The 61,217-nt window shown below is 36.2% G+C and overlaps 2 protein-coding genes and 2 long non-coding RNA genes across 8 annotated transcripts in view; 3 read left to right on the forward strand and 1 right to left on the reverse strand.

The window, feature by feature from the left end:
- LOC149782738 (uncharacterized) overlaps nucleotides 1–1,364 on the forward strand; it is a 4,294-nt gene extending 2,930 nt beyond the window's left edge. For both annotated transcript variants that reach the window (XR_016414616.1, XM_089934908.1), the window contains exon 4: nucleotides 905–1,364. Coding sequence is in view for 1 of the 2 variants with exons in the window: in XM_089934908.1 (XP_089791034.1) it covers nucleotides 905–1,161 (257 nt within the window). In the remaining variant the exon portion in view is untranslated. The remainder of the gene's footprint in view (nucleotides 1–904) is intronic.
- A 10,564-nt stretch (nucleotides 1,365–11,928) lies between these two features.
- Nucleotides 11,929–28,971, forward strand: LOC149782739 (uncharacterized). 3 transcript variants are annotated; one of them, XR_016414439.1, is made up of 5 exons: nucleotides 11,929–12,093; nucleotides 19,655–19,746; nucleotides 21,563–21,667; nucleotides 23,540–23,638; nucleotides 24,957–28,971. It is a non-coding gene; the product is annotated as an uncharacterized LOC149782739 (long non-coding RNA). The 3 variants fall into 3 exon arrangements; XR_016414440.1 differs by lacking the exons at nucleotides 11,929–12,093; nucleotides 19,655–19,746 and adding an exon at nucleotides 19,595–19,624; XR_016414438.1 differs by lacking the exon at nucleotides 11,929–12,093 and having other exon boundaries at nucleotides 19,608–19,746.
- On the reverse strand, nucleotides 21,687–51,512 carry LOC149782740 (uncharacterized). Its single transcript, XR_016414442.1, has 4 exons — nucleotides 51,475–51,512; nucleotides 43,664–43,973; nucleotides 24,524–24,631; nucleotides 21,687–22,369 (listed from the first exon to the last, which is right to left on the reverse strand). It is a non-coding gene; the product is annotated as an uncharacterized LOC149782740 (long non-coding RNA).
- On the forward strand, nucleotides 34,715–42,610 carry LOC149782741 (uncharacterized). 2 transcript variants are annotated; one of them, XM_089934910.1, is made up of 4 exons: nucleotides 34,715–34,763; nucleotides 40,253–40,462; nucleotides 41,016–41,123; nucleotides 41,589–42,610. In XM_089934910.1, the coding sequence occupies exons 2-4, from the start codon at nucleotides 40,393–40,395 to the stop codon at nucleotides 41,843–41,845; spliced, it is 435 nt and encodes a 144-aa protein (XP_089791036.1). In that variant the 5' UTR covers nucleotides 34,715–34,763; nucleotides 40,253–40,392; the 3' UTR covers nucleotides 41,846–42,610. The 2 variants fall into 2 exon arrangements, with proteins under 2 accessions (XP_089791036.1, XP_089791035.1); XM_089934909.1 differs by lacking the exon at nucleotides 34,715–34,763 and adding an exon at nucleotides 36,381–36,678.
- Nucleotides 51,513–61,217: the final 9,705 nt, after the last annotated feature.

Genomic DNA, 61,217 nt, shown 5'->3' on the forward strand with positions numbered 1-61,217 from the left:
TATGTTTTGTATTTGCCTTTGAAAAAGACTCATTAAAGAGTCGAAAGTGCTCAGTCGAGCTAGATACTAGTTTCGCACTGTTCGTTGTAATTTTATTGCATATATAGATAAACAATGTTATAAATTGACTCTCATAGTTTAAAGTTTTCACAAGATGTACTTATTATTCGTGGATACCCCCAACACTAGTTCACACCAATGTTCTTTTTTTTTGGGAGGGGGGCACCAGACAGATGCCCTCCCCCCCCCCCCCCCACTTAACCAAAGAGTAAAGTTGTTTTATGTGTGTATGTTTGCCTCTTGATATGTAGTTTGTATTCTTTAGAAAAGGATTCCGAACAAAACTTTTTTTAGAATAAATTTTGTCGGGGTAAGTTTTAGAGCCCTAGTGTTTTCTACAGGTTAGATTTTCCGAATCGCTTTCATTCACCGTCTTTGGAATTTCATTCCTGGTTATTCTAGTTGACCAATGTTTCCGCTAAGCTTGTTTGATGTCTTGGCGCAGCTAAATGTATTCTGCGTGCAGAGATAATTCTTTCGATTTCTCGTGAGCACACTTTCTTCTAATTGATTACAGTTGTTTGTTGTTCAAAATATGTTCAGTCTTGACATGGTTGAGATTAAAATTCCAGATGTTTGATTTAATGGCATTAAATCTATAATGATACACTTTGACTCACCCTGCCTGAGGATACAATTTCCGTTAAAAATATCTGCTCAGTGGCCTTTACTCGGCGCTAACTAGTGTACATGCCTTAAACGGAACGTTGGTTCACACGCACCTGCTTTTGGTCACTAATAAAATCAGTTGCACCAATTTATTATAAAATACTCTCTCTCTCTCTTAGCTTTTCCTCTGAAGAAAGAATTTCAATGTCATCTCAAGTATAACTTATCTTTCCAGATTATCATATGCCAAGAGCGTCAAGCATAGTTCAAACAGCTTTATCAGATAACAGTTCGACCTTCAGAATAGACTATCTCGCGATTATCATTGCCGCGACATCCTTTGTTCTTGCTTTATTTGGATATACATTATACAAACGATATCAGATGAAGAACAGCGAGATTCCAGTGACAACTGTTGCCGTTCAGATTGATGACCCAGACACTGAAAACGAAGAACGAGTTCCCATCAACACAAATACAGAACACATTTGACGTTTTTAGAAAACATTATGCCAATTCTTTTGTCATACCTCAATAAAAACTAGACCAGTTTCATTTCAGATTCATATATTGTCTCTTCCATTGTCATCAGCGAACACTGTACAGGCAAATAATATAAAACTAAAACTGAACCTAAAGAGAACAAAATCTGTATTTGTTGTTGAAAGAAATAAAAGAGATTACGTGTTTCATTACTGAATTATTTCCTAAACTGTATGGTTCTTTTCTTACACACACACACACACACACACACACACACCTACCTGCATGCATGCATGCGTACGTACGTATGTACATACATACATATCATCTCAAGTAACAATATATCTACCCCGTTGTTCCCCACATACCCACTTGCCTCCTTAAATGCATATAGAGAGACAAAAATATGGACGCAGATACACACGCAAACATGCCTCTTTTTCCTTGTAGTGTTTGTGTGTTTCCTTTATAGTGTGTGTGTGTGTGTGTGTGTGTGTGTGTGTGTGTGTGTTATCTCTCATGTCAAAATTAAACACAAATATGTAATACATGTACATGAGAATTAACTTTGAAATAGTAAGAACTGTTGGCGTGGACTGTGCACCAAACCCACAAAAAAAAAAAATAATAAAAAAAATAACTGGCTTATTAATACAAATGTCTTCTAACATATATTACCACTCTTTGCTCGATCACATTATTTCTGCTACTTAAAACAACACTAAACTACTATCATTATTTGAAATTCTCCTTACTACTGCACACAAGATCCCCATATTTCTAAACCCCGTAGTACTATATAATTTTCTCAAATATTGCATAAAAACAATAACAGAACCATGACCATAGACCTGACAACTAAATGTTTTATTTACTACTCGAGTTTTAGAGACATGACCCAGGCCTCTCCTACACCTATCAAATAAAATATTACCATAGTATCGCGATATTAAAACCTTACTGCGGAATTTTAAAATGCTATAATTTTGGTACTTTATAAACATGATGAAAGATGGAAATGTATATATATATATATATATACTTCAACATCTTAACTTCATTGAGGTTAATTGCACAATTATGACAAAAATGCAACTCTTGGTAAGTATACATTGCAATAGCGATATATTGTCGATATGAGTGACTTGCAATATTCCATTGACTGTGTAGCAACTTTGTTACAATTCAGTTCATCAGACTTTAAGAAATGAATTCCTGTGCAGCATGCCTAACTCAGCAATGCTAGAGCCATATAATGTTGATGGCAATTGCGTAACTATTTAATACCTTATCTAAAAGGAAAGGAGAGCTTTTTTATGCTCAAGTAAGTCATAAATATTCAACACCATTTGAATGGAGCTTTAAGCAACAAATTTCACATTGTACCAAAAGAGTTTGGAAGTAAAATTTTACTGAAGTGTTTTGTTTTTCTCAGGCTATAATACTTTCTTGTAAGTTGGGTAAAGTAAATTATTCAGTTTAAATATAAATTAAATTTAACACAATACTAATCATATTTGTCGAAAACATGGTAACTTAGTAATTTGTTGCGTCAACACATATTTTAGTTGGGTATTTTTCCCTATATTTTACGAATTGATCATTGAATTTCAATAGTTGCCAATAAACGTGCACTGTTGTCTCTGCAAATAACCTTTATGAAAGAAAGAAGAAAAAAAAAGACACTGTTTTAATTTGTAAAACGGTACAATACATGTACATAGCCTCGAATAAACAAGATCGTACGGATATCCATAAATTGTATTGCTGTTTATATCAAACCATTGACATGCTGGTTATTAATGCTGATCTGCATAGTGTTAAAGACCAGACATAAACAACCATCTTGAAAGAACATGTAATGGCTGACATGTCCCGATTCAATTCTGTAATTGGCAGCTTTGGAGGAAAACGGGGATAGGGGATCCAGCATGCAGCCTGCAGACAAAAATTCTGAGGTGGCAGGATACAGTTTCGTAAATTGGCCCCTGGTAAATTTCTTAACTTAAGGCTATGTTGTTTATTTTTCAGCTATTATCGTTTACTATTTAAAGATATGGATATAATTGTGAACTAGGAGTTTCGCGCTTGTGTTGTTCTTGAAATTGATATCAGGCATGTACACCTTCCATAGTTACTCTGCAGTATGTTGATAGTGAAATACCAATAGTCGGATAGGAAGAAGAGCTAGCTTCCCATAGCAGTAAACACGTGTTTGGGGCAAGTAGAATATCTCAAAAACGGCTTGGATGACAACTGTTTTCAATTGCATCAGCCTGTTCAGTAAACAATGTTTTGCAGAATTGTCATTTGGGAAAAGGGCTTGTATTTGCACTGTGAGCATCACATGGTGTCAAAAATTACCTTCGGACGTGAAAATTGCAGGTATAAATTTGGGATAGGGGATTATAAACTTCTTCTGCTATGAACTGCCATTGACTTCTCTGGTCAAGTGGATAATATTCTTATGCTTTGTTTTAATAATGCTATCTAAAATTATGGACCTTTTTGACCTCACTTGTGTATTTGATTATTTATGATTATTGTTAATACTAGTTCGCTGATTGCGGTATTACATTTGTACATAAAAACTGGCCAATGTCCCCTGAATGTATACGTAATGGTTGATATGTCCCAATGCCACGCAGGACATGGCAGCTTCGAATGAAAATGGGTTGGATGGGTTGACCTTCAGGAAATACACTCTGTAAGGAATATGCTATACATGTAAATGAACAGTTCCATAGTTATCGTAAAATATATTCTGCGTATAGAATTTAAAATTTCATTTTAACATGTTTCTACTTATATAATGTATTATGTTCTTTTGACATGCATTCTACTTACAGAATATAACCTATTACTGTAACATGCATGAATTCTACTTAAAAACTTTAAACCTCGTTTTAACATGCATTCTACTTATCGAATTTAATATGTTCCTTTAACGTGTATTATACTTATATAATTTATAATGTCAAACTTACTCTCCGTGATATTAAAATATATTAATCATGCATTCTGTCAAAATATTCCTTGACTTGTTCATGTTTATCGAAAAGTTGATACTGATTAATGAATCATGGACGTATCCAGGCCTGAACCTACTTTGAACTATCAAACTTTGCAAATAAAATAATAGAATACATAGATTAAGCCACGCTTATATAAAAATCATACAGGTCATGTGTGCGCACTTAACACATCTTAAATTCAATATAAATTTTAGTTTTAAAATATGAGACTAATTTTTCTTGACCAGAGTCTATTCAGTCCTGATTATTGAATGGTCTGCACCTTATCTGTTATCAAGAATCTTCCAACGAAAATCATCGATCGATATGAACTATACAAAACTGGATCAAAAGAAAAAGTGCACGTCTAGTCTTATGGTGACAACATAGGGTAGAGCGAATTTGTTTATCAGGGTGCAGATTCATTATAACATCACAACGGGATACTCAGTCCGGATTGTACTGGATCAAACTTAGAGTTTTAGTTTGATCTCATCCAAAAATGTCCATGTACTTTAACTTTGATTTTGCCGTATGCACTTATCGGGGCATGTAAATAATGACCTTCCAATGGAATATGGATGTGTGAGAATCTATATAAAGAAAATAATCGACATTTAAAGGTACGAACAATCAAAATCGAAAAAATTGCACCCATGAATGATATAATCGCATTTGAACAACTATATGACCTGTCTGACTTTAATTATAGTTAAGTACAGGTTTGAATTAAGTGGTATTGTTACCCCCACCCCTACATGCCCATGCATCGTAATGAAAATGATGCGATAAAACATTCTATGAGGGCTTAGCGCAGAATTTGAAGAATATTAACATGAAGAACAAATCGTAGTGCGTCATGTCCCTAAACAGGACACATATTTGAACACTCGTATACACGCAAAGTTAACGTTGTAAGCCAACGTGATCAAAATACGGGTTTACTCTCCATGTACATTTCGCAACCACACTACGGCCGAGACCACTGCCTGACCTTCATACCGAAGAAGCAACGGAGTGCAGAGCAGTCACGGCACAAAACTAGAATAAGCGCTGCCATCTATTTATAGAAACTAAGTAATCTCCGTAACATATATTTAGTAACATATGGGTATTGCCCGTCTAAATTTAGATGAGGTCACGATTACAAATCATGTGACAGCTTCACGCCACGTTCCTTGTTGGTTATATGAAATCGTTCGCCGGTCTTTGAAAATTTCCTGAGTAATAACCAATGAGAAAATTTTGCAATTACGCATGTTAGCTTGTTTTGTCATAATTTGTACAAAGAAGAATTGAATGTAATTGTAATTATATATGTAAAACTTTTTCTGGCTTTCGTGGGGATTTAAGTGGAGAAATAATACGGATATTTATAAAAGCAATGTTCTTGATTCACAAGGGGTTCAAATGGACCGTAGATATATCACTAACAAATAGAAATAGATATTTTATTAATTGCACGTCAATTTATGGCATTTAAATGGATTAAACATAATATAAGCCCAATGTTAAAATATGTTTTAGTCAAATTATCAGGATACATCACACGATTACATCTAGATTTTTGAGGATTCTTTACCTTCCCATCCATCTTTATGTTATGTAGTAATAGTAGCATTGATGTTGTTTATGTTTTCTTTTTGTTTTGAACAACTTATGTAGGTGTCATTCTCTCCCCACGGTGACATCAGTTGTGGTCAATTTTTTTTTTCTTGTAAATTTTCAGACATTAAATATCATCCCCGAGATACCTTAACGTACATTATTGTTTATCGTCTTTCACGTCAGCCAAATAACTCAAGAGTTTAAAAGGACCCAGTATATTCCGCTCGTTAGTAGCTTCATCTAATTTTATTTACGTGCTAAAATGGCCGAATCTTTGGAATTGTGACATGCAGATACATTCCATTATGTAGCTTCCTTTTGCCACACAATTCTCCTGGAAAGGTTTAAAAACAGCCCGATTATAAAATATAAACAGTAACCTCATTTATAAAAGAAACATTTTAACATGGAAAGGAGTTTTCCTTGAGAGTGGCTTGACAGTCCATAGTTTCTACCCATATTCACTTGAGAAATAAGCAAACAATCACATAAATTGTTCACATACTTAGGTTTTCCCTTATCAGCTTTTACAAGCAGCCGCTGCAATATGCATATATCTTATTTCATCGAAGAGAGATGCATATTTTCTCATAAGATTTCAAAGGAACAGAGATCCGTGGTGGCTCAAGTTTAGCGTGCCGGACTCATTATCGAAACGGTGATACCCATCATAATACAATAATTTTAGAATTGTAGACAAATTATCGTAAGTTTATCTGACACATATTTTTGACGTTTAACCAGTCAAAGAGTGCGTTAGATGAGTTACAATTTGGTACTTGCGATAGTTTCTCTTGAGTTTATCACAGTTAAGAATTCAACCATCGATCGCAGTATTAATCGAAGTCATAGTTATATCATACGGGATAAAGACCTGTTCTTAGCGCGTGAAGAAACTTGATTTACCCAGATCATAAAAAATTAACAGCCTAGACAGTTTCTAAAATAATGCCTACACAGAGGGACATATAACTGAGTCGATACACTCTTAATGGCTCCGGTGGCGTAGTGGTTAGAGCGTCCGCCTCGGATGTCTGAGGCATGATGCCCCAGTGCTAAACATCACTATAAACTGCCACACTGCAGACATCGTAGCGATATGACTGAAAAATTGTTAAAAGCTACGTTAAAAATCCAAATCACACACACACACACACACACACACACATACACACACACACACACACACACACACACACTTAATGGCTTTTATGGCACAAAATGCTCAAAAAGCAAACCTAGCTTTGTTTTAGCATTGTATCTGTCACTGACGTTAGTGGACTTATCAGGGAAAGTTATTAAGTGAGTCAACCATTCATATGAAGAAATATCAACTTCTGATTGGCTGGTATAGAGGAAGACGTCATGTACTTTGCCTTAACGTAACCATTCAGAGAGGATATCTCCTGACAGATGTAAACTTATATATTACTACACAGATGGCCGTATCAAAACCTAGCAGTAAACAGACTTTTTTCTTACATAATTTGAAATATTAAAATTAAGATGAACATGTTTCGTTTATGACAGAACAGGAGCTGATGTGGTGGTGGTGGGGGGAAGAAAATCCCTCTCCACCAAAACCCGAGGGCAGAATAACCGGTAAGTCTCATAAAGTAAGGTTTTTTCCAAGTTTGATATTTATAATTATGTCCTGGAACTGCATAAAATAAATGAGTTTGTCAACCACAATGAATTCCTTCCAACATTCCCTTTGCCTACTACTATGCCTCTCTAAGCCATAACATTTGGTCCGCTCCTGCAAGACAGCTTGTATCATTCATAAACGTAATGGCTGCGAACTCTTGGAAAGCTTTGCACACAAGTTAGGATCTCTTCTGAAATTAATAAGTCTTACATCACAGAATATGTGCATATAATGTAGCATTCAAAAGTGTTGGCAGTTGGCCAATAAAAGACATAAGTATATCGTATGAATGTCTTCTTTTTTGTGACTATATAACAATCAGCGATATGAATATATTGTGCATTAGATGGTTAGGACTGTATTTCTTAAATTAATATGAGTCAAGTGCACCTAACTTTGTTGCTGTACGGTATTCAAACAGTGAGATACTAAACATTGTGCTAGGAATTAGTGCTTAACGCCTGTACGGTATTCATACAGTGAGATACTTAACGTTGTGCTGGGAATAAGTGCTTAACGCCTGTACGGTATTCATACAGTGAGATACTTAACGTTGTGCTAGGAATAGTTCTTAACGCCTGTACGGTATTCGTACATTCAGATACTTAACATTGTACTAGGAATTGGTGCTTACCGCTTGTACAGTATTCATACAGTGATATGCTAAACATTATGCTAGGAATTAGTGCTAAACGCCTTATACGGTATTCCTACAAATGATCTAGATACTAAACGTTGTGCTTGGAATTAGTACTAATGAAGCAGAAGAGACGGTAGAGTCAATGCAAGCAGCATAACTCATAACTCAAACGGCTTTGATTGCTAACGCTATAAACTACATGGATCTGCATGAGAATCAAACGACCGTCATTCATAAAAAACATGATTTGTTTTTGTTTTTGATGGTTTTAATAATACTTTAAGCGTATTATTGACCATTTAATTCTGAGATAATGAGTTCTAAGTACCTTGCCCAAAGACGCAGTGCATGCGACAGCGCATCCTACACGCAAAGACATACTAAAAGCAATATGACCAAACAAGAAAGGGTATTTTAAAACTTTTCCCGAGAGGATGATATCGTTATCAAAACAAATGACAAGGGATCATGCGTTAACATAATAAATAAAACTGTTACATCGCATTGGCCCACATGTAAATGTTAGATGAAAGGTTCTGTAGAAAAGTGTATGAAGATCTATTAGAAAAAATAAACATGCAGCAATTTTAGTCACGCAATTAAGAATCTTCATAAAGCAGGCACCTAAAATGCTCAAGCAAGGTAACCCCAGTATACCTATCACATCTTGTAACCATCACTTCATAGAATAAATATGACATTTCATTGACTGTGATCTTCGCCTTTTTGCGCAACAACTGTCTGTTAAAGATAAGTCACTACAGACATGCACAATATAACTCCTAAAATCAATCCAACCACTACTGTAACTCTCGTCTCCATGGATGTTTGCCGTGCAGGATTAAACCCTGTGGAGGCCTTTAGACCCTTAGGCAGCCAAAATCTTGGGGCCCCCCTCGCAAATTATCTTCTAATACGTTTTATCAATAATATTTTGAACCGTTGTCGCGGGGCCCCTAGGTCGGTGTCTAATCTGTCTATTTGGTAATCAGGCACTGGATGTTTGCCTTCTTCCATGTAAAATTGTTACATCACTAGGACATACGCGCTAGTGACATCAGCTATATTATTATTATTATTATTATTATTATTATTATCACGTAGTTACATCAACTGCTTTGTAAATTGAATATATTCGTATTTTTGCTTCTCGTTGACATCAGATCTTGGATGCAATGTTAGAAGCGAAATATAACGCACCACAGCAGATAGAGCTCTTCGAACACCACCTCCACGTAATGACGGTTTGTCAAGCAGTATAAATGTTACCGTGCAAATGCATTTAATTTCCAGTTTAAATCAGATCAATGCGGGAAACGATCGATAAACAGACGCCATGTTGATTGGTTCTTGACAAATACGGTAGTCATGTTATCTAATTCTTGCATGACATCAATGGATATTATCAGACGACAAACTGGTTAGGGGCCGTCCATTTAGTACGTACGCATGGAGGGGGGACAGGGTAACAGAAATGCATACGCTTGCGTATGGTGGAGGGGGTGTCCACTGAGAATGCAAGTACGCAGAGAAAAAAAAAAGGGGGGGGGGGTGAATCCTAGATAATAATTTGTCTAATACGTAACCTGTTCGACTGGGTTCAGTCGGCTTTTGAATTTTAGCGGACACAAGACAAACTGTTTAAAATTACGCAGCTCATTTCTTTGATGCAGCCAGACATTCAACGTCGGTGGACTATCTGTTTTATTAAACACGTTAATATTACTAATCCTTTATGGTTTCTGCGTGGATTAAATACAGGCCGTTCTATAGAATGGGGGGAGGGGGTGCGTCAAGCGTACGTACGCAAGTGGGGGTGGGGGTGTAAAAAAAAGTACGCATGTGTACAAGGAGGGGAGGGGTCAAGCTTTGCCAGATTTTTGCTTATGTACTAAATGGATGGCCCCTTAATCGATTTATTGCAGTGATAGCAATTTTAAGAAGATATAGATTATATTTGAAAACATGGTATGGTGCTGATTTGGATTGCGTGATATTCACGGGTGTATTCTCAAAATAATGTACTCGTCAGCAATCCCATCTTCTAACCCGAAATCAACTGGTGATGCAGAACTACTAACTTATGATCATCTTATGTATATGAGATAAGATAAGTGCACGATAGGTGGTGCTATGCAGAAAAAACGCCGACAAATCCGAATACTACGGTACCATAGAACCCAAGATATTATAGGAACCTACAATACGACTCTTTTTGCGAGGGATTACATTCATTTGTATCATATTCGAGTTAAAAGTAAGGTTCAGCCTACAAATCTCTAATTTCGTCATTACTTTTTCTTCCTTTCACCTAATGGAATAAGAACTATCACCCATTCTTTAGCATGGTTTCATCTAGCTACCAGGAACAAAGAATTGACCACTTAAATCCATTCATGCGATGACATTGGTAAGTATTTTCCTCAATAAAATAACATTAATAAGAATTTCACAACACTGATTATTAATGCAATTAAGAGAGAAGTTATACAATAATTAAGATGCCCCTAACTTAATCGTCTTACTGGGAATCTTTTGTACAAATTAGTTACATTGAAAGATGCATTGTTCATTTCATATACGAGCAAAGTATCAAGTCAATATCTAAGTCAAACTTCTTTCATAATCTGCTCTTTTTTTAAACTTTTTCCGAATAAGGGTCTATTCAACTTTTAAGTTATTCTTGGACACACAATTCTGTATATCTTTACCCGATTTTCATAAGGTGTTGTTAAAAAAAAAAAAAGTATATATATATATATATTTTTTTAAAAATAGTTCTCAAACAATAACCTTGGAAAAATTACAACGTAGGTGTTGCTTGATTTATCGGCACAAGGAATAAGGTGAGATTAGGTTACTATCTGAGGCCGACTGATATCTTAAAACTATCATGGAGATCATAACACTGTAGCGCTGCCAATGTATCAGTTAACACGCATGAAACACGTTGTGGTTATTATTACTATTAATATTGTTGTTGTTGTTGTTGCTGCTCTTGTTGTTGTTGTGGAGAATCCACGTTATTAGCTGTTTATTTGGCATGGACACAACCATTTGTATTAAATACCAAAGAAATAATATTTTAAATGTTTGAGATTTACAATTTAAAAACTGTCAAATGCTTATATTCGAGTATATAAAATTCACTCATGATTTACAATTTGTAGATATCGAACTTTTAACAAGTGATATATTTTATAGAGTAAGGGTACACCAAGCGGTCTCTGTATCTTCGTTCCATCTGGTTCATTGTGATTTATTTATATTTAGATACATTTTATGAAAGTAAAGCAATATTTTATGTGAATTCCCTCTTCGCATACAGTTTGCAGGGGTTTCGTGTGCAGTTCCTATGCTGCTTAGTTACATGTTACTAACGTAGTTTTCTATTGACGCAGTGAATACCACCTCAGCCAGTTGTGTGTATCCGTTATATGTCATTTTCCTCTGGTTCATTGTGATTTACACCTCGGATGTGGAAGGTGGCGGTTTCGAACCCCGGCCGAGTCATACCAAAGACTTATAAAAATGATACTAACAGCTGCCTCGCTACGCGCTCAGCATTAAGATGTTATTGTTAGGACTGGTCGGCCTGGTGTCAGGATAATGTGAACTACTACATTTGTAATAATAAATATTTTTGCTACTTGTTGCTTACGAGGGAATATCTTGACTTGCACATTATTAAAGTTTACACATGAAATCTCATTTGCATATATTTATCTATTTTTAGAATATGCGAAAATCACGGAATGACCATTTTAGTAACAAGTGGGTTCTTTATAGGTCTAAAAATAGTTCATTACTATTTATTTAACACTTTTCCTATATGGTATCTATTATTGGCCTGTGATTCTGTGACTTATTCCAGAGAAGGCTTCGTATCACAGCATTATCGCTGATTTTTCACTGCAGGTTGACATCGTCATAAATACTGAACCAATTGACATTAGGCCACTTCTGTGTCTATTTCTCTCGTACGTGGTGGTCGGTTTTGCTGTGATCTACCAAAAAAAATCACACACAGGGTAAGTTTAGTGACTTTTTACGGAAATTTGATGTTTTTATCGATTCGGTTTGTATTTTAGTTTTAAGAACAAAAGATCGCAATCAGTCAAACGGTTTCCAGTCGGAGACGGTGGTTCCATCAAGATTGTTTGTAATATTGCATTCTAAATATGTTGATTCGGGAAGATGGTTGGAAAAGTGGAGATCTATTGTATTAGTTTAAAAGAGGATAACGAACATATCTTACAAAATTATGCTTTACAAGTAAAGGGGGACCAGACCGTCTCTCGATTGTTAGATTGCAAATACTAGGTACTATTTTGTGTTCAATATGTAAAACACCGATTTTCTGATGGATACTGTTTTATAGTTCCAATTCTTATATTTTATATTTTGGGCATTTCCAAGTTAAGATTATATACCATAAATCAGGTCTATTTTCTGCACTTCATTTGGTGATATATTTGTTAAAAATCGTGCTGAAATGCATCAAAGGTAGTTCAGTGTATCCCTTTGGGGTGCATGACTGAGAGTCAAAAATCACCTTGATGTTAAAAATGGGGGTCAGATGGAGTTAAAAACAAACTTTGATATCAAAACTGGGGGTCAAATTAAAAATTTAGGGGTCTCTGAAGTGCAAATGAAGGTAAAGGGAAATACTGGTAGATGCAATAAACCATTTCTTCCTTGTTACAATAAAGCCCATCATGGCCGCCATCATTTGTTGTGTAGTAATGATGAAAACATTGATATACAATGGTAACGTACACCTTATTCAATTTTGTTTTAATATTTAAGTAATTCTGGATATAACCAAAGATTAATAGAAGATTGCATAGCTCACTTCTACCTTTCCTAGTCTCCAGAAGCCACTGTAAATATCATCATGCAGGATATAAATTCAGGCTAAAGTGAACATGGCCCCATTCTGTATATAAATTCGTTGCAACATTTTATATTTACATTAGAATTTGTATTCATTTCATTATTTAAAATGGAAACTTTTAAATGGCACAATAAAGCCAGCACTGTGTTGACATATTGCAAAACAATCCACCCACCCACCGTAACAACCACCCACCCACCTAAGTACCTACGTACTGTGCGGGCATATAAGACACGAAAATAAATGTTAATTTTTCATTATATAAAGTAGAGGTTCTATAATGTGTTGATAAAAACGTTATTTTTGCATTTCTAAAATTTAAATCATTATTCTTAAAATCTGCTTGACAAGCTATTATCGTTGTCCACCTCGAGAAACCAAACTTTACTGTGTGTAAATAACAGACTATGTGTAACCTTGGAATGACAGCCAGTAGTTCGTAATTCAAGCATCAATAATTTCCTTGATTTCCCACTACAATCTAGTATTTAGTTTCCTCATATAATTCCAATACACATTCACATCAATAATACACGGTTAACATTCTGAGGGTAATCACTCACTTTGGAAATGTCCCAGTGAATATTTATATTTTTCCTACTTCAAACTGCGTTGTTCAGAAAGTGCCCCCGCAGTAAGTAGCATGTTTACGTTTCATTGGAGAGTTGTCATGGCTTGGATATCTGCTAGAAATCAATTAGACGTATCCCTTTGTGACGATATGAAGTGTTTAGACGATATAGTAACTTTTTAACTTCTCACTGCCGCTCATCAACCAATATAAGTTTAGCACACGGCCAAGAGTAACAGATCAATTCGATCTCCTATTTTTTTTTCTTATTTTTTTCTTTCAAGAACACCATAACAGAATAACGCATTTAAGTCTTCGAAGACATTTTTTTTTTTTGTTTTGAATAGCTTGTGTCGTGAATAACATAATAATTACTGTGCACATGCACTGTATAAGAGCATCCTAGAATGACGGTTATAGGAAAAGATTGTGTGACGTTCGACACCATTTATCCGGGCACCGTTCACGGGTACTTTGGGTTTCTCTAATGTTTTACAACCCAGTACCAAAATAGGTTATTTAGTGCCGAGGTGATTGAAATAAAGTGCATTGCCCAAGGACACGCCACGGTAGCTGACCCAAGCGGGTCCGATGGTAGGATTCGAACCCGCACACTTTCGGTATTGAAACCGACCTTTCTAACCATTGAGCCACCGAGGCTTCCGACTGTACACATGTACATGATAATGGCAGCCTGAGAGAGAGAGAGAGAGAGAGAGAGAATTAGTCCTGTTTATCCCTATTGCTTAAATGTTCCATTATGTCTCTGTCATGTTTTTTCCTTCATGGACTTGAAGTTATAACAACTGCATTGAATGTGTTACCTTTAAACTTAATTAAACGAAACGTTCAGAATACACGTATAGGTCATAATGGGACGTCAGTCGTGTTCATAAACGAATCACGGACGTAATGGGCATAACGTTATTGACATATATGGAAGCCATTCCTCTCCGTAGCACATCGGGCATTCGTTATTTACATATTTCTCTGTTTCATAAAGGATAACCTTTTGACGTATATTGTGTTTTAGAGGTTTTGAAAAGAGGTAAACTTTCTTCAAGTTTCATTTTGCAGAGAAACCATTTTAATAGAATAAAATTTATTCCAAAATTATATCTAACTGACCTTCATTAGTCCACATAAAGTAAAAATAAACATCATAAATACGTGAACAATTATTCATAATTTAAGACAGCAAAGCATCCCTGAAAGAGGCAGTTTAATTACATCCTCAAAAACAAATGAAAAAGCAATACCAGACCAGTTTAGGATAGAATGCTATAAGTTGCCACATTCCTGGGAATTAATTGGAACTGGAATCATCAAAGTCTTGAATATTTGTTTCTGAATATTCTTCTTCAAACACACGACTCTGTAATACTTAAATTATAGTAACATTTTTCTTGAAATTTGGGTATATCGTCATCAGCGGAGAATATTTTGTAAAACTGTCGACAGCCATTGTTATAGTTTCTAAGATGTATAATATTCACTGGACAGATGATAAAGCTGAAATTTGATATGATTATAGTTATGAACTGATTATTCAGCAAATATAATTCCTGTATGAAGTATATTCATGCGTAGTACCTATTGTACTGATAGAATATTGTAACAAAGAGTCTCAAAGGTCCGACACCCCCGCCCCCAATAAATGACAGGCCCCCCCCCCAATAAATGACAGGTCTCTCAAATAGTAGCAATTGTGTTGGATGAAAATCCTTTCTACATAGTTCTGTGTATTTTATCATTTTGATTTACATGAATTAATGTATACAAGTGCGACTACCAGCATCAATACAGATTTGTATTATGCACTGTCCGAGCTTAATTGCCAGGCTTATAGTTTTGAGCAGATAAATTAGCAGAGGATAATTCCTGTATGAAGTATATACCTGTAGTATATAAATACTGTACTGATGTAGTGTTGTTACGTACGAGATTTCTTAACAATATAGCAATATTATACTAAGGCAAGTTCATTTGTAGCACAAATTAACGTTCTTGTGAAATTTACAAATAAATTTTCGAAACATCAAATAAACCTATTAGAAACAAACAAATCTAATGATGTTTACTAAACAAAATAGTTACAAATAAAGACCAATCCAGTGAGAGATTCTTCCATATATTTAAACAGAAGAACCAAACTAATGAGAGTCCTCTAAACATTTAAATACCGCATGGATGTTAGTTTAAAGTGGTCTATTAATAACTGATGACTTCTAACATTCTTTACTTCCATTTGTTCTACTAGTCATGAAGTACTATCATAAATATGTTTTGTAAAAGAAAATGGTTTGTGCGTTAGGTTGAAATCGACTCGGTGTCAAAGTAATTATCAAAGCAAAGCCAAGTAACGGTAACATTTATCTCGTGCACTTGTAGCTGCAGTAATTTTATGTGACCTACATTCGCCCCTGTACGTGTCTAGAATCTTGTATTTTAGTTGCCAACTCGATCTCAAAAGTATGATGCATTCTTTGCCATATAATTCATTCTGAAATAAATTATCAGTGCCTGTCTTCCGTGACAGTTTACAAGTAAATGTGTCTTGCAGCGTGAACGTAGGCCCGCTCTGTACATGTTCTGTTTTTGTTGTCATGTGTAGGTGTGGCATTGCAGGATCCTTTAGTCACTATGCCCTCGTTGCTAGTCTAAAATTAGATCTCTGTGGGGTTTTTTTTTCCTGTTCCAATCACCTGATCAAAATCAGAAGCCAGAAATACATATTAATTCGGTGTGTTTGGTGGTTCGCCTTAAGCGGAATGCACCACATATTTTAAGACAGATCCTTGCAGAATCCTTTAGTCCGTATGCCCTCGTTGCTAGTCTAAAATTAGATCTCTGTTGGTTTTTCCCTGTTCCAATCACCTGATCGAAATCAGAAGCCAAAAATATACATTAATTCGACGTGTTCGGTAGTTCGGTGGTTTGCCTTAAGCACCACATATTTTACGACGGCAAAGATAGAGGTTATTCCTATTGTGGCTGTTTACGCCGCCATGTTGACAAGTGTGAAACAAAGTTGTTGTTGTTGAAGGGTTTAACGCCATTTTTCAGCACACGATAGGCTATACATGGCGGCCAGTATTAAAGGTGGAGGAAGAAACCGGAAAACCCCGGAAAGAACCACCGACCCACGAGAAGCTACTGACAATCTTTCTCACATACCCACATTGGCTGAATCCGAGACTCGAACCGTGAACGAAAGTAGTTCAGAACATAGTTTTTAAAGGCGATCAACTACATCCATGGTTTATTTTACGACCTGACGAAAATGGGCAAGCGATGTTCCAATCGTCTTTTCAAAGAATGGAAAGAGGAAAACAGTTTATATGAATTGGTCCTTCTTGTAAATGCATGTGCTCATCATAAATATTTATATCAATACATTTTGGGATAAAGTGCAACCATTACAAGTGTTTTAACTCAGATTTGTTACGTTTGGTTGCAAAATGTCACTAAATCAGTATCGCAGGCAGGTCTATGCAGTCCATTGAAAGCAACCCAACCACCTTCATACCGTACACACCAATCTCATTCGATTTTATTTTCTTATAAACGTTTGCTTAGCTTAACATATCTCCAGAAGCCTGGGTTTAGCATGCCATGTTTTTCGTTGTTTGTTGGTAGTTTTATTTAGCCTAAATTAGTCAGTACTGTAGCAACTCTCACCATTTACAATTTGGAGAAACGTGTCACACACCTAGTTATTTAATATAAGACCCTTTTTATTACAGAATTAATACCTTATGCTGTTCTATTTTAAAGGATATGTACTTGAAATGGGTATCAATAAATCATATTTTGTCCTGTTTACGTATATTATTTTGTCCTGATTACGTGTACTCATTTGTTCTGATTATGTGTTGTGTTCTTGTTGTAGGGTTTAACGCCATTTTCAGCACAATATAGGCTATACATGGCGGCCAGTATAACTGGTGGAGGAAGAACCCGGGAAGAACCACCGACCCACGAAAAGCTACTGGCAAGCTTTCTCACGTACCTACGTTAGCAAGCTTTCTCACGTACCTACATTAGCCGAGCCTGAGACTCGAACCCACGCAGACAGAGGTGAGATGGCAGTGATCCGGAACGATGAGCGCTTTAGACCACTCGGCCACTCGGGGCCCCTTGATTACGTGTACTAATTTGTTCTGATTACGTGTACTCTTTGATCCTCATTAGAGGGGCCCCGAGTGGCCGAGTGGTCTAAAGCGCTCACCGTTACGGATCACTGCCATCTCACCTCTGTCTGCGTGAGTTCGAGTCTCGGCTTCGGCTAATGTGGTTATGCGAGAAAGCTTGCCAGTAGCTTCTCGTGGGTCGGTGGTTCTTTCCGGGGATTTCCCGGGTTCTTCCTCCACCATTTATACTGGCCGTCATGTATAGCCTATCTTGTGCTGAAAAATGGCGTTAAACCCTACAACAACAATGTCAATGATCACATTAGATGTACTCATTTGAACGATTTTATGGAATTGTATTGCAGACTACCGCGAATTTGCTATCCAAGTCTTTCAAATTAAGAAGATTTTTGCTGATTAGTTTCCGAAATAGTCCACAATCTCTCTCTCTCTCTCTCTCTCTCTCTCTCTCTCTCTCTCTCTCTATATATATATATATATATATATATATATATATATATATATATATATATATATATATATCCATCTCACCTCTGTTTGCGCCGGTTCGAGTCTCGGATTCAGCCAATGTGGCTATGTGAGAAAGCTTGCCAGTAGCTTCTCGTGGGTCGGTGGTTCTTTCCGGGGTTTTCCAAGGTTCTTCCTACACCATTAATACTGGCCACCATGTCTAGCCTATCGTGTGCTGAAAAATGGCGTTAAACCCTACAACAACAACAACAACAACAGCAACTAAAATGCAGTAAAGAAAGATTTTTTTTTCAAATGTTATTTTCACTGTTTATCTGATGCAAGTATTAATCCATTAGGTTTGATGGATAGAAAATACCATGTGTATACATCCAGTAAGAAAGTAGTAATACTCGGTGAACATTATGTCAACCGTCATATCTATACTCAATTTTTAATTTACGAAGTGACAAAAAGGGAATACTAAGGCATTACTGAGATTCATGGGTTCATATAAGCACGTACTGGAAATATGTGTGCAGTGCGCAAGATTACTGATGCGTCACGAATTTAAAATAAGTTGCTTTTTCATTAAGTGGAGATGGATGATCCTGATTACACTTTCGGATGGTACGATAGACATATCAGAATGTTGTATATGCATGTTTTATGTATTAAGATTGTAAAGTAATGATAAAATTGACTTAGAAATGTATCGCAATAGTTAAAATGATTCACTCATGTAAAGTACATGCTATAAGATCATACACTGTCACATTTCATTAGGAGGTCTATTTTCTGTCTGTAATTATTTGGCCTTAGATATGATTTACCTAGCTATAGTATGATATTGTAATGACACAATTGGCCAGGTAAAAGTAAATGCGTCTACCTAACTTTGCTTTTCGTTAATTTAATAAACTGTAAAGTCGGTAGATAGGAAGAATGAATGTAGATATTTAGAATGCACCGTGTAGGGATTTAAAACAAACATTGTCACTGTGTGTAAAGCTCGTATACCATGTACAAACTGATTAGACGCCACCAGCGACATTTGCTTTTAGAACTTCAAATCCGACTGACAGACTTGATTGATGATGCACAAATCATTGTGTCTATACGAAAAATAACTAATCCTATTACTCCAATCAGCGTTTTCAGTACCAGTTAAATGTTTCGATGTATTATTATTTGTTCTAATATATAGTGACAGAGACTAAGTTTATAATGGTAAAGGTCTTTCCTGTTTGCAGATATGGTAATGTCTTGACCAGGACGTGATTAAAGATCAAGCCAGAAATCCCACGTATATTTTTTAGAATTGTTAGAATTTGCAAAAGTCGTAGACAGGTATATTTTAGTAACATGTGGGAAAATTACAAGTCTATATTTAGAATGCATTACCTACGTCATATATTACGTAACACTTTCCCCTATATGGTATTGCTTATTGTGAGCCTGTTTGGGTTTCTAGATCATTCCAGAGAAGTGTAAGTATTATTACTGCCTTTACTTTGCAGGCTGATGTAGGCGCAAATTCTCATCCAATTAAGGTTAGAAACAGCTTCTTTCCGCCAGACTTCTAATCTTATCTAGCCATTTTATTTTAAAGGTAAGTGGAACCTTATAACCGACTGATTAGAATGTATGTTAAACTATTTTATGGTGTTTTATTAACTGCCATATTTTGATCACGTTTCGATATTCTCATAAAAGTAATGTCAAAATATATTATCGTTGCATGTTTGTTAGAAAATAGATAATGTCCGTGTTGCCAACTTCAATTCAGTAGAAAATGTGATGTGGTGTGATTTCGATTTTTAACGTAGCTTTAACAATGTTTCAGTCATATCGCTACGATGTCTGCAATGTGGCAGTTTATAGTGATGTCTAGCATTGGGGCATCATGCCGCAGACATGTAGCATGATGTCCCACCCAGTCACATTATCCTGACACCAGGCCGACTAGTCCTAACACTAACCTCTTAATACTGAACGCCAAGCGACGCAGCTGTTAGTTCCATTTTTGTAAGTCCTCTGTCATGACCCGGCCGGGGATCGAACCCACGACCTCCCGCATCCGAGGCGGACGCTCTAAGCACTAGGCCACCGGAGTGGTTAGTTCAGTAGAAAACACTGCATAATGACCAACACACCATTGTAAGTTATACTTAACATTGAATTTCACGGGTATGAGGTATCAGATTCTGAGCATCTTTTACCTGCATATTATTTTGGGTAGAAAACGTGTTCGATAGGCTTTGACTTATAAAACAACCTACCGTAATTACTCGTTTATACGTCAAGACCAACAGCAAGGTGCACAGACCCAGATCAGCCGTCACATATTGCGCGGACAGATCTGAGTGTGTGTAATGTTTTTCAGGAATAATCAGTTAAACAAACAACATAGACCCTGATCTACTGGTGCATTATGCGACGAAAGATCAGGGTCTATGTTCTTTGCAATTTGACTCGACTTACAGGCGAGCACAGAGGGTACTAATACTTTTCTGAATATTTCTCAATAATTTGTAGGGCCTGTGATATTATACGCCTTTTGTGAGAGAAGCCGTGATAAACACATATTGTATCGAGTATCTAGTACAGAGAGTAGGCCGTCAGTATCTACGATGCAATCTTGTTTACATGCGAACTTTTATTCAAATTCATGCGCTGATAACGTTTCGTGGATTTAAGGATTTTAGTAGCGCGGAAAGCTAACCTTTTAAATTCATTACATTTAGTATGGCATATACAGTTATTGTCATTCCTTTGTGGTGCCTAAATATCAAAGATTATGAAAGATCAGGCATGAAAGAGCACGCAGAACATTTGTACCTACAATGTATGTATAGAATTTCAAGAATCTCAATGAGTTATTTTAAGCAACGTTTGGGTTATTATCTCTGACTAAATATAGTTGAAGTCGTCTGAGAAACTTATTCCACGCGACATGCTTGCCATCTTTCAACATTAAGCTAGCGTCACCTTGGTGCGATACTCAAGTGTACAATTCTCAGTCACACTAAATTTTAAATTATTTCAAAAAGAACTCATTTAATGGGGGAAATTAATTTGTTATTACTTTGTATTGAAAACGTTACTCTAAAAGTAAACAATCAGGGTTGTTATATGTTATTGAAATTCGGGGACATAAAATATAAGTACTTAGTAAACGTCCTCTTCAGATGAAGACTTGTGATTGGTTGGTAGAGGGATAAATAGACCTGTGATTGGTTGGTAAAGGGATAAATAGACATGTGATTTGTTGGTGCGAGGGATGTTGTCTGTGATAAAATCATGACTTTTATTCAAATATAGTTATTCAAATATGATACATTGTCATAACTGTTTGTACGTTAAAACACACAGAAGCCATGAAATACTCAGTCTTCTTCTTATTAAATAATATTTTCATTTTTCAGTTAAAATAAATATGTTTAGCCCTAGACTAAGAAGTATTCCTCCAAAACAACTTGGGTCCATAATAATAGTGTTCGTCGCAATCAACAGTTTGGGGACATTTGCACGTAAGTACCTGTTGAATTCTTTGTACAGATTAATATAGTGTTCTTCCCATAGTATATAGATCTACGGTAGTCAGAGACAGTTTCATAAATTGCCTATTTAAAATTCTTGACTTAGTCTATCGCATGATTTCTCTCCTATGAATATATAATAATTATAGATAGAAAATTATTGTGCAGTTGATATTTAGGGCATGGATTAGTATTGAGACTGATACGGGTAATTATACCTCACCAAGTTGTTGTGCGTTAATTATAGAGATATTAAACGTTGGTTTAAAACAAGAGCTATCCGACTGTAAAAAAAAAAGGGGATACGGTGGGTTAAAGGCAGGTAGCATAACATCCGGGATACCAACTATTTTAAATGACATAGATAAGTTTGGGAATAATGAGCACATAGTAAAAGGATATGCGTTCGCGTAATGTGCATCAGCTCAAATGAAATGTATTGTTGTTGTTGTTGTTGGGTTTAACGCCATTTCTCAGTACACGATAGGCGGCTATACATGGCAGCCAGTATTAATGGTGGAGGAAGAACCCGGGAAAAGCCTGGAAAGAACCACCAACCCACGAGAAGCTGCTGGCAAGCTTTCTCACATACTCACATTAGCCGAATCCGAGACTCAAACCCACGTAGACACAGGTGAGATGGCAGTGATCCGTAACGGATAGCGCTTTAGACCACTCGGCCACTCGGGGCCCCTGAAATGTATTATCATCTTGTTTGTATATTTTTAAGTATCTTAGCTCTTTACATTTAGGAGGCATGATGTTTGGTAATGAAAACGTGTTATACATATCCTATATGTAGACAACATGATGTTCTTTCTCATAATAGGACCTTAGAGATAATTGCTTTAAAATGCACACAAATAATACCTAGAGCACAAAAACTTAATTCTTTCTTTAGAGATCCAAAATTTATAATAGTAATTTTAGTCTTTAGTTGTGTCATGAAAATGCTGTTTTCGTTTGAACAAATACATGACAGTACTAAACTGGTTATGACCTCTTGAATCGTTTGGATTTACGTTTCTCTCAAAGAAATACCCACCCACCCTTAAAAAAAACCCAACTGAACCAAAAAAAATAAATAAAAAAAACCATCCCCCCCCAACAGAAATTAACATGTTGCATGCAAAGCATTATTTATAGCATTGTTACTATATAAAATTATCTTGAAACTGATAACAGATGCTGCCATTTATGAAAGAAAAAGGTATTTCACATTTTCGGAGAACGAATAATCGTGCTGTAAGTGCAAGTGTGTTCTTGTAAAAATGGCCGAGCCAGAGTTTAAGAACATGAAGATACGATGTATTGAATGATGCAAAAGAAGCAAAGTAGTAACATAGTGACAGTTACTTTGAGAAATCAGCATATAAATCTGATTTATTATATGCAAGAAGTATTATAGTATAAAATTAGAACCATATTAGCGTTAGTTGCTGTAGTAACGATAGTGTTGGTGGTGTTTAAGAGCAATAACTATAATTTGCCATGCTACACTGGCGGTGTTGTAAGAGATAGTAGCAGGGCCGTAGAGAGCGATCACGGGCCCTGGGGTAAGGAACACCCGGCCTCTCCTAGTTCTTGTTCAAACAAAAGTTTTCTTTTATAAAATTAAAATGTGTTGTTACAGGCCCGGGCCCAGGGGATATATCCCCGGTTGCCTCTCCCCTCTTGTCGGCCGTGGATAGTAGTAGCAGCAGTTTAATTACTGAAACTTGTGGCAAATATTGCACAACTATTGGAAGAAAGCAGATGCCTTCATAAACTCTATCAGTTGAATACTACAACATATTTCGGAATGTAATACATGCACGAACTCACCCTGTCTAATGATATATATAATTTGTTGTTATAATTCAGGTCAGTGCCGAAGTGATGAATACTTTGATCCGAATACACAAAACTGTGATCCCTGTCATGTCGTATGTGCCGTTGGGGACTGTTCTAGAGAGTGTCCAAGTAAATAAAGATTTTACATACATACATACATACATACATACATATATACATACATACATACATGAAAAGTATTTCGAAGTTGTGATTGGTTTCCAAATAAAATTAATAATTATATTCAGTAATATCCAAATAGTAAAAACAACGATAATGCAATTACAGACGTCAGAAACGCAAAGTAATGAAACTCATCCTGACACATTTACTCGATAGATATGAAAAAGCAGAAAAAAAAATGTCACTAATATTCATGGCTAACAGCATGTGATGTATCGCCTAAGTACGTTATACTGGACAATACAGGGTCACTGACAAATCATGCAATACACGTGATACTGGACAATACAGGGTCACTGACAAATCATGCAATACACGTGATACTGGACAATACAGGGTCAGTCACAAATCATGCAATACACGTGATACTGGACAATACAGGGTCACTGACAAATCATGCAATACACGTGATACTGGACAATACAGGGTCACTGACAAATCATGCAATACACGTGATACTGGACAATACAGGGTCACTGACAAATCATGCAATACACGTGATACTGGATAATACAGGGTCACTGACAAATCATGCAATACACGTGATACTGGACAATACAGGGTCACTGACAAATCATGCAATACACGTGATACTGGACAATACAGGGTCACTGACTAATCATGCAATACACGTGATACTGGACAATATAGGGTCACTGACAAATCATATAATACATGTGATGCTGGACAATACAGGTTCACTCACCAGTTATTATGTACTTTTGAGAGAGAGAGAGAGAGAGAGAGAGAGAGAGAGAGAGAGAGAGAGAAGCATGTAAGGTGAAGTTGTTTGCACTTCAAACGTGCACAGTGGAGAGAATGTCTGCATACCTCTATGCTACTTTGATGTAATGTGGCTGACATTTCTTTGGATACTGTACTTGTGGAAATTGTATATGATCTATGCACACTGCTAACTATAATGACTGCTCCCTTGCGCTAAAAAAAAATCAGCCCAAATTAGTCAAAAATACACTAGCCTTAGCAGCTATTAAAATAGGGAAAAGGCACGTGATACTGGACAAATCAGCTTCGCTGACAAATCATGCAATACACGTGATACTGGACAATGCAGGATAACTGACATATCATGCAATATTGGACTGTACAGGATAACTGTCAAATCATGCAATGCACGTGATACTGGACAATAAAGGGTCACTGACAAATCATGTGCAATTCCTTCACAACATAATGAAGCTACATTGGAAACTGAAAATATAATAAAAACCGAAGTATGATATTATTTTTGTATCCTTTTCAGATTACAGCAAGTCAACATCTTCTCCGTCTACTACTACTGCTAATGTAACAACAACAGCAGCAGTAACAACAACAACAACAACAACAACAACAAATGTGTTTTTTGGGATTAGTTTGGGCATCTTCATAATAATTATAATAGCTGCATTATGTTTTCTTTCGGTCGTAGCATTATTTGTTATTATTGCATACAAGAAGTGCTTCAGGAAGAATAAAAATGTGTTCCAACAGAAAGTGACGATAGATCCAATAGAAGAAACCGAACAGGGAACTAACTCGGAATTAGTGCCCTTAAATAATGTTGTTGAGGTGTAATCTCATTTTCATACGAATTCCATTTTCATACGATACGAATTCCATTTTCATACGAACGCACTCGTATTTATGAGAGAGGGAGCCAATATAAAAGGATTCAATTTAAACTTTGTAAAAGAAAAGAACTAAATTTATATAACGAATTCTTCACAAATACGAACGCCAGTGCGATAAATAGACAAAAATAATACTAATTCATTTCAATTTATCATCTATCATTGAATTCATTTCTTCGGATACATATTTTATAGATAAGTTGCATGCTTTCAGTATGTGACTACCCTAAGCCATTGTAAGCCAATGATGTTACGGTCATCCTTCTTTAGTAAGCAAGCGAGTACTTTGTATTGTTTAACTCCTTTATCGCTTAGGTAGGAGGTATCTAGCTTTTGGATATGACAGGAGGGCGGAGTTTGGGGTTTTAGGTGTCTAGTCTTTCGATATGATAGGAGGTTTGATTATGTGTTCGAGGTGTCTAGTCTTTGGATATGGTAGGAGGCAGAGTTTAGGTTAGAGGTGTCTAGTCTTCGGATATGATAGGAGGGCGGAGTTTGGGTTAGATGTGTCTAGTCTTTGGATATGACAGGAGGTCGGAGTTTAGGTTTTGAGGTGTCTAGTCTTTCGATATGACAGGATGTTGGATTATGTGTTAGAGGTGTCTAGTCTTTGGATATGATAGTAGGCGGAGTTTAGGTTAGAGGTGTTTATTCTTAGGATATGATAGGAGGGCGGATTTTAGGTTTGGACAGTTATGCATCTTTGTGGTTGGGCTTTGGTGAAATAATTATAATAGGTTGAAATAAATGACAGAATTACATGGGATTTGCTTTGGGGATTTTTATGCTTTATTTGTTGCAATATATTTCCTCTAGTCCACTTCTCAAAATCTGAGAATTATTACATTTATATGGATGGAGGATTATCACATTTATATGGCATGGAGTGTTATCACATTTGTATGGCATGTAAGGTAGTAAGCAAGATGAACTCAGTAGTTGATCAGTTTTCCATCAGTTTAAAAGCAAGCTTTAAATCTATCACGTGTAAATAATTAAAACTCCGAGTTTTATGTTATTTCTGAAATTACACTGGTTTTGGTGCATATGTCCTCAATAATACAAGTTTCATTTCTTGTTTTAGTTTGATTGTTACTTTCTATCTCGAATTCTGACAATCGCTTTTCTGTTGGGATATTGGTTGAACTCGAGTTGTTTTTTGGCATCTTTAAATATATGACGACATGGATGGGAATAAAGATTTTGTAAAGGCACAATAATGGCCATAACGTCATGATGCGTATAGTATTGACTCCCCTTCTGTACATCACGTTTACCTCCTTCTGTACATAATGTTTACCCCCTTCTGCACATAATGTTCACCCTGTTCTGTACATAATGTTTACCCCTTTCTGTACATAATGTTTACTCCCTTGTGTACATAATGTTTACCCCCTTCTGTACATAATGTTTACCCCCTTGATGTAAATAATGTTGACTCCCATGATGTGTGAAGTTGACTCCTATGATTAGTGCCATATATTTATGCTTGTGTCTTTATTAATTATTCAGCATTTCCTATTGGTCTCGTATGGTTGTACTAGAATGATTTGCAATATAATGGGTCATCTATGTTTTTAGAATTATATTCATTCTATGATTTCATGCAATATTCATTTGCTATTTTTGTCGTGGGTTCGAGTCTCGGATTCAGCCAATGTGGGTATGTGAGAAAGCTTGCCAGTAGCTTCTCGAGGGTCGGTGGTTATTTCCGGGAATTTCCCGGGTTCTTCCTCCAGCATTAATACTGGCCGCCATGTATAGCCTATCGTGTGCTGAATAATGGCGTTAAACCCGACAACAACAACAACAACGACAACACCGAAAGGATATTTTCTCTTGGATCATTCACATGCAGATGTAGAGTTTTGAACTTCTGATGCTATTAGACAAATACAACATCGTTGCTAAGATTTAATTGTTTTATAAAGTAGTTCTTCGGATCTTAAATGTATCCGTTTGCTCCGCTCTTTTTTAAAGGAAATTATTGCGTTCCGCTACCAATCCATATGGTTATTCAGTCAGAGTGAGCAATGGATATAATTGCTAGACATTCATGTTATGAGAGGTACATGAAAGAACCAAAGGAGAACAAGAAAGACAATTAAGAAAGTACAGAATGGATTCAAGCAACTAACTAAATCTTTGAATGTTCTAAAAATGTGGAAACCGTAAAGTATCGAAAGACTTTCTCAACTTGTAAATATTTGTTTTCATAAGCACATGCGTTTGTTTATAAATGATGGTACGCTGTCTCGTATTACTTGGGTGGAAATGAAGTTAATGAACATTTATTTAAAGAAATTAAGATTTCTAACGATGTATTTGTTCATTTGCTGTACGTGTCAGATGAAGTATCTACAGCTTTCTGAATGCATTATTGCATCTCGGTCAAATTGATCGGGCCGTATGGTCGGGCTTTGCACTAGTAACAATGGCATAGTCCACCCAATAAATAGGTATATCAGTGTGCATGCTACGTGCATGGTTTATGTCATCAATATAAATCTGTCATACTGTATGCGTATGACGCACGTTCTGCAATACCCATTTTTCAAATTGACTAGGTCTATAATGAATATTCTAAAGAAGGGACAAAGCATAATGTAATCTTGAGGAACCATATTCCTTTTTTATTTCACTTGCATGTAAATAAAGGTCAAAAGAGTCAACATAGATTAAAAATAAAAAGGACACAAAAAATCGCACTGTTGGAAATGTTTATATATTCTGTGTCAGCTTGGGCTAAATAAATAATCAGAGTAAAAATAAATTATTTTAGCATTACTTGCGTGAGATTAAAAACAAAACTTTTAATAATGTACAAGAGTATATATGTGTATTTATTTGGAAAGGGTATACCATATTGAATTTATATTCTGTCTATGAAATTAGTACTACAATAAGATGATAAAATTTGCTTTGATTCATATCGGAGTAGATATTTCAGAGTGTGATTTAATGGAAATATCTTTTCTACATGCATTGTGTAAATATTACCTAATATTTTGTGTTAAATCTGTACAACGCAGATTTTCTGAAAGATAATGTTTTATAGTTCTAACTCAAATAGTGTATATTTGAGAAAATTTCGAATTTTTGTACGGTTTATGTTTGCACACACATATGTTTATATGCCATAAACCATACTTATTGGGCGCGTTTCATTTCTTACGTTTGTTAAGAGTCATGTTGAATAATGCCTCAAGACAGTGCCGGATTATACCCTGTGGAGGCCCTTAGGCCCTCAGGCAGTCGAAATATTGGGGCTCCTTCTCAAATTATCTCCTAATACGTTTTATCAATATTATTTTGATCCGTTGTCGCGGGGCCCCTAGACCGGTGCTTACTCTGCTTATTTGGTAATCCGGCACTGCCTCTACAGCAGTTTTAAGAAATTATTTATTTCATTGTTACGTAAAAAAAAAAAATCATCGCCATCATTTGTTGTGTAGTAACAGCAGAACTTGAAATAGTGACAGGTGCTATTGTTGTGGTTGCTGTGCAACAATTGTTTTTAGTTGTTTTAATTATGAAAACATTGATATAAAATTTTAACTTCTACCTTATTTGTTGCATCTTTTCATGTTTTTGTTTCAGTGAAGTTTAATACTTAAGTTATGCTGAATAAAATTTTAACTTCTACCTTATTTGTTGCATCTTTTCATTTTTTTGTTTCAGTGAAGTTTAATACTTAAGTTATGCTGACTCTATAAATAAAGAGTAATCAAAGATTACATGGCTAACGTCTATTTTTCTTAGACTCCAGTAGCCACTATAAATATTTTCACGGAGAAAAATTAATTCAGACTGAAGCGATCACGGCCAGATTCCATATAACAATTCTTTGCAATATTTTATATTTATATTATAATTTTTTATTCATTTTATAATTTAAAATTGAAACTTTTAGCGCTATATAGCTAGTACTATGCTGACATAATGTGAAACAATCCAGCTACATACCCACCCACCCACGTACATACGTACGTACCTACCTACCAACAGTGGCAGGCAGGGCCGACAAGGGGTGGGGGCAACCGGAGATATTTCCCCGGGGCCCGGGCCGAAGAACACTTTTTAATTTCATAAAAGAAATTTTTTGTTTGAACAAGAAGTAGGAGAGGCCCAGGTGTTTCTTACCCCAAGGACCAGTGATCGCTCTATACGGCCCTGGTGACAGGCATAGAAGACACGAACAGAAAGTACAAGTACTATCATGTGTTGATAAAAGCATTAATGTTGTTTTTCTTTATATTTAACTCATTATTCTTAAAATCAGCTTGGCAAGCTATTATCATTGTCCACCCAGCAAAGGGTGTAACTAACAGGATTTTGAGTGACCTTGGTCCGACAGCCAGTTCATAATTCATGCATCAATACTTTCCTTGATTAACCACTACATATTAACATTCAAATCATACAATTCCATTACTCATTCACATCAACAATACACGGTAAAATTGCTGAGCGTAATAAATCATTTTGACAATTTTAACACTGAATCAACATAGCTGCTCTACTTCTAACTGCATTGGTCAGAAGAAAAAAACGCACGCAGTAAATAGCATGGGTAAGTTTCAATGGACCGTTTTCATGGCTTGGGTATCTCTTATATATCAGTAATACATCTCCCTGTCTATACACATTATTTCAAATTCATCGTTTAAACAAGATGTTATCTCTCACTTTCTGAAGATACCAAATGTTTATAGAGTAACTTAACAACCTCTCACTACCTTTAGCGCAAACGCCCAGCGCACGGCCAAATAACAAATTAATTCGGTCTTTGTTTTTTTTTTTTCAAGAGCAACATCACAGCAGAACACGTATTAATTACTGTGTAATTGCACTGCATAGGTACATCCACAACAATGGCTATTAGAGGAAAATATTGTGTGACGTCAGACACCATCCATCCGGGCACTGTTCACGGGTACTTTGGTTCGGCAAATTTACGACACAGCAACACAGTAGGTTATTTAGTGCAGAGGTAGTTGGAGTTAAGTGCCTTGCCCAAGGACACGCCACGGTAGCTGACCGAAGCGGGTCCGATTGTCGGATTCGAACCCGCAACCTCTCGATATTGAGTCCGGCCATGCTAACCACTGTTCACATGTACATGATAATGTCAGCCTTATAGTTTAAAAAAGTTACTTTCACGTTTCTAAATGCAAACCTTGCGAATCATGTTTATTGTTAGGAAAAAAAAAAATAAAGGATGAAAATTTAAAGATTGTACGAAGTCTTAGTAAGCCAAAGTTATTTACTGTACAGTTCTATTTACTGTATCAGTTTGAAATTACTAGCTTTGATGGATGTGTAAAACAGATGCGTTTTCCGGATGATACCATAGTCAATTAAAATTTGTATTAAGCGATTTTACCAAGATGGTTGTTTTTAATATTTATACCCTCAGAGAGTAAAAGTTCAGTGCACTGACCGAGAATCCATGAGCCCCCTGTCGTGCAGGACATAAATACAGTATATGTGGACAGTGTGTGTGTGTGTGTGTGTGTATGTGTGTGTGTGTGTGTGTGTGTTTCTGGTCGAAAATCCAGTTTGTATCAAGAAAGAACGATCGTCCTTTAATTAAGGAAAGTGTTTTTCATAAATTGTAAAATAATATTCCACATTTCTACTCTAAATGCATATAGAAATGTGATTTCTAAGACCCACCATTTTGAACTTATAACCCAGAAAATCATATCTGCTATATATCTTTTAGAATCATACAAATAAATACATTATATAAAAGATGGAAATATATACCTTAAAACGAAACTGCATTTTAATCCAAGTTTACAAATTTGCAAGCAGTTGTCCCACACATTCAAAATCGTCTGTTATTCAAAATGTCAACAGAAAACGTTGAAAACTTAATAATCCCATTCATTGTTGTTTCTCTTCTACATAACAGCTTCTTTTTTTAAAAAAAAATATTTGAACTTTACTAAATTTTTTACAAGATCTGTTCAATTTGCTTAATATCTCTTGGCATTTATTGGCAATGTTACGTTGAATTTTGTAAAACCAGCTATAAACCAGACCTGCTTACTCGACTGAAATGCTGAGCTATGCGCAGAATAAGCCGACATATCACGAGTCATGAAAACACAGGGGTGTACAAAATTAGTATTAATTTGAATAGAACATTCTGATGACAATTGCCCCTTTTCAAATGGTAAGCATTTCTGTATTTTATTTTTGTCAATCAGTCGAATTCGGTATGCATTTTGCTTCAATATTGGTGACTGAAACCTTAAGTGCGCAGAAATGCCCGACAGCATTGTAACAGTTTTAGTGAATATATTACCTTTAAATTAAATTATGCGAAATGTACAGAACACATGTATAGACCATGATGGGATGTCAGTCGTGTTCATACACGAATCGCCATTCCTCTCTGTTTGTATCACATTGGGCATTCATTATTGGCATATTTCTCTGTGTCATAAAGGATAAGCTGTTGACACATGGTGTTTTAGAGATTATGAAGAGAGGCAAGCTTTCTTCAAGTACATGGATGAATATATACAGTAGGTGTGGTTGCCAGATGCTAAAACAATAATTACAAACTTGTATTATGTACCATATAAATGTATTATTTGACAGGCTTATTGTTTTGAGCAGATTAATTATCAGAAGAAAATTCCTGTATGAAATAGTATATATGTAGAACAAGAATATTGTACAGATGTAATGTAACATGCAGGATTTGCAAAAAATACACCAATAACATAATGAGATAATTTCGTTTATAACACAAATTAACGTGCTCGTGAAATTTACAAATATTGTTTTAAAACACAATTAAATATAATAGAAATCAGGTAAACAAAGTTTCACAACTGAACACAATTGTTAAACAATAAGATCAAACTAATTAGAGTCCTCCAAACCTTTAAACATAAAGACCAAACTAATGAGAGAGTCCTCCAAACCTTTAAACATAAAGACAAAACTAATTAGAGAGTCCTCCAAACCTTTAAACATAAAGACCAAACTAATGAGTCCTCCAAACCTTTAAACATGAAGACCAAACTAATTAGAGAGTTTTCCAAACCTTTAAACATGAAGACCAAACTAATTAGAGAGTCCTCCAAACCTTTAAACATAAAGACCAAACTAATGAGAGAGTCCTACAAACCTTTAAACATAAAGACCAAACTAATGAGAGAGTCCTACAAACCTTTAAACATAAAGACCAAACTAATGAGAGAGTCCTACAGACCTTTAAACATGAAGACCAAACTAATGAGAGAGTCCTCCAAACCTTTAAACATAAAGACCAAACTAATGAAAGTCCTCCGAACCTTTAAACATAAAGACCAAACTAATTAGAGTCCTCCAAACCTTTAAACATAAAAACCAAACTAATGAGGGAGTTCTACAAACTTTAAAACATAAAGTCCAAACTAACGAGAGAGTCCTCCAAACCTTTAAACACTAAGACCAAACTAATGGGAGAGCCCTCCAAACTTGTAAACATAAAGACCAAACTATTGAGAGTCCTCCAAACCTTTAAACATAAAGACCAAACTAATGAGAGAGTCTTCCAAACCTTTAAACATAAAGACCAAACTAATGAAAGAGTCCTACAAACCTTTAAACATAAAGACCAAACTAACGAGAGAGTCCTCCAAACCTTTAAACACTAAGACCAAACTAATGAGAGTCCTGCAAACCTTTAAACATGAAGACCAAACTAATGAAAGTCCTCCAAACCTTTAAACATGAAGACCAAACTAATGAGAGAGTCCTCCAAACTTGTAAACATAAAGACCAAACTAATGAGAGTCCTCCAAACTTTTAAACATAAATACCAAACTAATGAGAGTCCTGCAAACCTTTAAACATGAAGACCAAACTAATGAAAGTCCTCCAAACCTTTAAACATGAAGACCAAACTAATGAGAGTCCTCCAAACTTGTAAATATAAAGACCAAACTAATGAGAGTCCTCCAAACCTTTAAACATAAATACCAAACTAATGAGAGTCCACCAAACCTTTAAACATGAAGACCAAACTAATGAAAGTCTTCCAAACCTTTGAAAATGAAGACCAAACTAATGAAAGTTCTCCAAACCTTTAAATATCGCATGGATCTTAGCTTAAAGTGAGATATTATCAATTTATGACTTCCAACATTCTATTCTTCAGTTCGCTCTGAAAGTCATTAGGTATGTTCATAAATACGTTTTGTGAAAGAAAATGGTTTCAGAGCTAGATTGAAATCGGCTGTGTAAAATATGGAACGCCATCGCCACCAAAATTATAAAGTGTAAAAAAAAGTAACTTTAAGTTAAACTGGAACTAAGAAAAGTATGCTTGCAAAATAAAATATTAAAGCTCATACAATAAGATCAATACTCATACAACAAGATCAATACTCATACAACAAGATCAATACTCAAATAAAACAAACGAGGCAGAAACGAAACAGACATGTCAAAAGAACAAACCAAACTTTAATCAAACATCAAACGCTAAACAAAATAAACAGTGTTTAAATGAAACAAGCTGGTGGAGATAACGTGAAATGAAACAAGCTAACAACAGAAAATGTTTCCACACACACACACACACATACACACACATGAAGAAAAGAAAACGCTATTGACAAATGAGCAAAACACGATACCCGTATCAACTTTATGAAAATAACAGAGGTCGCCACTGCATTGTAAAGGGAGATTACATTTATTGAGCCACGAGCGCAAACCATTTGAACATGGCGCATTAGGTGAGACAAATTGATACTGACGCTGTGAAGCCGGTCCATAAAGCATGAAAACAATAAGGCCAAACTAATGAGAGAGTCCTCCAAACATTTAAACTGTATGTGCTGGTTACCTTAAAGTGGGATACTATCAATCAACGACTTCAATACATATGTACTTTTATTCGCTCCGTTAGTCATGAAATAGAATACTAACAAGCGTATAGGTTAGCCTAAGGTAACGGAAATGGTATGTGAATTAGGCAGAAACCAACGCGGTGTAGGTATTCCATTATCAAACAGATCCAAGTAAAGTGATAATTGTTTCAAGCACCTGTAGCTACAGTGATTTTGTGAGACCTACATTCGTCCGAGAACGTGTCTAGAATCTTGTGTTTAAGTTTCTTACCCTATCGCAGAAATGTGTAGCATTATTTGCATACGAGGTCATTCTTAGTTATCGGTGTTTGTCTCCCCTTACGGTCGACAGCTAAATGTGCTTCGCGATGTGAAGCTAAAGTCCATGTGCATGATCTGGTTTTGGCGTCGTTTAGGTGTGGCATCGCAGGATCATTTCACCCCTATGCTTTCTAGTCTAAAATTAGATTTCTGTGGGTTTTTCCCCTTATTATTTTGGGAGTCGAACCCATCTCAGAATTTTAATGAGACTTTGGAGACAAGAGGATGACCTGTGCAGCAGCCCAGATATAGAGCGTAACTATTTCCACATTTTACTCAGACTATTCATTAATATTTGTATTCAAGTGGCAGAAATATTGTTTAAATATGAATGCATGTTTTCTTTGAAGGTTAGTGGACACATGCTACTGATTTGTGGTCAGCATTAGTCAAACGATACGTTTCCGTATGAGTTATAGCAATACACTGGGCTATTTACTAGGCTGTTTCAATAGAGAGTTTTAAAAAAAAAAATCGTGTTTAAATTTCAGCTGTAACAATCACCTGATCAGAGTCAGAAGCCAGGAGGCACCCTCCTTTAAATAATAATTTTAGTAAGTTATCGAACAATTTTAGAAGTCAAATAATACCTCGGTTTATTTTCAGCAGTTGCATTTTACACACATATTTAATTTTTTTATTGTATCATCCACACATGCACATTAATGTAAATGAGAAGTTGTTTGTTTTCTTAGTGATAAATGATTTTGATGAAACAGGCTAGGTAAAGGTGACCTTTAATTTGAATGTGGTAAATGTACATTTATCTGATAACATCACGCCAGGTAAATGTGACCCAGTCCACTCAAAGCATTGCAAGGAGATGGATAACATTGCAGTACACTGCAGATTTATAAACCGATAAATGTATTTACTCATAAGATTTCAAAGAGCTTCGCTTGAGTGCGAACGATTCCAAATTAATATTAGAGGCTGGCCATTTAATTTTCGGAGCTCGGTGCATGGGATCGTTTAGAAAAAATTCCAGCTCTCATACAGTTTTCAAAATTATTATTTTCCGGAAATATAGCAAGAATAAATAGTTGAAAAATATTAGTTATCCTGAAGCATAAGAATTAACATATTCGGACTGTAAAGAAAAACCCTCGTTGGTCCGACCCCCACCCCCTTCCAACCATAAGTGTTCGTTCCCTCATATAGTAGCAAATTAGCCGGATGAAAATCTGTTAACATAGTTCTGTATACTTCATCATTTTGAACAGATTGACTTTAATGAATATACGAACAGGTGCGGTTGCCATGTACTACAGGAATAAATACAAATGTAGTACATGAATATTGAACTAATGTAATGTTGTTAAGTGCGGGATTTATAAACATTACACCAATACTATAATGAGATAAATCCGTTTGTAACACAAATTAACCTATTCAACAAAAAATATATTAAAATACACATATAAGTCTAATAGACAAAGGTAACCTAATTGTCATAACTAAGCAAAATAGTTGAACATAAAGACCAGACTAATGAGTCCTCGAAACATCTAAACAATGAAGACAAACTAATGAGAGAGTCATCGAAACATTTAAACTTTATGTGCTGGTTAGTTTAAAGTGGTATATTATCAGTCAACGACTTCAATACATCTGTACTTTCGTTTGCACCATTAGTCATGAAACAGAACATTAATAAGCGTATAATGTCAACAAAGATGGTGTGTGAATTAGGTAGAAATCAACGCATTGTAAATATTGCATTATCAAACAGGGCCAAGTTTAACCCCATACAAGTTAAGCTGATAATTGTCTCAAGAACCTGTAGCTACAGTGAGTTTGTGAGATTATAATCGCCTCAGAAAGTGTCCGAAGTCTTGTGTTTAAGTTTCCTACCCTTTCGCAGAAATATGTAGCATTATTTGCCGCATGAGATCGCTCTTAAATAAGTTATCGGTGTTTGTCTCCCGTTACAGCATACAGCTAAATGCGCTTCGCCACGTGAAGCTAAGTCCGCATTGTACATGATCTGGTTTGGGTGTCATGTAGGTGTGGCACAACAGGATCCTTTAGTCCCTATGCTTTCTAGTCTAACATTAGAGCTCTGTGGGTTTTTCCCTTTATTTATATCTGATTCGAACCCATCTCAGAAATTTTTAAGGAGACTTTTGGAGAAAAGAGGATGACGTGTGCAGCAGCCCAGATATAGAAAGTAACTATTTCCACATTTTACTCAGACAATTCATTAATATTTGTATTCAAGTGGCAGAAATGTTGTTTCAAAATGATTGTACACTTTCTTTGAAGATTTCTTTCTTAGTAATTGTGAAGAAACAGACTAGGTAAAGGTGACATATAATTTAATTTAATTTAATTTGATATATGTCATTTTTATCTGATCACATCACGCTAGGTAAAGGCGACTGTAGTCCACTCAAAGCGTTGCAAAAAGACTTAGATTTATAAACCGATACTTGTATTTTCTCAAATGGCATGCACGAGATAAGCATAATTGCGAACATGTATTAATTAATTTTAGAGGCCGGTCATTTAATTATTGGAGGGTTTGGGCATGGGATTGTTTTGAAAATAATTCTGGGTCTCATAAAGTTGTTAAAATCATTATTTCCCTGACTTAAAGCAAGAATAAATATTATATGTATTATATTAGCTTGAAATATTTAATTATCTTGAAACATACAAATTCAACTATCCACTCTGTAGGGAACAAATCTCACAGGTCTCATGCCCCCCCCCCCCCCCGACCCTGCATGATTGATCTCTCTGTCAAATAGCTGCAATTGTGTTGATGAAATTCTAGTATACACAGTTCTGTATGTTTCATCGTTTTATATTGACCCATTTTTGTTACAAACGAAATTAAGATGCCCATGAAGTTTACAAATAGATCTTTAAAACACACATAATTCTAACAGATACAAGGAAACTTAATTATGATTACTAAACAAATTAGTTAAATATTTGGACCCAACTAAGAAAAATGTCTCCTAATAACATTTAAACATAAGACCAAACTAATGAAATGGGTCCTCCAAGAATTTAAACGTAAAGACCAAAGTAATGAGACAGTCCCCCGAATATTTAAACTTTATGTGCTGGTTACTTTAATGTGGGATATTATGAATCAACGACTTCAACATTGTGTACTTTCATTCACACCGTTAGTCATGTAATGTATCACTACGTGTATAACAAATAAGAAAATGGTGTGTGTGTGTGTGTGTGTGTTAGGTACAAATCAGCCAGGTGTAAAACAAATTGCATGATCAAACAGAGAGAAGTAAAGGTAATATTTATCTCAAGCACCTGCATCTGCAGTTATTGTACATTCATCCCAGTACGTGTCCAGAATCTTACGTTTAAGTTTCCTGCGCTATCGCACGAAGATGTAGGATTATTTGCGTATGATATCATTCTTTAATAAGCTATCAGTGGTTGTCTCCCGTTACAGCTAATGTGCTTCGCGATGTGAAGCAAAGTCCGTTTTATACACGTTCTGTTTTTAATGTCATAAGTGTGGCATTGCAGGGTCATTTATACCCTTTGACCTCTTCTTTAATCCAAAATGAGCGTTCCATGTTTTTTTTTTTCCCCCTGAATAGTTTGGAATTTGAAACTATATCAGATTTTCAATGACAGTCTTTGGTTGTTGTTGTAGCGTTTAACGCCATTTTTCAGCACACGATTGGCTATACATGGCGGCCAGTATTTAATGGCGGAGGAAGAACCCGGGAAAACCCCGGAAAGAACCACCGACCCACGAGAAGCTATTGGCAAGCTTTCTCACATACCCACATTAGCCGAATCCGAGACTCGAATCCAAGCAGACAGAGGTGAGATGGCAATGACCCGTAACGGAAAGCGCTTTAGACCACTCGGCCACTCGGGGCCCCGATAGTCTTTGGAGAAAAAGATCCAAAAGTGAACAAATAAAGCAATAAATCGTAAATATCACCACATTTTACTGAAGATATTGCATTAATTGTATATAAAGGTACGTAAATTTTGTTTCGGTGTGGTTGCATATTTTCTCTGAAAGCTAATACTGGCACGAGAGATCGGTGATAGTCAAATCACACGTTTCATTAAAAGCTATAGTAGTTGAACGTGCTATTTCAATAGTTACATAACAATAGCGGTTTAGCATCAGCTGTAACATTATCCGTAGCAAATATCTTATAAAGTTCAGAAGCCAGGTAACACCAGCTTCGCAAAGGCAGCTTTAACAAGTTATTCATATTTGTATGTTTCCCAGTATAGGCACACATAGTCATTCATGTCAAATATGTACGAATGAGTGTGCGACGATACATGGTTATGTGCATGGTCTTCTATTTTGTTTTTGTTGCAAAAACTGAGGACCACATGGCAGATGGGTCAGCCATGACCAAATGTGTTATCCTCGTTAAAGATAGTTTATTATTATTATTATTATTATTATTCATTAATTTAGAAGTTAAATAACATTCGCATAAATGTAATTTAAGCAGTTGCGAATTACAAGTGCATTTAATTTTTTAAATAAATTTTATCATCCACCCACACGCACATGAACACGATCTGAGATGTGTCCTTCGTGATCATTTTAAATAGTAGCAATTGTGTTGACTATACAGTTCTGTATATTTTATCAGTGATTGTATGGGATGAACGTGCAACACAGGTACGGTTGTTACCATTATCAATGGAAAAAAAAGTTCTCTGTATTGGAAGTTTTAATCTTAACATGACAGCGTTATACGTGAGACATATGTATACGATTTACTAAATATATTACATTATATGAGAGTTAGAAATGTTGTTTCAGTGTGTATGCAACATTTCTTTGAAAGGTTTCTAATATTTTTACCCTGTGGATACTTAATCACTTACTGATTATTAAAGTAGCTTATTAAAGCCCCAGTTTATTATCAGCTGTAGAAGGAATCCTATAAAATTCAGAAGCCATAAAACAACCGTTTTCTAATATCAGCTTAAGCAAGTTGTCGAACATTCCATTAGTCATAAGAAAGTCACAGTTTGATTGCTTGATTAGTTGCAATATTTAATTTATCACACACACACACACGCGCGCGCTCTCGCGCGTCTGATAAGTGTTTCTTGTGTGGTATTAAACGAACAGGCTAGGTAAAGATAGCAATTATTTTTAAAGTGATACATTTCGCCTTTACCTGACCAAATTGCGCAAGCTAAAGGTGACACCAATCAACTCCAACAAGAGCAATTAGATAAAACGTATCTCATGTAATTCATGCAAAGTAATCTTCTTCAGATTTGTCATGATTTCTCATATATGTTTTGAATTATTGAATACGTATCTACCTATCTTCTTATAAGATAATCAGCAATGTTGTATACTTGTTTTACTGTCTGGCTCTCTATTTATTATTCTTGTATATATCAGTATTTATATACAATACCGAGTCATATACTTTCTCGATTATCTAATATTAGATGCCACTTGGTATTTCCCCAATATATTTTTAGTTTTCGGAACTATTTCATATTGTAGACCATAAGCTACCCGCATGACTCAAATCCAATGCAAAGAGGAGATATTAAATACCTTAGGTATAATATGTAAATTTCTTTTCATTTACTTCTAACATTTTACTCATATTTTGCACTTTGCGGAAATGTTATCTTTTTCTTTTTTAAATCCTTTGTATTCCACACTTAGTTGTTGTTAAATATATGTTGCTATGTGATCATAATCCGATAATTCTCGTCCTCTAATGACAGTCATCACATTTTATCTTTTACAGAAAAAAGATCATCGGAAATAATATGTTCATTGTTCTTGGATGTCAGCAACGGGATAAACTTGGGAAAATAACTTTCGTACTTTGATTTGGAGCTTAACATTTATTTATCACTCACATACTGACTGCGATTTTTTCTGCAAATGTCGGCCATCACAAACATTCTATATGTCCTGCTGTTCGTTGTAACCATTTGGAACAAAATACTTGCAGGTCAGTTCAGTTTCCAATGTCATAATTTAAAGAATTAAACGAGAATTTTACATCTTTTATTGAGAATATATACATTCTCTCCTGTATTTAGGTGTTCGATTTCGTTTTTTGAACTCAAGGAATCTTCTACAAATGCATAAATAGCATTAAGTTTTTTTATAGCGTGTTTGGGCTTTGTGATTTTATACCTATTCTTTATTTTTAAAACTCGTATTGGGAGCTTTTCCAAGACGTACGATCAATGTAACTCGATCCTCATTCATCATGTGTTTGATCTCTTAAATTCTATATCTTCTGTCATCTTTTCCTCATTCGTTATTTTTTAAAGTATACAATGGTTTTCACCAAATATTATACTATTATGCTTTCAGGCTAATTAAGCAAATATTTTTTCTTGAATATATATGCAGGATATATATATATATATATATATATATATATATATATATATATATATATATATATATATATATATGTCAACTTAATAGTCTATTCATGCGTATTTTTTAATTTAAATAGCTGATTTCCTTTGTTCGCTACTCGTGCATTTCAGAAGATGTAAAAAAGTGCAAGAGCGACGAATACTTTGACGATAAAACTGGAAACTGTGACAAATGTAAACCTATATGTGATATATCTGACTGTTCACATGTCTGTCCTTGTAAGTATTATACTTTTCGTTATGATATAAAATTATATGACAATTATCAGTACAGTCCTAAACTGGGATTAATCTACAATAATGATTGTATAATATAAAACAATGGTCACTTTCTGCCGAATTATTTTAAATCTTGATCGAAAAAGATGATAGATAAAGAGAGACAGACAGACTGACAGACAGCGTGCAAATGTTCAAAATAGCTTGATATCAGATAGACATATTCTGATTACGCTAGCACAATATGGATTTATAATTCTCATTCATCCAAAATTTATTTCAGAAGACTTTTATGTTTACTACAATGGATGTAGAGTACAGTTTCGAATTAATACATCATCTTTAACAGCAAATGTTCTATCTGTCTAAAATATTGGATCAAAATCTCAGTCTTTGCTGCATCCCTCGTGACTTATTTATCATGCTATAAATTTTACTCCAATGGCATATCGCATATACTTTCAGATTATACAACTACTATTCCCGGATCCACTAATACGCAACACGACTCTAGAATTGTTGGACTAATTACTGGATGTCTTGTGGGATTGTTTGTAATTCTGGCTCTTCTGCTGTCGTACTGCTTGTGCAAACGTCATTGTAAAATTAGGATCATCCAAAACAAAAAACACCCGGAGCCGAAGAGGCCAGTACAAGCTACCGATGATGTGCAGGACAGACAGGATATGCAGGAGAGAGAGCTGCTAAATTATCTGGCGTAATCTAGGCCCATCGGACATGAATTTCACCCGATAATACTTCAGCCTGGACAGACATCTAGCAATCGTATTGGCTACAATTTAAGTACGGCTTAATATCGGTCAGACAAACATCTTAAGTCTAAAATTAAAACTTCGGGACTTTATAGTGGTAGAATCAGTACCGGGTGTTACCTTGGACAGTGTATTCACCATATCAATGTACAATACATATGCGTTTGTTTTGGGTAGCGTCTATTGTATCTCCATAGGGAGAACAGGTACATAAGTCAACGGGAAAATCTATTTATAGTAAATATGACTTAATAATCTCCAATCGTAATATATACGAAAATGTTTAAATATTCATGTATGCTTGAAGCTGTCAGCGATATATGAATCAAGACATGTTAAGCTAACGGCACTGTGTTCAGCCCGGATAGGCTGGAAGAGCCTGCAAACTTCGAGGAGGATTGGGAAAACGGAATACTCGATGGACGAATTAGGTCAGGGTAACTGCTGTGTGCGTTACAAAGACCCCAAGCATACCTTTTCACTATATTCAAACGTTAAATATTGTTTGTCATGCGAATCAACAAAGTGAATCAATCACTCTCAATATTTGTTGCCAAAATAGCTGGAATAAGAATAAGAATGGATGAGTTTAGAGCTGGATTGGTAAACCGCATTGCTATCTTCCCCAAATGTTCTCAAGAAGAATAAATAAAAATAAACGTACATTCAGCTAGGGTATACTACTTGCCAATATAATGAATAGAGTATTCATTCTGTGTGTGTGTATATATATATATATATATATATATATATATATATATATATATATATATATATATATATATATATGAAATGTGGCATACTTGTATCCAATATCTTTTCATTTGCACTCTTTTCATTCGTACTCTTAAAAGCCAAATGCATATTTGTACGAATTGTTAATCCTGATGAAATTTCGAATCATTTTTGAAGTGAATTTTGCACGTTCGTGTGTATTATTACATTATTATTATTATTATTATTATTATTTATGTAAATAATTAGATGCTTTATAACTATGATTGCCTTTTTAAACAGACTGACTATATTCACACTGTGATAAATGCAGAGTTAATTGTATTTTTGGTGGGCATTATATTCTTTAACTATTGCTATATATACCCTAAGCAGGTCACATAATTACGTTTATTTGACATGACATGATTGCTGTGTTCGTGTATTTTAATGTTGCGTGTATTGAGAGAGAGAGAGAGAGAGAGAGAGACTGTGTTGCAAGAAAATATGATAAACGAAATCGTTCAAGATTTTAGCACTTAAAATATTTATTATGAAATGACCGTAAGTTACATTACTCAGCTAATTTATTGATATCTATAATTGCTTCTTCATATTTTGTTACTTTGATCTGCATTCAGAGAACAGTGGCGTAGCAACCGTCCAAGCGACCTCCTAAATTGCGGGTCAAGGTTTGGGTCTAGTTGGGGCCCAGAATTCCTAAAACATTTTGTATTGTTGTGTGGGGGTCCTAGAATAAGCTTTTGCCCGGGGGATGTCTTGCTATGCTGTCTTCACAGAAGCAGATATTAACTGTAATATCTGGTCTGACGCATCTTTGTTTAATCTTGTACATGTGTCCATTATACATGTTTGCTCATTTTTACGTATTTCTTCAATGTACATAATCAACTTGTTCCGACTATATAGTCAAATTTATTGCTATTATGCGAGGTTTTCTTATTGGAGAAAGGGAACAGGTAGTGATGAGATTAATGCTATAGAACAAGTAAAAAGGTCTGTAAAATACAATCTGTCTGTTTATTTACTCACCTATCTATGGGCGTATTCTTGATTCTGGATGCGCAGTGTTTTGTAAGAGAATTAATTGTATCCACAAAACTAATGTATCGATAGAAGGATATATACTTATTCCACATATGTATCCATAGAACTTTATGCACTTATTATCCACATCACACAATATATACTCCAAAGGAAGGTTGTATTTGATACACAAATGAATATACTGAGTAGTCCTCTAGAGTTGTCATTTACAAAAATAAAATAATACACATCGTTGAACCAGTGGAGATCCAAGCACACACATTTTGTAAAAGCTTGACCATACAAATCCGAGACTCTGTAATATAAGACAAAACTTGAAATAAGTCAGTTGATTCATTATTATGTTTATATATATATATATATATATATATATATATATATATATATATATATATATATATATATATATATATAGAGAGAGAGAGAGAGAGAGAGAGAGAGAGAGAGAGAGAGAGAGAGATAGTACCTGGTCAGTTAAGTGTACTATAATTATCGCTGCGTTGCGTTCCTTAGCCATTAAGTTATGTTGTGTTATCGTTGCTGTGAGTTGCAGTATAAATGTTGCATTCCGTTATAACCATCATAAATCGTTGTAACAATTCATACCGTTATAACCATTATAAATCGCTGTAACTATCCATTCCGTTATAACCATATTAATCGTTGTAGCCATGCATTACGTTATAACAACCATAAATCGTTGTAGCCATGCATTCCGTTACAGCCACCATAAATCGTTGTAGCCTTGCATTCCGTTATAATCCACCATAAATCGTTGTAGCCATCCATTGCGTTATAACCATCATAAAATATGTTGCGATGCTTTGGGTCGCAGAACAACCGTTCCACTGCTGGCATAGGAACAACTTCTTTAATGTTTTGACATTTTCTGTGGATTTTGCTTTGTATAAAACCGATTGGAATTTAGTTGTTGTTGTTGTTGTGGGGTTTAACGCCATTTTCAGCACACGATAGGCTATACATGGCGGCCAGTATTAATGGTGGAGGAAGAACCATGGAAAACCCCAGGAAGAACCACCGACCCACGAGAAGCTACTGGCAAGTAGTCTCATATACCCACATTGGCCGAATCCTAGACTCGAACCCACGCAGACAGAGGTCAGATGGCAGTGATCCGTAACGGAGAGCGCTTTAAACCTCTCGGCCACTCGGGGCCCCTTTTGAATTTAGTAGAGACTGCGTCGATTGTTGTAACTCTACAGGATGAATTGGTACATGTCAGTAATTAGTAAGGTCAAGATAACGGCAGGCTTTTGCCTAGGTTCTGAAACCAAGATTTCAATTCTTAAGTACATGAAAATGGGATTCTCTTGCAGAGAAACACGCCAGCTTTATTTTCTTTATAGAAGAAATATATATATATATATATATATATATATATATATATATATATATATATATATATATATATATATATATATATATATATATACACATACATAAATACATATATAAACACACACCTAACTACATACATACATACACACATACATACATACTTACATACATACATACATACACACACACCTACCTACCTACCTACATACATACATACAGACATACATACATACATACACATTCTTATCATGGAGGACATCATTCACGATGATTATCACGTTTCAGTTTATTCTCTTGAGACAGCAGTGATAACAATAGCAAGATATCATTACTATGGTAGAATATACTGCACAGTCAATGAGTTATGGCTTTCATTCTATTTTTTTATTGACGCATTAGTGATTTTGACTTATTACATGACTATGGTTAATTGGTTTGAGCACTGATAAAAAAGTGACTTTGGTGATTTTGATGTACGAAAATGAAAATAAAAATGACCGGATAAAAATAGTTTAGTTTGGGTATTTCCCCTTGGTCTAAATATGGAAAACAAAACTGGATATCACCTCTGCCGGCGTGGTTTAGAGTCTCGGACTGAACCAATGTGGGTATGCAAGAAAGTTGTCAGTAGCTTCATGTGGTCAGTGATTCTTTCCGGGGTAGGGGCCCCGAGTGGCCGAGTGGTCTAAAGCGTTCGCCGTTACGGATCACTGCCATCTCACCTCTGTCTGCGCCGGTTCGAGTCTCAGATTCAGCCAATGTAGATATGTGAGAAAGCATGCCAGTAGCTTCTCGTGGGTCGGTGGTTCTTTCCGGGGTTTTCCCGGGTTCTTCCTCCACCATTAATACTGGCCGCCATATATGGCCTATCGTGTGCTGAAAAATGGCGTTAAACCCCACAACAACAATCTTTCCGGGGATTTGCCGGGTTCTTATCCATCAATTACACTCGCCGCCATGTATAGCCAGCTTATCTTGCGCTGAGAAATGGCGTTAAACCCAAACAAACAGCAGCAACAACATTATAAATGGATGGGTCCAGGGCATAAAGAATTATGCAAAGGTAGGTTTTGAGTAATAGAAAAGCATTCAATGTTCTTTTCCCCCACTGAAACCATAATATGGAAAAAAAAGTTTTGTAATTATGAACTTTATGTGTGTTTGGTATCATAATCTTACAGCATTATCGTCATATACTAACATTCAGTTTTACCCGGTACAATCTAAAGGCCATTTTATCATCAGATCAGCTAGGAGACAGGTAGACTTTTCAAATAATACATCCAGTTGACATAGTCATGACAACAATTGTAAATTCAATGCTTTCATTTGTGTTTATTCTTTGTCTTGTTCTGCTTTGTAATTGCCTTTGAGGAATATTTGACAGTCGAACGCGCTTAGGCTGATTATAAACTAGCTGAGCACTGTTCTTTGTTAGCTTCTTGTGTTTAGCTCAATAGGTGGCGCACGCGATAAATTGCTGCATCCGGGTCGTTTGACAGGACTGTTTTTTACCATATGATTTGTATTCGTTTGTATGCATGTAGTGCTGTGACTCACGGACATGGGTTCGATTCTCAGTAGGGGAAGAATAATATAATTCTCTTCCTTATAATGATAATATTATTTCTCCGTGTAATTTCACTTCACATGGGCATGCATACTCCTGCAGAATCCAGTGATAACACTTTGCATTATGTGCGGTGTATTCATCTGCATCTTACAATAAGCTGTACCTGACGTTATTTCTGTTACAGGAATCAGGAGTAGTGACTTTGTTATTGGGTCGACAAGCTAGTATGTATTCTAAGCACGAATGCCTTACATTTACGACGAAGGAGGGGACATGTGCGCTTAATGTAATGGGTATGAACGTTTAATGCCTACAGGCAAGGCAATGGGTGCACACAACTTGATGTAACTTTTATACTGCTTAATAAACCGGCATATTAAGGAGGAATATTACGCCGTTATTTATACAGTTATTCCGTTTGCTAAGTACCGATTGGGACAAGTTCTATATACGGACATCAGTTTTTACTTATTAACTGTTAAGCACACATATATTACAAAAGGAGGTTTGACTTTATTGTTATTGGTTTAACAGGCACTTTTAACAGATTATTGGCCAAGCGACGTTCCCATGGACACATAGAGGCAACAAAAAAATGTGATGTGATTTATTATAGAAAGTTATTTTCTCTAAGACTTTTATGTTTTCAGCATTATTTTATTTGTTTGAATTCCGTAATGACAAAATATCAAACTATAAAGAAATCCGTGATGTACTTAAGGTTTCCTCGTATTGTTGTTGTTTTGGGTTTGACGTCATTGTTCAACGCAGCATTGGCTATACATGGCGGTCAGCATAACTGGTGGATTAAGAGCCCGGGAAAACCCCAGTAAGAACCACCGACCCGTGATAAACTAATAGCATGATTTCTCATATACCCACATTGGCCGAGCATGAGAGTCGAACCCAGGCGGATTGGACAGAGGTGAAATAGCGGTAAAGGTGAGCGCTTTGGATCGCTCGGTAACCTGGGGCCCCGGGTTCATTCTGTAATTTGATTCAAGTGATAACTGACAAACGAATCGAAGATTACGTAGACGAAGAAAACAAATTCGCGGAGGTGTCATTAATTTCATTTGAATCAATTGTAATGACTCACCTTTGTAAATTGTCACTCCTATTTATCATTGTCTACCCTACCCTGTCTAGAAGACAGTGCGCCAGGCACATAGCACACGATCCTGTACAGAATACAGTGAATCAGGAACATAAAACACGATCCTTACAAAAGAATATGAGCTAGGAATATAACACACGATCCTGTCCAGGAGACAATGAGACAGAGACATATCAAACGATCCTGTACAATAGACAATGTGTGTGTGTGTGTGTGTGTGTGTGATTTGGATTTTTAACGTAGCTTTATAAATTTTTCAGTCAGGTTGCTACAATGTCTGCAGTGTGACAGTTTATAGTGATGTCTAGCACTGGGGCATCATGCCGCAGACATGTAGCATGATGTCCCACCCAGTCACATTATCATGACACTAGACCGACCAGTCCTAACACTAATCTCTTAATGTTGAGCGCCAAGCGAGGCAGCTGTTAGTACCATTTTTGTAAGTTTTTGCTATGACTCGGCCGGGGATCGAACCCACGACCTCCCGCATCCGAGGCGGACGCTCTAATTACTAGGCCACCGAAGCGGTTACAGGAGACAATGAGCCAGAGACATAACACACGATCCCAGGGGCGTATCAACCATTAAGCAGACTAAGCACGTGCTTAGGGCGCCTGGGCCAAAGGGGGTACCACAAAGTTGAGAAAAGGGTGAAAAGAAAAAAAAAACGAATGAAGATTTGTAAAAACAATTGATAAAACTAGTGCAAATTGATTATAATGTTCTGTTTCTTGATCATGGTGCACCCTAGGGTTATCTTCCCAGGTGTACGTGGAAAGGGGGGGGGGGGGAGCGGCACCAAGATTTGTCAGTGCTTAGGGCACCAGTGAGCCTTAATCCGCCCCTGCACGATCCTGTCAAGGAGACAGTGAGACAAACGATCCTGTACAGCAGACAATGAGTCAGAGACATAACACACGATCCTGTACAGAAGACAGTGAGCCATGGACATAACACACAATCCTGTCCAGGAGACAGTGAGAGAGAGACATAACAAACGATCCTGTACAAGAGACAATGAGCCAGAGACATAACACACGATCCTCTCCAGCAGATTGCGAGGCAGAGACGTAACAAACGATCATTATAAAAGACAGTGAGCCAGGGACATAACAGATGATCATGTCTCGATAATTTCATTTCAGGGACCCATGGAGAGGCAGCCCAAAACAAAAACCTGCAGGGACCCATGGAGGTGCAGCCCAAAATAATATTTCATTTACAACCGTTATCATGACAAATGATTTATATGAAAAAATCTTATGAAATTCCATATATTTATGAGGAAAGGTAGTGACGGATAGACTGAGAGACAGACATAAAAACGGTTGGATGGTCAGGCGGTACGTATCACAATATCCCCCACGTCAAAGTATGAGAATAAATCGTCTATAAGTTAAGGAAGATTTTCATGTTTATGTCACAGATGCAAATATGCTTCATTTTTTTAAAATTTCCTTTTCTTCAAGAATACTGCTTGGAACCCTGTATCAGTATGAACACTTTTTATTTTTACGTGCAGAACACGGATATATGTAGTACTGACTATACTCTGTAAATATCTGAGCTTGAAATTTCATCAAATTGTTACACGTGTATTAAGTAATCATCGAATAACCATGTTTGATTCAATCTTTTGTGATTAGTAGTTCTTACTGGAAATATTATTTTAATCTCTACCAGAACCAAACATATTTCATTAAAAAATTATGATTAAGTCATGCATGGCTTGTTGACTCGGGGGAAAATATAATAATTTCAACAGGTAGCTGTAGCACTGGTTTTGACCGTGATCATTATTTTTCCAGATGATTCAGAATGTTAGATGTAGAGCCATAGTGATAATGCCATGTCCTATTCTGGATAAACACTGCTGTTGAGCCATGGTGATAATGTCATGTCCTATTCAGGTAAAACACTGATGTAGCCTTTGAGGCATAGGAAAAAAGTCGAACTCTGGTACTCCTGTCCCAATCTCGTACTCCTGTCCCAATTGCGTTACACCAAACAGCATTAAAACACGACAGACTCGGAAATGAAAATTCATTTTAATATTCAAACAATTTAACTTTACAACAACAACAACAACAATTACCGATTATATTTTATTAGCCAAAAGTAACATCCATGCAGAGATTGATCAAGATGTGCGTGTGTATGTGTGTCTGAGGAAATAAACATCGTTGTTGTTGTTGTTGTGGGGTTTAACGCCATTTTTTCAGCACATGATAGGCTATACATGGCGGCTAGTATTAATGGTGGAGAAAGAATCCGGGAAAACCCCAGAAAGAACCACCGACCCACGAGAGGCTACTGGCAAGCTTTCTCACATAACCACATTGGCCGAATCATAGACTCGAACCCACGCAGACAGAGGTGAGATGGCATTGATCCGTAACGGAGAGTGCTTTAGACCACTCGGCCACTCGGGACCCCGGAAATAAACGTAAGATCTTGTTTATGAGATACACACTGTAAGTTGAGCAACTTAGTCAAATATCGTGTAAAGTTAAAAACAAAAAACCCAAACAAAACATTGGAATATCTTTCTGGTACGTGTCTGTGTGTGCACCCTTGTGCAGCATATCCATCATGGGTGAAACACAGGTTGAACATTCGTGGGTGTTGTGATATTATTTTACCATTACGTGGAAACTAAAAATGGTACATACAATCGCCTGCCGAGTCATACTAAAGATTATGAAAATGGTACTAGCAGCTGCGTTCAGCATTAAGACTAAGAGGTTAGTGTTAGGACTGGTAGGCCCGGTGTCAGGATGATGTGATTGAGTAGGACATGATTTTACATATGCGGTAGTGCTTGACATCACTATAAACTGCCACGCTGCAGACATCGTTGTTGTTGTTGTTGTTCTAGGGTTTAACGCCATTTTTCAGCACAAGATAGGCCATATATGGCGGCCAGTATAACTGGTGGAGGAAGAACCCTGGAAAGCCCAGGAAAGAACCACCGACCCACGAGAAGCTACTGGCAGGCTTTTCCACGTACCCACGCTAGCCTAGCCTTGGACTCGAACATACGCAGAGGTGAGATGGCAGTGATCCGGAACGGTGAGCGCTTTAGACCACTCGGCCACTCGGGGTCCCCTGCAGACATCGTAGCGATACGACTAAAATTGTTAAAGCTATGTTAAAAATATAAATCACATAAACACAGAACATACAACTGACACGAATATTATTTCACGCATTTGTCTGATTATCGAAATAACGTACTCTTTGTTGTCTGTTATACCTTACAAAAGGTTTAACTTAAAACAGGTTTGTTTTCCTTTCCCTAACTAAAACTCTGACACATGATTTTCTAGTATCAGATTCAATAATGTGCACGATACAGAAACACTTCCTAGTTCTCCATACGTGTCATCTATAAATAAAAAATATACAAATGTCACGCTTGTGATGTTTTGTGGTTGTGCTGGTATTAATAAAATACAGCCTCTGTCTTCCTATGTCTTGGTTTAGACGTTTAGACACTAACCCGTTCCCACAACCCTATTTGAATATATATGTGTTGCTGCCTACAAAAGTGAAGCAATGGCAGGTGAAGTGTTTTTTTTTTTTTAATTACTGTTATAAAGACACACATACAAGTTAACAGTTGTCTTACCAACTATTGTCCAATAACTTTGTATCCGAATTCGTGTTTCCCAACATGTACGTTTAGAAAAATACAAGAAAAGCTAACAGCCACGAAAGAAATAGGCAAGCTAAAATACAGACCTTATTTTTCCGGGCTTCCATATTTGACCTGTTTTATTTGTTTTGCGGCTAGCGTCATTCCAGGAACCCTGGGGCCCTCTTAGGGAACATGTTGTAATTAATATATTCAATTTGCGTAAAAGATAGTTTCAGTTAAAATTATGTTTTAGTGTAATCTGATAATGTATAACAATTAAATGTATGATTTGAAATTCATAAAAATCGTCAATAATAAGTGTTGTCTAAATAATTACTGCAAAGATTCAAGCAAATACACACTGTCACAGGGCCCAGAAACGTGGGTATCGTCGATCGCTTTGACATAAGACGAGATAACCTTGCGTTCGAAATTTGAGGTCGTTGTCATAATACATGCAGCTCAACCTGCAAAAATGTATGATTACCTATACAGTGTCGGAATCTGTACGTATAAAATCTTTTATTTCCGATAGATGTGTAAGACTTTTTTCGGTGTTAATGACAATTTGTAGTAATTAACGAAACGACAAAATATGGTATAAAATGAACGGAAATCAGATCAGACATGTATGTATGTATATATGTATGTATGTATGTATGTATGTATGTATGTATGTAGACCGTTCCTGTAGAATACGTGGTTAGAGTGTCCGTCTTAGATGCGGGAGGTCGCGGTTTCTATCCCCAGCCTAGTCATATCACAGACTTATAAAAACGCTACAAACAGTTGCCTCGCTTGGCGTTCAGCATTAAGAGGAGGGGCCCCGAGTGGCCGAGTGGTCTAAAGCGCTCTCCGTTACGGATCACTGCCATCTCACCTTTGTCTGCGTCGGTTCGAGTCTCAGATTCAGCCAATGTGGGCATGTGAGAAAGCTTGCCAGTAGCTTCTCGTGGGTCGGTGGTTCTTTCTGGGGTTTTCCCGGGTTCTTCCTTCGCCATTAATACTAGCCGCCATGTATAGCCTATCGTGTGCTGAAAAATGACGTTAAACCCAACAACAACAACAACAACAGTATTAAGAGGTTAGTGTTAGGACTGATCGCCTGATGTCAGGCTAATGTGACTGGGTGGGAGATGACTCTACATGTCTGCGGCATGATGCCCCAGTGCTAGACATCACTATAAACTGCCACCCTACAGACATCTTAGCTATATGACTGGAAAATTGTTAAAGCTACGTTAAAAATCCAAATCATCCCCCCCTCCGAAAACACACACACACACACACACACAACAACAACATCATCAATAACAACAACAGCTTCACAGCCCTTCAGAGTTAAGCAAGCGATTAAAATTCAATTTTTACTACAAGGTCAAGTACCAATATGGGGATGACATGAGGCTGCCATTAACTGACACAGAGGACGTTATGAATTGATACAGATCGATAACTGATAAGATCCAGTTATACAATACGAGTAATTACTATAACATATTATTTATGGTGCACCTGAGATGAATAAAATGTCCCTGGTCATACTGAAGATGACGTATGTCGTGTTCCTATACATGAAATTGTGTAGCCTGTTAAGTAAAGTCACGTTTCTTCATAGAACGGTCAGTAATGAAATCTAGAAATGGAAGATCAAAAAGAATATAAGGTATACCAAGTTTGAAATGTACCTAAATCGTCTTTATAATCAAACCGTACATTACCAGGAAACAAATTCGATTACACACTTTATTATAATCTTTGAAATATGACATATAACGATATATAAGAAAGCTTTGTATGTATGTATGTGATGAAAAACGTTGTTTAGTTGATAGAATAAACACACTTCGATATAGCTAATACAAATACAACAAACACACTTCGATATGGGTAATACAAATAGATTAAAAACACTTCTATAGGGCTAATACAAATAGAATAAACGCACGTCGATGGGGCTAATACAAATAAACGCACTTCTATAGGGCTAATACAAACAGAATAAACACACGTCAATATGGCTAGTAATAAACATAACAACATGATAATACTATAAATGTACATGAAGATGTGCATTAGATGATCCAGGGACACGTCAACACAAATGTTTAACAATATAAAAAAATATTGTCAGGGTTGCGTAAATAATAACTATCAATCAATGCAATACAGAAAGGACAAATACAGAACTACTACAAACTTACTAAATAATTAAATATGTCGCATTAGGATCAATGATCAGTGAAACCAGATTGCAAGAACTGAAAGTGCGTAGAACGTTTAGGAACTAAAATAATGACTGTGACAGATTGTCCAGAATTTCAGAAGTTGCAAGCACGAGGAGTCAGCACATGAATCAGTTTATGGCGTATACAGGAGCTGAGCTTTCCAATCGTGATGGACAGAAAAAATGTATCAAGTGAACAAATTTAATTCTTATTGGTGATATAGACAACATATCCAGTAGAGATAAAATGCCAATGAATATTGAGATGCACATCATTTCATCTGATTAGTTGGGCGAATTCTGGAATAGTCAATCAGAGCCAATTTGTAATTAACAGTATATTGAAACCTCATAAATTGTTTTCTTTTCTTCTGTTTTGCTTCAATTTTTCAATTAGCACGCTTTCTTATTCTCCCTTTGCACGTTATTGCCCTTGAACATATGTTTGGTCGGCTTCGTAGTAAAATACCATTAAAATTGTTACATTCTCACTTGAGTCCTTTATCACATAACTGGATATCTATCACCCATCCACATAGTCCGTAATGTCTATAAGTGAGTCCTAGCTGCTAACTCAGTTAGACAACACCTTGAGTCCTTCTACTCGTATATATGAAGAGCTTTTGTCTTTCACGCGAGGCAAATCATAATTTGAAAGAATTATAAAGCGTCTACAGCTTCGCGTCTGGTAAGATACCATTTGTATCGTATTGCGCTGTACTTATGATATACCTGCGTACAGGTTGTGTATTGCATTTGTCTTGTTTCTAGTTTCTTTGTCTTGTATATTAAGTATTCGTTCTGTATTGGTTTAGGTTGTCTTCCGTACCGTTCCTGTCCATTAATAAACCCCAAGACCAGCAGCGCGTCCATCATTTCTCCCTCAATATAACACCAGCCCACAATTTGATATGGACATTGTTTGTATAATAGACGCCGAATTGTATTTTCGTATCAGTCAATTTGTCATCTACTTGCAAGGCTTTAAGAATCTTTCAAATTTAATCTTTTTTTTAGTTTATTAAATATTGTAAAGAATAGTATCACAAGTATTTGTATACCTTCTTGTTCATCTCCACCATTCTTGCTAAACCTCTCATAGTTACAAACTAAATTCAAGTCAGTCATTGATATGAATGGTCGTTCTTTAAAGCGATAGGATTGTTTTGTATGTATACCTGAACTTCACTTATTATATAAATATACATTTTGTGTACATCTGCGTACTCTTTTTTCGTTGATTTGCGTGTATGTACATGGATAAACATTAGCTACTCTATGACCTATAACAGGTAATATCATGTGTGCTTATCGAATCAAACTTGATGCGAAGTGATGCGTATAAATTTATTTACAATTAATAATCTTTTGCAGCTAATTTTCTCCGCCATTGACGAAATTATTTGTAGCATCTGAAAAGTATTGTCTTGATTTATTTCTCTGAGAATAAACTAGCTGAACAATCATCCAACAAAGGTACTGAAAACACGTTTCCGAGTCATCATCTCAATGGCTTTGAGCAAAATTCAGTTTAACCCATTCGTGGTGAATAAAGTATACCATCTTCTACGGTTGCATTTGCTGCTACATCAATAAGTAACATTCTCTTAAAGGAAAGGATTGAGTCATCGAATCTAAAGTCATGGAATGGAATTGAAGTCAAATACACTGTACTTTCAAGTACTTAATCCTGTTTACCTATTTCTATCACTCCAGGTTTTGTTTGCCCGTGTAAAGATAACTTTCAAATCATGAGCAAGAACAAAATGAGACATTTGACAATGATGTGCCATTATCTGGGAGACAAGTGGCATTCTACTAAAATGTATACCATACACTGCAAGATGTATAGACTCTGCAGCATTGTTTTGTGCATTTAGCATTCCTGATTTTAACTTGATCAATAATTCATCAACGATATATAATTCTCTTTTGTTTTATTTTACAAATGGTGGTAACGTTATAAATTTGGATTATGCGCCATTTGTATATAGCGCTCCATTTTAAGGATTTATTAGATTTTCCCGACTACTTGTTTGATTATGGGAAGTCGATGTTGGGGATATAGTCCAGAACTCGAATAATTAGCCAGTTGCTAGTGGCAAACATAACAGAGTGCAGTGTTGATGAGCTTTCATGATGGCATGGTTTAGTTTCGTGGTGAGTTTAGTTCTCCATTTTAAGGATTTATTAGATTTTCCCGACTGCTTGTTTGATTATGGGAAGTCTATGTTGGGGATATAGTCGAGAAATCGCAGTAGCTAGGGGCAAATGTCACAGAGAGCAGTGTTGATGAGATTTCATGATTAGTTACGTGTTGAGTTTAGGTCACAGCGCATAAGTAGGTATGGACCCAAGTAGTCCCATTAAAATCTAATTGTGTGGATTGATTGTGTGTCTACACGATAGGGACTGATAAACTGTACAATGGAATAAGTAAGAAGGGACTGTTCCGTTATCTGGAGACGCCTTTTATCGTTGCTATGATGGTAAATATGGTATAGAGTTAGAGGCAAAATGAGGCTTAAAATCATGATTTGACTGACCTAGGGTAGCGTAGGAAAAATAATTCCGTATATTTGTTGTTTAACTTGTGTATCTTCACGGCGTGAAATACTAGCGCTACGTCAAGGAAATGTAATAAGGAGAAACCTTGTAGTTGTGAGGCTGGCATGCAATTGTGAAGTTGTGATGTAAATGTGTATTTGTGATATTCGTTGTCATGCATTGAATAGAAGAAAATTGTTTATAGTCTGGACGCGTTGGAATTTACAGTAGACAACGACTGTTGAAGAGAAGTCCTGGAAATAAGAAGAAAACAAGTGCCTTCTAGAAGGATTTAACGCCAGGGTTGAATTCGCTCGGTAACGATTCCCATTTGACTTGTTACAATGTGAACAAATCTCAGTACCTTGCATTACTGATAAAGGCATGACTTGAAAATATAATTGGAAGTAATTATCCCTAAATTGTTTACTTCTGCATTATTTGCAGGTCATTTCATAGTTACATAGAACGATATGAACATTGGTCTAAGCCTAATCATGACATTAATTCTTAGTTTTATTTGTAACATTGGTTGAGGTTTAATTCTATTGGGAGTAAGATTTATACAATGATGTGTTGGACTATGTTATTGAAAACCGTCTGGCGTATTTTACTGTGTATCAGGATTAATGCTCTTTACATCTAAATGGCCAAAACTCTGCCAAGGTTTAAATACAATTGCTTGTGTGGGTCAATATATTTTTATTTTATATCCCATTCTTGAAAAGTCTCTCAGGCAAAGCAAGTTGCTGTGATGCTGTATTACATTTGTTAGTATTGGTCTAAAGCTGTTTCACTGTTGCTATATAATGCTTGTTTTTTGTTTTAAATTACATATGTATTCTGTCAAAATCGTTTCAGCGCATTCACCTTTCTATATTTTGCACTTTTCTGTACAGGATGGTTTGTAGGTGCACCTAGAACAACACAAAGAAAACAACAAAGCAAACAGCAACAACCAATGAAAACAAAACACATACAAACACAAAACTTGATTACACTTCTAAATGTCATTTTAGCCTAACCTGGAATGTTTTAATTTATTTCTGTTATTGTTTGTCTTCTTTTAAGTAAAAATCTGTACTTTAAAAGAGATTAATTGCTATTGTTTTCAGGCTTCCAGTTTAAGATGCAGTCGAAATGAAACCGTTTGGAAGATGGTGTCAATATAGTCCTCGCATTTGCATTTATCTATTAATCTTCACAATCACCATGGTGTTATTCATTTATATTTGCAGAAGGCGTAGAGAGAATTAAACTTTATTGTGGTGTCATCTTGTTCTTGCTTGTAATAATATGTTACGTATATTTGATTTAATTTATATTTCATTTAATCTAATTGTCTGCTTGTAAGTTTGATGTTTTAAAATTTCCTTACATGTCACAGTAATGTAATCTTGTTTACTTGATTTGACTTTTTTCTTCAGAAAATTCAGTTTGACCGGACTCTTTTCATAAACACCCAAAAATAGAAATACTGTTTCTATTTTTGACTTAGTTCCCGACCTTGAATCAGAAATCACTGAGACAAGTAGACAACTTTCTATTTTTATTTTATTCTCGGAGTAAAATGATTGGTTTTATCTAGGTCAAACAGGGAGTACGTGATTTTAGATATTTCTTAGTTTGTGTTTTTATCTTGGACACTGGAAGTTTTTGTTTGTGACTAGTTTTGAGTTACATTTAAATTTTATTCAGATTATTTGGATTCTAAAAAACGAATTATATTTCCTGGAAATATTTGAGTGTTCCTATAGAAATCTTGGACAAAGACATTTCTTTAAATTTTATTCGGAAATTCAAACACTGGAATATTGTTTATGAATCAGCAAAGAACTGTAGACACATCTGTACTATAAAGGCTATGGCATACGTCATCGCCTTCCATTTTCGATTTTTCGTCGGGACTCGAACTGAATTGATTAAAATATTTCATTACTACGAATTCTAAACTTTAATTCGTGTAATATTTTTGGATTATTTTTGGATTTGATTCTTAAAACCGTAAGTTCTTATTTTTGTTATTTTTACATTGTTTTTTCCAGGGAAATAAAATATTTGTTCAATTTTTTCAAACCATGTTGTTTTCACTTTTTGTTTTTTTACTGTTTGTTAGAGCCTAAACACGCAACAATAAGAATTGGGGGCTCGTCCGGGATATTTGAGTTTTGGCTAAAATATTTCAGAAAACTTTTTTGAAATTTGAATTCCGTTAGTTTTTTAAATCTTTTAAAAATCCCAAGTATTCTTTTACAATTTTTGATGCGGCATATGTTACATGTGCTGCTGACGCAGATTGGTTGGACCGACAGACAATATGGCAAATTTATCTACCACCGCCTAAAACGATTCAGTATGGACGGTTTGATGTCAGCGTGCCCAACAAAGTTCACAAGGCAGATATGTTGTTCTTACCCCATGATACTATTATCACTGGTAGACGTCACGCGCACACACACATACAAATGCGCATTGACTGTTGTTGACATTAAAAGCAGATACAAAGAAGCAGAGCCGCATTCAACTAAACAGCAACTAAAGTTGCAGCTGAGTTTGAACACATTTATCAACGCGGATCCAGGGCGCATGGTGGTCTGAGATGACCACAGTTGCTACAAGGTGATCCTGGCTAAGAGTTTCTAGGTGAAGTAACATTGCTGTTGAAACAAAAACAATGTAAAAATTAAACGAGGACACACCACGTTACATTGTAATCAGGCAATCGTTGAACGATTTAATCGAACACTGGCTAAGCGACTGTTTGGATACCAGTATGCTAGGGAACTTTCCACGAACACGAGATTTCGTGAATGGGTTGCAAGACTACCTCACACGATAGCCGCGTTAAACAATGAAGTCACTCGTAGAATTTCTATGAAACTCATCAATGCAATCTCGAAAAAACACATACCAGCGTGCGTACGCGCCTTCGACACGACTCTTTATCACCGGTACTCGGTAGCGTGACGGTCAGGTATCTGTATGAATCATATGAATTTGAGGCATGTAAAAAGAAAGAGCAACCGATCATATTTGGAGTGTAACCACACATAAAATGTCTAGTGTGGTAAGATCTACTGACAGGCATTCAGTCTACAGACTAAATTCAACGGCTCCTCAGCGTGGATTTGTATGTGAACAGTTACAAGAAATTCCTGAAGATACACAATTACACCAGCATGGATTCGCTAGCAAATCAAAGCACCGGCTCAACGGAGTTAACTCCGAGGGGGGCTTGCGTCGCGATGTCAGTTACATTCAAGAGAGGTTAGCATCACGTTTACACGTGTGTGGCCGAGACCGCTATCGATTCTGTCTAGGGTAAATTGTTGTGGGTCATTAGACGAAAACAGTCACAACATTACTGTTACAGCACACACAGTAATTGTTTTGTAGTTGTTTCAACTCCATGACGAACTCAACATCAAGATCAAACTCGAGTTTATGCTCTTTGTCATATCGCTGATAAGCAGCTATTTTTTCTGTGTAAAACGCTACATCGCTGACATTCTGAAATATCTTCGTCAGCCATCTTGCAATTATCTATAATAGCCCTCCTTAGCTGAGACATTTTTGTAACCATCGATACTGCTAAGTCTACTAAATTTGACCATTAGATGCGATCATCGACTATTCCGATATTGGTATCTGAGATTGTTAGTCCCTGTGACGAATGAATGGTTATAGCATATCCCAGAGTCAAATCACTCGATGGTTTCAATAGAGCGTCCTCAACAACATCCACATCGACGACACCGATATCATTAAGAACGAGCTTTTGTTTTTAGTTGGACCCGGGAATTTCAACATCAACATTATGTCAACGGGTATCAGCTGGGAGATAACACAATGGCACACGTAGATCAGAAAATCTTTCTCTGTGAAGTGAGAATAATTGACGTTGAAGTGAATCACGAATTATTGTCCTAGATTTGACTATAGGATAGCTAGGCCGCCATGAATTCCATAAATCATCAATCGTTGTCTCTAGAATTACAGCGCGTATTATCTCGCATTGAATCTTGTCAGGTTGTAGTCGTATTAGGACATTTAGCTCTCTCAGCGATTAGTCATCGGCCCTGCGGTCGTGTAACGTTTCTTCGGAATAATCTACGGATTTTTCCAACCAACTATGTGGTGATTCTCCGACAAAGGGTGGTGGTTGAATATGATCACCGCACATGATAATCGCCGTGGTTGATCCGAATGCGATTCACGTCGTTAACCAATCAATAAACATTTTTAAGCTGTGCTAGGGAACCGTCCATAACTGACAAGTCAATGAGTTAGGGTTAGTAATATCGTAGCTGAATCACTACATAATTTTAACAAGCGTGTGGTTTTACCAGAACCACCAGAGCTGTTAAAATAAACCGTTTTATGTCCCGATACAGGATCATAAACCAGTTAATTCAAAATCCACCGGCAGCTTGCTGTTTATCGCAGTTCTAGTTTTTGAGTTTGTTGGATGCCCAAATATTTCAAAATACTTCCTGCATTCACTCATCCCAAGATACTTTGCCGTGTGCAAGATCTCGTTGGCTATTGTTGTTACCGTTATTGGGAATTTCAATCTCCGCTCCAGCCCATCGATATCGCATATCGTGGCTCCACGATCTCTGAGGCCCGCCGCCCACTCGTCTATTTTTGCATCGTTGATCTGTGAGATCATTTTCTGGTAATGCGTTCATGAATTGTTATGTGATTCTCTTGGCTACACAATTTAGAATAACGTTGATCTTCGAGATGCTAGCACCGAGATCGCTAGCGATCCGCGTATCGGTTAAAGAGCATCAACATTGGTTCATTTAATGTATAAATCACCTAGTCAACTGCGGTTACAGGGTATGCACACTCGTAGTATGGTTTGTCAAAACCAGTCTTCATCCCCGGCCAAGAATTTATATCTAACACGACAACGGAGCGTTCGAAGTACGAAGGAATCCCATCGCAATTCTGGAATTGCGGAGCTTGGATTCAGCAGGTTTTACTAGCTAGATACCCTGCCACAGCAAATGCTATATGATTATCCCGGAGTATTCGTAAACCTTCCTCGGTATATCGAGTAGGTGG

Source organism: Sinohyriopsis cumingii, chromosome 15, assembly GCF_028554795.1.
Source record: "Sinohyriopsis cumingii isolate HCF-2022 chromosome 15, ASM2855479v2, whole genome shotgun sequence".
Taxonomy (NCBI): Eukaryota; Metazoa; Mollusca; class Bivalvia; order Unionida; family Unionidae; genus Sinohyriopsis; species Sinohyriopsis cumingii.

Excerpts from the sequence above, each read along its gene's own strand:
- LOC149782741 (XM_089934910.1), top strand. The coding sequence starts at position 40,393 with ATGTCGGCCATCACAAACATTCTATATGTCCTGCTGTTCGTTGTAACC. Across the intron at positions 40,463-41,015 it reads TTGGAACAAAATACTTGCAG|AAGATGTAAAAAAGTGCAAG; the intron begins GTCAGTTCAGTT and ends CGTGCATTTCAG. Across the intron at positions 41,124-41,588 it reads CTGTTCACATGTCTGTCCTT|ATTATACAACTACTATTCCC; the intron begins GTAAGTATTATA and ends ATATACTTTCAG.